General features: G+C 50.1%; 1 protein-coding gene across 2 annotated transcripts; it reads right to left on the bottom strand.

Annotated features, from left to right (window-relative positions):
- Positions 1-21,019: 21,019 nt before the first annotated feature.
- Positions 21,020-55,552, bottom strand: LOC140111496 (immunoglobulin superfamily member 3-like). 2 transcript variants are annotated; one of them, XM_072132391.1, is made up of 10 exons: positions 55,421-55,552; positions 54,097-54,474; positions 51,847-52,254; positions 47,317-47,670; positions 39,523-39,918; positions 34,378-34,764; positions 27,558-27,938; positions 25,310-25,699; positions 23,359-23,745; positions 21,020-21,559 (listed from the first exon to the last, which is right to left on the bottom strand). In XM_072132391.1, exons 2-10 carry the CDS (start codon positions 54,446-54,448, stop codon positions 21,282-21,284), a joined length of 3,333 nt encoding a protein of 1,110 aa, XP_071988492.1. In that variant the 5' UTR covers positions 54,449-54,474; positions 55,421-55,552; the 3' UTR covers positions 21,020-21,281. The 2 variants fall into 2 exon arrangements, with proteins under 2 accessions (XP_071988492.1, XP_071988491.1); XM_072132390.1 differs by lacking the exon at positions 55,421-55,552 and adding an exon at positions 55,252-55,383.
- Positions 55,553-60,707: the final 5,155 nt, after the last annotated feature.

Genomic DNA, 60,707 nt, shown 5'->3' with positions numbered 1-60,707 from the left:
ATCATCATCCCTGCCGAGCATCATCATCATCATCATCCTGATCATCATCATCCGGCATCATCATCATCATCATCATCCCTGCGAGCATCATCATCATCATCATCATCATCATCATCATCATCCCTGCCGAGCATCATCATCATCATCATCATCATCCCTGCCGAGCATCATCATCATCATCATCCCTGCCGAGCATCATCATCATCATCATCATCATCCCTGCCGAGCATCATCATCATCATCATCCCTGCCGAGCATCATCATCATCATCATCATCCCTGCCGCCAGCATCATCATCATCATCATCATCATCCCTGCCGAGCATCATCATCATCATCATCATCTCCCTGCCGAGCATCATCATCATCATCATCATCATCCCTGCCGAGCATCATCATCATCATCATCATCCCTGCCGAGCATCATCATCATCATCATCATTATCTTCCCTGCCGAGCATCATCATCATCATCATCATCATCCCTGCCGAGCATCATCATCATCTCATCATCCCTGCCGAGCATCATCATTCTCAGCATCATCATCATCATCATCCCTGCCGAGCATCATCATCATCATCATCTCCTGCCGAGCATCATCATCATCATCATCATCCCTGCCGAGCATCATCATCATCATCATCCCTGCCGAGCATCATCATCATCATCATCATCATCCCTGCCGAGCCATCATCATCATCATCATCCCTGCCGAGCATCATCATCATCATCATCATCCCTGCCGAGCATCATCATCATCATCATCATCATCCCTGCCGAGCATCATCATCATCATCATCATCCCTGCCGAGCATCATCATCATCATCATCATCCCTGCCGAGCATCATCATCATCATCATCATCCCTGCCGAGCATCATCATCATCATCATCATCATCCCTGCCGAGCATCATCATCATCATCATCATCCCTGCCGAGCATCATCATCATCATCATCATCCCTGCCGAGCATCATCATCATCATCCCTTCATCATCATCATCATCATCCCTGCCGAGCATCATCATCATCATCATCATCATCATCCTGCCGAGCATCATCATCATCATCATCATCACCTGCCGAGCATCATCATCATCATCATCATCCCCTGCCGAGCATCATCATCATCATCATCATCCTGCCGAGCATCATCATCATCATCATCATCCCTGCCGAGCATCATCATCATCATCATCAATCATCCCTGCCGAGCATCATCATCATCATCAATATCCCTGCCGAGCATCATCATCATCATCATCATCCCTGCCGAGCATCATCATCATCATCAACATCCCTGCCGAGCATCATCATCATCATCATCATCAACCCTGCCGAGCATCATCATCATCATCATCCTGCCGAGCATCATCATCATCATCATCATCATCCCTGCCGAGCATCATCATCATCATCATCCCTGCCGAGCATCATCATCATCATCATCATCCCTGCCGAGCATCATCATCATCATCATCATCCCTGCCGAGCATCATCATCATCATCATCCCTGCCGAGCATCATCATCATCATCCCTGCCGAGCATCATCATCATCATCATCATCATCATCATCCCTGCCGAGCATCATCATCATCATCATCATCCCTGCCGAGCATCATCATCATCATCATCATCATCCCTGCCGAGCATCATCATCATCATCATCATCATCATCCCTGCCGAGCATCATCATCATCATCATCATCCCTGCCGAGCATCATCATCATCATCATCATCCTGCCGAGCATCATCATCATCATCATACATCCTGCCGAGCATCATCATCATCATCATCATCCCTGCCGAGCATCATCATCATCATCATCATCCCTGCCGAGCATCATCATCATCATCATCCCTGCCGAGCATCATCATCATCATCATCATATCCCTGCCGAGCATCATCATCATCATCATCATCCCTGCCGAGCATCATCATCATCACATCATCCCTGCCGAGCATCATCATCATCATCATCATCATCCCTGCCGAGCATCATCATCATCATCATCCCTGCCGAGCATCATCATCATCATCATCCCTGCCGAGCATCATCATCATCATCATCATCCCTGCCGAGCATCATCATCATCATCATCCCTGCCGAGCATCATCATCATCATCATCATCATCCCTGCCGAGCATCATCATCATCTATCATCATCATCCTGCCGAGCATCATCATCATCATCATCACCCATCCCTGCCGAGCATCATCATCATCATCTCCTGCCTGACATCATCATCATCACTCCTGCCGAGCATCATCATCATCATCATCATCATCATCCTGCCGAGCATCATCATCATCATCATCCCTGCCGAGCATCATCATCATCATCATCATCCCTGCCGAGCATCATCATCATCATCATCATCATCCCTGCCGAGCATCATCATCATCATCATCCCTGCCGAGCATCATCATCATCATCATCATCATCCCTGCCGAGCATCATCATCATCATCATCATCATCCCTGCCGATATCATCCCTGCCGAGCATCATCATCATCATCATCATCATCCCTGCCGAGCATCATCATCATCATCATCCCTGCCGAGCATCATCATCATCATCTGCGGGCATCATCCCTGCCGAGCATCATCATCATCATCATCATCATCCCTGCCGAGCATCATCATCATCATCATCATCCCTGCCGAGCATCATCATTTCATCATCATCATCCCTGCCGAGCATCATCATCATCATCATCATCACTCCCTGCCGAGCATCATCATCATCATCATCATCCCTGCCGAGCATCATCATCCATCATCATCCCTGCCGAGCATCATCATCATCATCATCACCCTGCCAGCATCATCATCATCATCATCATCCCTGCCGAGCATCATCATCATCATCATCATCATCCCTGCCGAGCATCATCATCATCATCATCATCCTCCCCTGCCGAGCATCATCATCATCATCATCATCATCCCTGCCGAGCATCATCATCATCATCATCCCTGCCGAGATCATCATCATCATCATCATCCCTGCCGAGCATCATCATCATCATCATCATCCCTGCCGATCATCATCATCATCATCATCATCATCATCCCTGCCGATCATCATCATCATCATCATCATCATCATCACCCTGCCGATCATCATCATCATCATCATCATCATCCCTGCCGATCATCATCATCATCATCATCATCCCCATCATCTCTCCGATCATCATCATCATCATCATCCCTGCCGATCATCATCATCATCATCATCCCTGCCGATATCATCATCATCATCATCATCCCTGCCGATATCATCATCATCTCATCATCATCCCTGCCGATCATCATCATCATCATCATCCCTGCCGATCATCATCATCATCATCATCATCATCATCCCTGCCGAGCATCATCATCATCATTATCATCCCTGCCGAGCATCATCATCATCATCATCCCTGCCGAGCATCATCATCATCATCATCCCTGCCGAGCATCATCATCATCATCATCATCATCCCTGCCGAGCATCATCATCATCATCATCATCATCCCTGCCGAGCATCATCATCATCAATCATCATCCCTGCCGAGCATCATCATCATCATCCCTGCCGAGCATCATCATCATCATCATCATCATCCCTGCCGAGCATCATCATCATCATCATCCCTGCCGATCATCATCATCATCATCATCATCCCTGCCGAGCATCATCATCATCATCATCATCATCCCTTCCGATCATCATCATCATCATCATCCCTGCCGAGATCATCATCATCCCTGCCGATCATCATCATCATCATCATCCCTGCCGAGCATCATCATCATCATCATCCCTGCCGAGCATCATCATCATCATCATCCCTGCCGATCATCATCATCATCATCATCATCCCTGCCGAGCATCATCATCATCATCATCATCATCCCTGCCGAGCATCATCATCATCATCATCCCTGCCGAATCATCATCATCATCATCATCATCTCCTGCCGAGCATCATCATCATCATCATCATCATCATTCATCCCTGCCGAGCATCATCATCATCATCATCCCTGCCGATCATCATCATCATCATCATCATCCTGCCGAGCTCATCATCATCATCATCCCTGCCGATCATCATCATCATCATCATCATCCCTGCCGAGCATCATCATCATCATCTATCATCATCATCCCTGCCGAGCATCATCATCATCATCACCCTGCCGAGCATCATCATCATCATCATCATCCCTGCCGAGCATCATCATCATCATCCCTGCCGAGCATCATCATCATCATCATCATCCCTGCCGAGCATCATCATCATCATCATCCCTGCCGAGCATCATCATCATCATCCCTGCCGAGCATCATCATCATCATCATCATCCCTGCCGAGCATCATCACATCATCATCATCATCCCTGCCGAGCATCATCATCATCATCATCCCTGCCGAGCATCATCATCATCATCATCATCATCCCTGCCGAGCATCATCATCATCATCCTGCATCATCATCATCATCATCCCTTCCGATCATCATCATCATCATCATCATCCCTGCCGATCATCATCATCCCTGCCGATCATCATCATCCCTGCCGATCATCATCCCTGCCGATCATACATCATCATCATCATCACTCATCCCTGCCGAGCATCATCATCATCATCATCATCATCATCCCTGCCGAGCATCATCATCATCATCATCATCATCATCATCCCTGCCGAGCATCATCATCATCATCATCATCCCTGCCGATCATCATCATCATCATCATCATCATCCCTGCCGAGCATCATCATCATCATCCCTGCCGAGCATCATCATCATCATCATCATCCCTGCCGAGCATCATCATCATCATCATCATCCCTGCCGAGCATCATCATCATCATCATCATCCCTGCCGATCATCATCATCATCATCATCCCTGCCGAGCATCATCATCATCATCATCATCATCCCTGCCGAGCATCATCATCATCATCATCATCATCATCATCCCTGCCGAGCATCATCATCATCATCGCCATCATCATCCCTGCCGAGCATCATCATCATCATCATCATCATCATCCCTGCCGAGCATCATCATCATCATCATCATCATCCCTGCCGAGCATCATCATCAATCATCATCCCTGCCGAGCATCATCATCATCATCATCATCATCATCATCCCTGCCGAGCCTCATCATCATCATCATCATCATCATCATCCCTGCCGAGCATCATCATCATCATCATCCCTCGCGATCATCATCATCATCATCCCTGCCGAGCATCATCATCATCATCATCATCATCCATCATCATCATCCCTGCCGAGCATCATCATCATCATCATCATCCCTGCCGAGCATCATCATCATCATCATCATCATCCCTGCCGAGCATCATCATCATCATCATCATCCCTGCCGAGCATCATCATCATCATCATCATCCCTGCCGAGCATCATCATCATCATCCTGCCGAGCATCATCATCATCATCCCTGCCGAGCATCATCATCATCATCATCATCCCTGCCGAGCATATCATCATCATCATCATCCCTGCCGAGCATCATCATCATCATCATCATCCCTGCCGAGCATCATCATCATCATCATCATCCCTGCCGAGCATCATCATCATCATCATCATCATCATCATCATCCCTGCCGAGCATCATCATCATCATTCCCTGCCGAGGCCTCATCATCATCATCATCCCTGCCGAGCATCATCATCATCATCATCACCCTGCGAGCACATCATCTTCATCATCATCATCCAGCATCATCATCATCATCATCATCATCCCTGCCGAGCATCATCATCATCATCATCATCCCTGCCGAGCATCATCATCATCATCATCATCATCCCTGCCGAGCATCATCATCATCATCATCACCTGCCGAGCATCATCATCATCATCATCATCATCATCCCTGCCGATCATCATCATCATCATCATCATCATCATCATCCCTGCCGATCATCATCATCATCATCATCATCATCATCCCTGCCGATCATCATCATCATCATCATCATCACTGCCGATCATCATCATCATCATCATCCCTGCCGATCATCATCATCATCATCATCATCCTGCCGATCATCATCATCATCATCATCCCTGCCGATCATCATCATCATTTCCTGCCGATCATCATCATCATCATCATCCCTGCCGATCATCATCATCATCATCATCATCCCTGCCGAGCATCATCATCATCATCATCTCCTGCCGATCATCATCATCATCATCATCACCTGCCGATCAATCATCATCATCATCCCTGCCGATCATCATCATCATCATCATCCCTGCCGATCATCATCATCATCATCATCATCATCATCATCATCATCATCCCTGCCGAGCATCATCATCATCATCATCATGCCTGCCGAGCATCATCATCATCATCATCATCCCTGCCGAGCATCATCATCATCCCTGCCGATCATCATCATCATCATCATCCCTGCCGATCATCATCATCATCATCATCCCTGCCGATCATCATCATCATCATCATCCCTGCCGATCATCATCATCATCATCATCATCCCTGCCGAGCATCATCATCATCATTATCATCCCTGCCGAGCATCATCATCATCATCATCATCCCTGCCGAGCATCATCATCATCATCATCCCTGCCCCCAGATCATCATCATCATCCCTGCCGAGCATCATCATCATCATCATCATCCCTGCCGAGCATCATCATCATCATCCCTGCCGAGCATCATCATCATCATCATCATCCCTGCCGAGCATCATCATCATCATCCTGCCGATCATCATCATCATCATCATCCCTGCCGATCATCAACATCATCATCATCACATCATCCCTTCCGATCATCATCATCATCATCATCATCCCTGCCGAGCATCATCATCCCTGCCGATCATCATCATCATCCCTGCCGAGCATCATCATCATCATCATCCCTGCCGAGCATCATCATCATCATCATCCCTGCCGATCATCATCATCATCATCATCATCCTGCCGAATCATCATCATCATCATCATCCCTGCCGAGCATCATCATCATCATCATCCCTGCCGATCATCATCATCATCATCATCATCCCTGCCGAGCATCATCATCATCATCATCATCCCTGCCGAGCATCATCATCATCATCATCATCATCATCATCCCTGCCGAGCATCATCATCATCATCATCCCTGCCGAGCATCATCATCATCATCATCATCCCTGCCGAGCATCATCATCATCATCATCCCTGCCGATCATCATCATCATCATCATCATCCCTGCCGAGCATCATCATCATCATCATCATCATCATCATCCCTGCCGAGCATCATCATCATCATCCCTGCCGAGCATCATCATCATCATCATCATCCCTGCCGAGCTATCATCATCATCATCCCTGCCGAGCATCATCATCATCATCATCCCTGCCGAGCATCATCATCATCATCATCCCTGCCGAGCATCATCATCATCATCATCATGCATCCTGCCGAGCATCATCATCATCATCATCCCTGCCGAGCATCATCATCATCATCATCATCATCCCTGCCGAGCATCATCATCATCATCATCCCTGCCGAGCATCATCATCATCATCATCATCATCCCTGCCGAGCATATCATCATCATCATCCCTGCCGATCATCATCATCATCATCATCATCCTGCCGATCATCATCATCATCATCACATCCTGCCGAGCATCACATCATCATCATCCCTGCCGATCATCATCATCAATCCTGCCGATCATCATCATCCTGCCGATCATCATCATCATCATCATCATCATCATCCCTGCCGAGCATCATCATCATCATCATCATCATCATCCCTGCCGAGCATCATCATCATCATCATCATCATCATCATCCTGCCGATCATCATCATCATCATCATCATCCCTGCCGAGCATCATCATCATCATCATCATCATCCCTGCCGAGCATCATCATCATCATCATCCCTGCCGAGCATCATCATCATCATCATCATCCCTGCCGAGCATCATCATCATCATCATCATCCCTGCCGAGCATCATCATCATCATCATCATCCCTGCCGAGTCATCATCATCATCATCATCATCCCTGCCGAGCATCATCATCATCATCATCATCATCATCCCTGCCGAGCATCATCATCATCATCATCATCACATCATCATCATCATCCCTGCCGAGCATCATCATCATCATCATCATCCCTGCCGAGCATCATCATCATCATCATCCCTGCCGAGCCTCATCATCATCATCATCATCATCATCATCATCATCATCCCTGCCGAGCCTCATCATCATCATCATCATCATCATCATCCCTGCCGAGCCTCATCATCATCATCATCATCATCATCATCATCATCATCCCTGCCGAGCATCATCATCATCATCATCATCATCATCATCATCATCCCTGCCGAGCATCATCATCATCATCCCTGCCGAGCATCATCATCATCATCATCATCATCATCCCTGCCGAGCATCATCATCATCATCATCATCCCTGCCGAGCATCATCATCATCATCATCATCCCTGCCGAGCATCATCATCATCATCCCTGCCGAGCATCATCATCATCATCATCATCCCTGCCGAGCATCATCATCATCATCATCATCCCTGCCGAGCATCATCATCATCATCATCATCCCTGCCGAGCATCATCATCATCATCATCATCCCTGCCGAGCATCATCATCATCATCATCATCATCATCATCCTGCCGAGCATCATCATCATCATCATCATCATCCCTGCCGAGCATCATCATCATCATCATCCCTGCCGAGCATCATCATCATCATCATCATCATCATCATCATCCCTGCCGAGCATCATCATCATCATCATCATCATCATCCCTGCCGAGCATCATCATCATCATCATCATCCCTGCCGAGCATCATCATCATCATCATCATCATCATCCCTGCCGAGCATCATCATCATCATCATCATCCCTGCCGAGCATCATCATCATCATCATCATCCCTGCCGAGCATCATCATCATCATCCCTGCCGAGCATCATCATCATCATCATCATCCCTGCCGAGCATCATCATCATCATCATCATCCCTGCCGAGCATCATCATCATCATCATCATCCCTGCCGAGCATCATCATCATCATCATCATCATCCCTGCCGAGCATCATCATCATCATCATCATCCCTGCCGAGCATCATCATCATCATCATCCCTGCCGAGCATCATCATCATCATCATCATCATCATCCCTGCCGAGCATCATCATCATCATCATCATCATCATCCCTGCCGAGCATCATCATCATCATCATCATCATCATCCCTGCCGAGCATCATCATCATCATCATCCCTGCCGAGCATCATCATCATCATCATCATCCCTGCCGAGCATCATCATCATCATCATCATCATCCCTGCCGAGCATCATCATCATCATCATCATCATCCCTGCCGAGCATCATCATCATCATCATCATCATCATCCCTGCCGAGCATCATCATCATCATCATCCCTGCCGAGCATCATCATCATCATCATCATCCCTGCCGAGCATCATCATCATCATCATCATCATCCCTGCCGAGCATCATCATCATCATCATCCCTGCCGAGCATCATCATCATCATCATCCCTGCCGAGCATCATCATCATCATCATCATCATCATCATCCCTGCCGAGCATCATCATCATCATCATCCCTGCCGAGCATCATCATCATCATCATCATCATCATCATCCCTGCCGAGCATCATCATCATCATCATCCCTGCCGAGCATCATCATCATCATCATCATCCCTGCCGAGCATCATCATCATCATCATCATCATCCCTGCCGAGCATCATCATCATCATCATCCCTGCCGAGCATCATCATCATCATCATCTCTGCCGATCATCATCATCATCATCATCTCTGCCGATCATCATCATCATCATCATCCCTGCCGATCATCATCATCATCATCATCCCTGCCGATCATCATCATCATCATCATCCCTGCCGATCATCATCATCATCATCATCCCTGCCGATCATCATCATCATCATCATCATCCCTGCCGATCATCATCATCATCATCATCATCCCTGCCGATCATCATCATCATCCCTGCCGATCATCATCATCATCATCATCCCTGCCGATCATCATCATCATCATCATCCCTGCCGATCATCATCATCATCATCATCATCCCTGCCGATCATCATCATCATCATCATCATCATCATCATCATCATCCCTGCCGAGCATCATCATCATCATTATCATCCTTGCCGAGCATCATCATCATCAATCATCATCCCTGCCGAGCATCATCATCATCAATCATCATCATCATCATCAATCATCATCATCATCATCATCCCTGCCGATCATCATCATCATCATCCCTGCCGATCATCATCATCATCATCCCTGCCGATCATCATCATCATCATCCCTGCCGATCATCATCATCATCCCTGCCGATCATCATCATCATCATCCCTGCCGATCATCATCATCATCATCCCTGCCGATCATCATCATCATCATCCCTGCCGATCATCATCATCATCCCAGCCGATCATCATCATCATCCCTGCCGATCATCATCATCCCTGCCGATCATCATCATCCCTGCCGATCATCATCATCATCATCCCTGCCGATCATCATCATCATCATCATCATCATCATCATCCCTGCCGATCATCATCATCATCCCTGCCGATTATCATCATCATCATCCCTGCCGATCATCATCATCATCATCATCATCCCTGCCGATCATCATCATCATCATCATCATCATCCCTGCCGATCATCATCATCATCATCATCCCTGCCGATCATCATCATCATCATCATCCCTGCCGATCATCATCATCATCATCATCATCATCCCTGCCGATCATCATCATCATCATCATCCCTGCCGAGCATCATCATCATCATCATCCCTGCCGAGCATCATCATCATCATCATCATCCCTGCCGAGCATCATCATCATCATCCCTGCCGAGCATCATCATCATCATCATCATCCCTGCCGAGCATCATCATCATCATCATCCCTGCCGATCATCATCATCATCCCTGCCGAGCATCATCATCATCATCATCATCATCCCTGCCGAGCATCATCATCATCATCATCATCATCATCATCCTGCCGAGCATCATCATCATCATCATCCCTGCCGATCATCATCATCATCATCCCTGCCGATCATCATCATCATCATCCCTGCCGAGCATCATCATCATCATCATCATCATCATCCCTGCCGAGCATCATCATCATCCCTGCCGATCATCATCATCATCATCCCTGCCGATCATCATCATCATCCCAGCCGATCATCATCATCATCCCTGCCGATCATCATCATCCCTGCCGATCATCATCATCCCTGCCGATCATCATCATCATCATCCCTGCCGATCATCATCATCATCATCATCATCATCATCATCATCCCTGCCGATCATCATCATCATCCCTGCCGATCATCATCATCATCATCCCTGCCGATCATCATCATCATCATCATCATCCCTGCCGATCATCATCATCATCATCATCATCATCCCTGCCGATCATCATCATCATCATCATCCCTGCCGATCATCATCATCATCATCATCCCTGCCGATCATCATCATCATCATCATCATCCCTGCCGATCATCATCATCATCATCATCATCCCTGCCGAGCATCATCATCATCATCATCCCTGCCGAGCATCATCATCATCATCATCATCCCTGCCGAGCATCATCATCATCATCATCATCCCTGCCGAGCATCATCATCATCATCATCCCTGCCGAGCATCATCATCATCATCATCATCCCTGCCGAGCATCATCATCATCATCATCATCCCTGCCGAGCATCATCATCATCATCATCATCCCTGCCGAGCATCATCATCATCATCATCATCCCAGCCGATCATCATCATCATCCCTGCCGATCATCATCATCCCTGCCGATCATCATCATCCCTGCCGATCATCATCATCATCATCCCTGCCGATCATCATCATCATCATCATCATCATCATCATCATCCCTGCCGATCATCATCATCATCCCTGCCGATCATCATCATCATCATCCCTGCCGATCATCATCATCATCATCATCATCCCTGCCGATCATCATCATCATCATCATCATCATCCCTGCCGATCATCATCATCATCATCATCCCTGCCGATCATCATCATCATCATCATCCCTGCCGATCATCATCATCATCATCATCATCCCTGCCGATCATCATCATCATCATCATCATCCCTGCCGAGCATCATCATCATCATCATCCCTGCCGAGCATCATCATCATCATCATCATCCCTGCCGAGCATCATCATCATCATCATCATCCCTGCCGAGCATCATCATCATCATCATCATCCCTGCCGAGCATCATCATCATCATCATCATCCCTGCCGAGCATCATCATCATCATCATCATCATCATCCCTACCGAGCATCATCATCATCATCATCATCATCCCTACCGAGCATCATCATCATCATCATCATCATCATCCCTGCCGAGCATCATCATCATCATCATCATCATCCCTGCCGAGCATCATCATCATCATCATCATCCCTGCCGAGCATCATCATCATCATCATCATCATCATCCCTGCCGAGCATCATCATCATCATCATCATCATCATCATCCCTGCCGAGCATCATCATCATCATCATCATCATCATCATCCCTGCCGAGCATCATCATCATCATCATCCCTGCCGAGCATCATCATCATCATCATCCCTGCCGAGCATCATCATCATCATCATCATCATCCCTGCCAAGCATCATCATCATCATCATCATCATCCCTGCCGAGCATCATCATCATCATCCCTGCCGAGCATCATCATCATCATCATCATCCCTGCCGAGCATCATCATCATCATCATCATCCCTGTCGAGCATCATCATCATCATCATCATCATCCCTGCCGAGCATCATCATCATCATCATCATCCCTGCCGAGCATCATCATCATCATCATCATCATCATCCCTGCCGAGCATCATCATCATCATCATCATCCCTGCCGAGCATCATCATCATCATCCCTGCCGAGCATCATCATCATCATCATCATCATCCCTGCCGAGCATCATCATCATCATCATCATCCCTGCCGAGCATCATCATCATCATCATCATCATCCCTGCCGAGCATCATCATCATCATCATCATCATCCCTGCCGAGCATCATCATCATCATCATCATCATCCCTGCCGAGCATCATCATCATCATCATCATCATCATCCCTGCCGAGCATCATCATCATCATCATCATCATCCCTGCCGAGCATCATCATCATCATCATCATCCCTGCCGAGCATCATTATCATCATCATCATCCCTGCTGAGCATCATCATCATCATCATCCCTGCCGAGCATCATCATCATCATCATCATCCCTGCCGAGCATCATCATCATCCCTGCCGAGCATCATCATCATCATCATCATCATCCCTGCCGAGCATCATCATCATCCCTGCCGAGCATCATCATCATCATCATCATCATCATCCCTGCCGAGCATCATCATCATCATCATCATCATCCCTGCCGAGCATCATCATTATCATCATCATCCCTGCCGAGCATCATCATCATCATCATCATCATCATCCCTGCCGAGCATCATCATCATCATCATCCCTGCCGAGCATCATCATCATCATCATCATCATCATCCCTGCCGAGCATCATCATCATCATCATCATCATCATCCCTGCCGAGCATCATCATCATCATCATCATCATCATCATCATCCCTGCCGAGCATCATCATCATCATCATCATCATCATCCCTGCCGAGCATCATCATCATCATCATCATCATCATCATCATCATCATCCCTGCCGAGCATCATCATCATCATCATCATCATCATCATCATCATCATCATCCCTGCCGAGCATCATCATCATCATCATCATCATCATCATCATCCCTGCCGAGCATCATCATCATCATCATCCCTGCCAATCATCATCATCCCTGCCGAGCATCATCATCATCATCATCACTGCCGAGCATCATCATCATCATCATCATCCCTGCCGAGCATCATCATCATCATCATCATCATCCCTGCCGAGCATCATCATCATCATCATCATCATCCCTGCCGAGCATCATCATCATCATCATCCCTGCCGAGCATCATCATCATCATCATCATCATCATCATCCCTGCCGAGCATCATCATCATCATCATCATCCCTGCCGAGCATCATCATCATCATCATCATCATCATCATCATCATCATCATCATCCCTGCCGAGCATCATCATCATCATCATCATCCCTGCCGAGCATCATCATCATCCCTGCCGAGCATCATCATCATCATCATCATCATCATCATCCCTGCCGAGCATCATCATCATCATCATCATCATCATCATCATCATCCCTGCCGAGCATCATCATCATCCCTGCCGGGCATCATCATCATCATCATCATCATCATCATCCCTGCCGAGCATCATCATCATCCCTGCCGAGCATCATCATCATCCCTGCCGAGCATCATCATCATCATCATCATCCCTGCCGAGCATCATCATCATCATCATCATCATCATCCCTGCCGATCATCATCATCATCATCATCATCCCTGCCGAGCATCATCATCATCATCCCTGCCGAGCATCATCATCATCATCATCATCCCTGCCGAGCATCATCATCATCCCTGCCGAGCATCATCATCATCATCATCATCATCATCCCTGCCGAGCATCATCATCATCCCTGCCGAGCATCATCATCATCATCATCATCATCCCTGCCGAGCATCATCATCATCATCATCATCCCTGCCGAGCATCATCATCATCATCATCCCTGCCGAGCATCATCATCATCATCATCATCATCCCTGCCGAGCATCATCATCATCATCATCATCATCATCCCTGCCGAGCATCATCATCATCATCATCCCTGCCGGGCATCATCATCATCATCATCATCATCCCTGCCGAGCATCATCATCATCCCTGCCGAGCATCATCATCATCATCATCATCATCCCTGCCGAGCATCATCATCATCATCATCATCATCATCATCATCCCTGCCGAGCATCATCATCATCATCATCCCTGCCGAGCATCATCATCATCCCTGCCGAGCATCATCATCATCATCATCATCATCATCATCCCTGCCGAGCATCATCATCATCCCTGCCGAGCATCATCATCATCATCCCTGCCGAGCATCATCATCATCCCTGCCGAGCATCATCATCATCATCCCTGCCGAGCATCATCATCATCATCCCTGCCGAGCATCATCATCATCATCATCATCCCTGCCGAGCATCATCATCATCATCATCATCATCATCCCTGCCGAGCATCATCATCATCATCATCATCATCATCATCCCTGCCGAGCATCATCATCATCATCATCATCATCATCCCTGCCGAGCATCATCATCATCATCATCATCCCTGCCGAGCATCATCATCATCATCATCCCTGCCGAGCATCATCATCATCATCATCCCTGCCGAGCATCATCATCATCATCATCATCATCCCTGCCGAGCATCATCATCATCATCATCCCTGCCGAGCATCATCATCATCATCATCATCATCCCTGCCGAGCATCATCATCATCATCATCATCATCATCATCCCTGCCGAGCATCATCATCATCATCATCATCATCCCTGCCGAGCATCATCATCATCATCATCATCATCATCATCCCTGCCGAGCATCATCATCATCATCATCCCTGCCGAGCATCATCATCATCATCATCCCTGCCGAGCATCATCATCATCATCATCATCATCATCATCATCCCTGCCGAGCATCATCATCATCCCTGCCGAGCATCATCATCATCATCATCATCATCCCTGCCGAGCATCATCATCATCATCCCTGCCGAGCATCATCATCATCATCCCTGCCGAGCATCATCATCATCATCCCTGCCGAGCATCATCATCATCATCATCATCATCATCATCATCCCTGCCGAGCATCATCATCATCATCATCATCATCCCTGCCGAGCATCATCATCATCATCATCATCATCCCTGCCGAGCATCATCATCATCATCATCATCATCATCCCTGCCGAGCATCATCATCATCCCTGCCGAGCATCATCATCATCATCATCATCCCTGCCGAGCATCATCATCATCATCATCATCATCCCTGCCGAGCATCATCATCATCATCATCCCTGCCGAGCATCATCATCATCATCATCATCATCATCCCTGCCGAGCATCATCATCATCATCATCATCATCCCTGCCGAGCATCATCATCATCATCATCATCATCCCTGCCGAGCATCATCATCATCATCATCATCCCTGCCGAGCATCATCATCATCATCATCATCATCATCATCATCATCCCTGCCGAGCATCATCATCATCCCTGCCGAGCATCATCATCATCATCATCATCCCTGCCGAGCATCATCATCATCATCATCATCCCTGCCGAGCATCATCATCATCATCATCATCATCCCTGCCGAGCATCATCATCATCATCATCATCATCATCATCATCCCTGCCGAGCATCATCATCATCATCATCATCATCATCATCCCTGCCGAGCATCATCATCATCATCATCATCATCATCATCCCTGCCGAGCATCATCATCATCATCATCATCCCTGCCGAGCATCATCATCATCATCATCCCTGCCGAGCATCATCATCATCATCATCCCTGCCGAGCATCATCATCATCATCATCATCATCCCTGCCGAGCATCATCATCATCATCATCATCATCCCTGCCGAGCATCATCATCATCATCATCCCTGCCGAGCATCATCATCATCATCATCATCATCCCTGCCGAGCATCATCATCATCATCATCATCATCCCTGCCGAGCATCATCATCATCATCACCATCATCATCATCATCCCTGCCGAGCATCATCATCATCATCATCATCCCTGCCGAGCATCATCATCATCATCATCATCCCTGCCGAGCTTCATCATCATCATCATCCCTGCCGAGCATCATCATCATCATCATCATCATCATCATCATCATCATCCCTGCCGAGCATCATCATCATCATCATCATCATCCCTGCCGAGCATCATCATCATCATCATCATCATCCCTGCCGAGCATCATCATCATCATCATCATCATCCCTGCCGAGCATCATCATCATCATCATCCCTGCCGAGCATCATCATCATCATCATCATCATCCCTGCCGAGCATCATCATCATCATCATCCCTGCCGAGCATCATCATCATCATCATCCCTGCCGAGCATCATCATCATCCCTGCCGAGCATCATCATCATCATCATCCCTGCCGAGCATCATCATCATCATCATCATCATCATCATCCCTGCCGAGCATCATCATCATCATCATCATCATCATCATCATCCCTGCCGAGCATCATCATCATCATCATCATCATCCCTGCCGAGCATCATCATCATCATCCCTGCCGAGCATCATCATCATCATCATCATCATCATCCCTGCCGAGCATCATCATCATCATCATCATCCCTGCCGAGCATCATCATCATCATCATCATCCCTGCCGAGCATCATCATCATCATCATCATCCCTGCCGAGCATCATCATCATCCCTGCCGAGCATCATCATCATCATCATCATCCCTGCCGAGCATCATCATCATCCCTGCCGAGCAACATCATCATCATCATCATCCCTGCCGAGCATCATCATCATCATCATCCCTGCCGAGCATCATCATCATCATCATCCCTGCCGAGCATCATCATCATCATCATCATCATCCCTGCCGAGCATCATCATCATCATCATCATCCCTGCCGAGCATCATCATCATCATCATCATCCCTGCCGAGCATCATCATCATCATCATCCCTGCCGAGCATCATCATCATCATCATCATCATCATCCCTGCCGAGCATCATCATCATCATCATCATCATCATCCCTGCCGAGCATCATCATCATCCCTGCCGAGCATCATCATCATCATCATCATCCCTGCCGAGCATCATCATCATCATCATCATCCCTGCCGAGCATCATCATCATCATCATCATCCCTGCCGAGCATCATCATCATCATCATCATCATCATCCCTGCCGAGCATCATCATCATCATCATCATCATCCCTGCCGAGCATCATCATCATCATCATCCCTGCCGAGCATCATCATCATCATCATCATCCCTGCCGAGCATCATCATCATCATCATCATCATCCCTGCCGAGCATCATCATCATCATCATCATCATCCCTGCCGAGCATCATCATCATCATCCCTGCCGAGCATCATCATCATCATCATCATCCCTGCCGAGCATCATCATCATCATCATCATCATCATCATCCCTGCCGAGCATCATCATCATCATCATCATCATCATCCCTGCCGAGCATCATCATCATCATCATCATCCCTGCCGAGCATCATCATCATCATCATCATCCCTGCCGAGCATCATCATCATCATCCCTGCCGAGCATCATCATCATCATCATCATCATCCCTGCCGAGCATCATCATCATCATCATCATCATCCCTGCCGAGCCTCATCATCATCATCATCCCTGCCGAGCATCATCATCATCATCATCCCTGCCGAGCCTCATCATCATCATCATCCCTGCCGAGCATCATCATCATCATCATCCCTGCCGAGCATCATCATCATCATCATCCCTGCCGAGCATCATCATCATCATCATCCCTGCCGAGCATCATCATCATCATCATCATCATCATCATCCCTGCCGAGCATCATCATCATCATCATCATCATCATCATCATCATCCCTGCCGAGCATCATCATCATCATCATCATCCCTGCCGAGCATCATCATCATCATCATCATCCCTGCCGAGCATCATCATCATCATCATCATCCCTGCCGAGCATCATCATCATCATCATCATCATCATCCCTGCCGAGCATCATCATCATCATCATCATCCCTGCCGAGCATCATCATCATCATCATCATCCCTGCCGAGCATCATCATCATCCCTGCCGAGCATCATCATCATCATCATCATCCCTGCCGAGCATCATCATCATCCCTGCCGAGCATCATCATCATCATCATCATCCCTGCCGAGCATCATCATCATCATCATCATCCCTGCCGAGCATCATCATCATCATCATCCCTGCCGAGCATCATCATCATCATCATCATCATCCCTGCCGAGCATCATCATCATCATCATCATCATCCCTGCCGAGCATCATCATCATCATCATCATCCCTGCCGAGCATCATCATCATCATCATCATCCCTGCCGAGCATCATCATCATCATCATCATCATCCCTGCCGAGCATCATCATCATCATCATCATCATCCCTGCCGAGCATCATCATCATCATCATCATCATCATCCCTGCCGAGCATCATCATCATCATCATCATCATCCCTGCCGAGCATCATCATCATCATCATCATCCCTGCCGAGCATCATCATCATCATCATCATCCCTGCCGAGCATCATCATCATCATCATCATCATCATCCCTGCCGAGCATCATCATCATCATCATCCCTGCCGAGCATCATCATCATCATCATCATCATCCCTGCCGAGCATCATCATCATCATCATCATCATCATCCCTGCCGAGCATCATCATCATCATCATCATCCCTGCCGAGCATCATCATCATCATCATCATCCCTGCCGAGCATCATCATCATCATCATCCCTGCCGAGCATCATCATCATCATCATCCCTGCCGAGCATCATCATCATCATCATCCCTGCCGAGCGTTCATCATCATCATCATCATCATCATCATCCCTGCCGAGCATCATCATCATCATCATCCCTGCCGAGCATCATCATCATCATCATCCCTGCCGAGCATCATCATCATCATCATCATCATCCCTGCCGAGCATCATCATCATCATCATCCCTGCCGAGCATCGTCATCATCATCATCATCCCTGCCGAGCATCATCATCATCATCATCATCATCCCTGCCGAGCATCATCATCATCATCATCCCTGCCGAGCATCATCATCATCATCATCATCATCATCATCCCTGCCGAGCATCATCATCATCATCCCTGCCGAGCATCATCAATCATCATCATCATCATCATCCCTGCCGAGCATCATCATCATCATCATCATCATCATCCCTGCCGAGCATCATCATCATCATCATCATCATCCCTGCCGAGCATCATCATCATCATCCCTGCCGATCATCATCATCATCATCATCATCCCTGCCGAGCATCATCATCATCATTATCATCCCTGCCGAGCATCATCATCATCATCATCATCCCTGCCGAGCATCATCATCATCATCATCATCCCTGCCGAGCATCATCATCATCATCATCATCCCTGCCGAGCATCATCATCATCATCATCATCCCTGCCGAGCATCATCATCATCATCATCATCCCTGCCGAGCATCATCATCATCATCATCATCCCTGCCGAGCATCATCATCATCATCATCATCCCTGCCGAGCATCATCATCATCATCATCATCATCCCTGCCGAGCATCATCATCATCATCCCTGCCGAGCATCATCATCATCATCATCATCATCTCTGCCGAGCATCATCATCATCATCATCATCATCTCTGCCGAGCATCATCATCATCCCTGCCGAGCATCATCATCATCATCATCATCATCATCCTTCCATACTACCTGACACCGCACCACCACCCATGCACCACGTAACCGACGCATGAGTCCCCCACCACCAGTGCACCCTATGTCCCCCACCAATGCACCCTGTGGCCCTTCCCCCGTGCACCATCTGACCCCACCCATACACTGTGTGACCATGAAATTACTATTACTCTCTGTTATCAGCCAGTGACTGGAGAGATGCGTCTGAGGTTTAGACATTTATTGGCCACTGCAGGTTGTGGATAACTGCGGCGGATTTAAAGAAGAGGGCGGAGCTCAGTGAATCCCTCCCATGCTCAGGTTGTCTGGCCCCGCCCCCGCGGAGCTTGATATTCAGTCTGTTCTATGTAATGGCAGCATCAGGGTCATGACTCCTCTAGGGCGGATCTTGTGGCTGGCTCCTCCTCTTCAGGGACCACCCCCACGGTACATTCAGCAGTTACTCCACGGTCTGCAATGCCGAGAGCTCCATCTACTGGACATGTCCTGCAATAGCCAGTGGAGGCGACAGCTGGATGTGCTCCGCCTCCTCAATCTTAGGCTCCTCCTCCTTCCATGTATCAATCTCCATCTTAGATGTTTTCACTAAAGACCAAAAACCTCTTCCAGTCCCTGAGGAGGAACTTGTCTTATTCCGCCGTCTTGTCAGAAGCTTCCACCCGAGAGCCAGGAGCAGGAGAAGGAAGAGCACCGAGACCACCAGGAGGAAGCAGAAGAGCCCGAGGGGGGAGCAGAAGTGGGGGCTGACACCTGCAGGGAGACCAGAGGAACAGTGACTGCAGCTCTGAATGTGACTGGAGTATAAGATGTAATAATAGACATGTGACTGCAGCTCTGAATGTGACTGGAGTATAAGATGTAATAATAGACATGTGACTGCAGCTCTGAATGTGACTGGAGTATAAGATGTAGTAATAGACATGTGACCGCAGCTCTGGATGTGACTGGAGTATAAGATGTAATAATAGACATGTGACTGCAGCTCTGGATGTGACTGGAGTATACAATGTAATGATAGACATGTGACTGCAGCTCTGGATGTGACTGGAGTATAAGATGTAATAATAGGCATGTGACTGCAGCTCTGAATGTGACTGGAGTATAAGATGTAATAATAGACATGTGACTGCAGCTCTGAATGTGACTGGAGTATAAGATGTAATAATAGACATGTGACTGCAGCTCTGAATGTGACTGGAGTATAAGATGTAATAATAGACATGTGACTGCAGCTCTGAATGTGACTGGAGTATAAGATGTAATAATAGACATGTGACTGCAGCTCTGAATGTGACTGGAGTATAAGATGTAATAATAGACATGTGACTGCAGCTCTGAATGTGACTGGAGTATAAGATGTAGTAATAGACATGTGACCGCAGCTCTGGATGTGACTGGAGTATACAATGTAATAATAGACATGTGACTGCAGCTCTGAATGTGACTGGAGTATAAGATGTAATAATAGACATGTGACTGCAGCTCTGAATGTGACTGGAGTATAAGATGTAGTAATAGACATGTGACCGCAGCTCTGGATGTGACTGGAGTATACAATGTAATAATAGACATGTGACTGCAGCTCTGGATGTGACTGGAGTATACAATGTAATGATAGACATGTGACTGCAGCTCTGGATGTGACTGGAGTATAAGATGTAATAATAGACATGTGACTGCAGCTTGGGATGTGACTGGAGTATAAGATGTAATAACAGACATTTGACCACAGCTCTGGATGTGACTGGAGTACAAGATGTAATAACAGACATGTGACTGGAGTATAAGATGTAATAATAGAAATGTGATCACAGCTCTGGCTGTGACTGGAGTACAAGAAGTAATAATAGACATGTGACTGCAGCTCTGGATGTGACTGGAGTACAAGATGTAATAATAGACATGTGACTGCAGCTCTGAATGTGACTGGAGTACAAGATGTAATAATAGACATGTGACCGCAGCTCTGGATGTGACTGGAGTATAAGATGTAATGATAGACATGTGACTGCAGCTCTGGATGTGACTGGAGTATAAGATGTAATAATAGACATGTGACCGCAGCTCTGGATGTGATTGAAGTATACAATGTAATAATAGACATGTGACCGCAGCTCTGGATGTGACTGGAGTATACAATGTAATGATAGACATGTGACTGCAGCTCTGGTTGTTACTGGAGTATAAGATGTAATGATAGACATGTGACTGCAGCTCTGGTTGTTACTGGAGTACAAGATGTAATAATAGACATGTGACCGCAGCTCTGGATGTGACTGGAGTATAAGATGTAATAATAGATATGTGATCACAGCTCTGGCTGTGACTGGAGTACAAGAAGTAATAATAGACATGTGACTGCAGCTCTGGTTGTGACTGGAGTATAAGATGTAATAATAGACATGTGACCGCAGCTCTGGATGTGACTGGAGTATACAATGTAATGATAGACATGTGACTGCAGCTCTGGATGTGACTGGAGTATACAATGTAATGATAGACATGTGACTGCAGCTCTGGATGTGACTGGAGTAATCCTAGGCTTGTACCTGCTGCCTGGATGGTGACAGACATGTTGCCCCCGCTCTGTTGTCCTATAAGGTACCACCCCCCGCGGGGTGTCCTCACCCACTCCTGGACCCTGCAGTAGTAGATGCCGGAGTCCATGAGCTGTGCGCGGAGGATCTGCAGGTAGAATGTCAGCTCTGAGGTCCAGTTATACTGGAGGCGACCTCCCTCCTCGCTGCAGTAGTCAATCTGCCCCAGGTGACTGGCATTGAGCAGCAGCTGGGGCCCCGGGGCCCGGACCTTCCACCAGGAGATGGAGAAGGTAGAGCTGGAGGTGGAGGAGGTCACCACATGACAGGGCAAGGAAAGGTCCGACGACTCGGGAGACACAAGGGTTAATCCTGTCATGTTCAACCCCAAGCGGTCACCTGGAAAGAAGAACAAAGGGTCCGAATCTAGAATTAGAACCCGAAAGCGTACTCATGTAACTACAATAATCTAGAACCCTGGGAATGTAACTGCACTGATCTAGAACCTCATGAATGTAACTGCGCTGATCTAGAACCTCATGAATGTAACTGCGCTGATCTAGAACCTCGGGAATGTAACTGCGCTGATCTAGCACCTCGGGAATGTAACTGCGCTGATCTAGAACCTCATGAATGTAACTGCGCTGATCTAGAACCTCGGGAATGTAACTGCGCTGATCTAGAACCTCGGGAATGTAACTGCACTGATCTAGCACCTCGGGAATGTAACTGCGCTGATCTAGAACCTCGGGAATGTAACTGCGCTGATCTAGAACCTCGGGAATGAAACTGCACTGATCTAGAACCTCATGAATGTAACTGCGCTGATCTAGAACCTCATGAATGTAACTGCGCTGATCTAGAACCTCATGATGAAACTGCGCTGATCTAGAACCTCGGGAATGTAACTGCGCTGATCTAGAACCTCGGGAATGTAACTGCACTGATCTAGCACCTCGGGAATGTAACTGCGCTGATCTAGAACCTCGGGAATGTAACTGCACTGATCTAGAACCTCGGGAATGTAACTGCACTGATCTAGAACCTCGGGAATGTAACTGCGCTGATCTAGAACCTCGGGAATGTAACTGCACTGATCTAGCACCTCGGGAATGTAACTGCGCTGATCTAGAACCTCATGAATGTAACTGCGCTGATCTAGAACCTCGGGAATGTAACTGCGCTGATCTAGAACCTCATGAATGTAACTGCGCTGATCTAGCACCTCGGGAATGTAACTGCGCTGATCTAGAACCTCATGAATGTAACTGCGCTGATCTAGAACCTCGGGAATGTAACTGCGCTGATCTAGCACCTCGGGAATGTAACTGCGCTGATCTAGAACCTCGGGAATGTAACTGCGCTGATCTAGCACCTCGGGAATGTAACTGCGCTGATCTAGAACCTCATGAATGTAACTGCGCTGATCTAGAACCTCGGGAATGTAACTGCGCTGATCTAGCACCTCGGGAATGTAACTGCGCTGATCTAGAACCTCGGGAATGTAACTGCGCTGATCTAGAACCTCGGGAATGTAACTGCACTGATCTAGCACCTCGGGAATGTAACTGCGCTGATCTAGAACCTCGGGAATGTAACTGCACTGATCTAGAACCTCGGGAATGTAACTTTTCAAAAATTCCCCAATCTACAAGGAACTGATCTGGAAACCCAAATTATACAGATAGTGATCTAGAACATGATCTGATCTGAAACCCCTCAGTGCATGGGATGATGATCCAGAACAGCAGGAATGTTTTCTATATGGATCTAGAACTCCCCAGATAAGAATCTGGAACCTTAGTCTATATGGATGTGTTAGGATGAGCCTCAGACACGTAACCTTGTACTCACTGAGAACCCCACAATCTCGGGTGCATGGAGCCCCCCACATCATGGAGAGAAGATTTAAGGTTCTAGATGCTCCTAGTTGTCATAGGGTCCATAGCAGGTCCTCTCTTACCTGGTGCGGTGACCTGGAGCTTCAGGTATCCGGAGGTATCCGAAGCCTCCAGCCTCCACCTGTCTTCCTGCAGCCTCCACTCCTCCACCTGGCAGTGATATATCCCAGAATCCTCTGTTCCCACACTGCGCAGGATTAGGCTGGAGTTCCCCTGCGCTGAGACTCCCCCCTGCAGGCGCCCCGCTAGCGCCTCCTTATATTCTGTGACCCCCTGCCATCCGGCCCTGTACACGAGGCTAGGGGGGGAGGACGCTGCAGCCTGGTAATACCAGGACATGGAGTAGAGGGCTGCAGAGCTCCTGCCCTCCACCAGGGGGCAGCCCAGCGCCACGTCACCTCCCACAGGCTCCACCAGGCTCACGTTCTGCTTAGAAACTTTCAGTGTTTGACCTACAACAAAAAAATAATGTTAGAAAAGAAAATCAGACGAGGGACGAAGAGAGGAGACCGGGGCGAAGCGAGGGACGGAGAGAGAGAGGAGACCGGGGCGAAGCGAGGGACGGAGAGAGAGAGGAGACCGGGGCGAAGCGAGGGACGGAGAGAGAGAGGAGACCGGGGCGAAGCGAGGGACGGAGAGAGAGAGGAGACCGGGGCGAAGCGAGGGACGGAGAGAGAGAGGAGACCGGGGCGAAGCGAGGGACGGAGAGAGAGAGGAGACCGGGGCGAAGCGAGGGACGGAGGGAGAGGAGACCGGGGCGAAGCGAGGGACGGAGAGAGAGAGGAGACCGGGGCGAAGCGAGGGACGGAGGGAGAGGAGACCGGGGCGAAGCGAGGGACGGAGAGAGAGAGGAGACCGGGGCGAAGCGAGGGACGGAGAGAGAGAGGAGACCGGGGCGAAGCGAGGGACGGAGAGAGAGAGGAGACCGGGGCGAAGCGAGGGACGGAGAGAGAGAGGAGACCGGGGCGAAGCGAGGGACGGAGAGAGAGAGGAGACCGGGGCGAAGCGAGGGACGGAGAGAGAGAGGAGACCGGGGCGAAGCGAGGGACGGAGAGAGAGAGGAGACCGGGGCGAAGCGAGGGACGGAGAGAGAGAGGAGACCGGGGCGAAGCGAGGGACGGAGAGAGAGAGAGGAGACCGGGGCGAAGCGAGGGACGGAGAGAGAGAGAGGAGACCGGGGCGAAGCGAGGGACGGAGAGAGAGAGGAGACCGGGGCGAAGCGAGGGACGGAGAGAGAGAGGAGACCGGGGCGAAGCGAGGGACGGAGAGAGAGAGGAGACCGGGGCGAAGCGAGGGACGGAGAGAGAGAGGAGACCGGGGCGAAGCGAGGGACGGAGAGAGAGAGGAGACCGGGGCGAAGCGAGGGACGGAGAGAGAGAGGAGACCGGGGCGAAGCGAGGGACGGAGAGAGAGGAGACCGGGGCGAAGCGAGGGACGGAGAGAGAGGAGACCGGGGCGAAGCGAGGGACGGAGAGAGAGGAGACCGGGGCGAAGCGAGGGACGGAGAGAGAGGAGACCGGGCGAAGCGAGGGACGGAGAGAGAGAGAGGAGACCGGGGCGAAGCGAGGGACGGAGAGAGAGAGGAGACCGGGGCGAAGCGAGGGACGGAGAGAGAGAGAGGAGACCGGGGCGAAGCGAGGGACGGAGAGAGAGAGAGGAGACCGGGGCGAAGCGAGGGACGGAGAGAGAGAGGAGACCGGGGCGAAGCGAGGGACGGAGAGAGAGAGGAGACCGGGGCGAAGCGAGGGACGGAGAGAGAGAGGAGACCGGGGCGAAGCGAGGGACGGAGAGAGAGGAGACCGGGGCGAAGCGAGGGACGGAGAGAGAGGAGACCGGGGCGAAGCGAGGGACGGAGAGAGAGGAGACCGGGGCGAAGCGAGGGACGGAGAGAGAGGAGACCGGGCGAAGCGAGGGACGGAGAGAGAGAGAGGAGACCGGGGCGAAGCGAGGGACGGAGAGAGAGAGGAGACCGGGGCGAAGTGATGGATGGAGAGGAGGAGGTGCGGACAAGAGGATGGCAGAGTAAGAGGAAGAGGGATGGAGAAGATGATTGTGGGGGACACAAGTGATGAGGTGGACAAGACAATAGCGGGGTGAGAGGACCCCAGGACCCCCCCCCCCCTCCCAGGACCCCTTGCTCCTAGGACCCCAGATCCCCCCCCCTCCCAGGACCCCTTGCTCCTAGGACCCCAGGACCCCCCGCTCCCAGGACCCCAGGTTAGACTAGAGGTGGACGGGATGATGCAACAGATTAGATCAGGAGCAGAAGAGACGAGCGATGGGGGAGACCCGGAGTGGGTGAGATAATACCTGGGTCCCTGAGTGTCACCCGTGTGACCCCGGAGGTCCTCTCTGCCAGGGTCACCCATTCTCCGCTCTCCAGCAGCAGCTCTCGCACGGCGCAGTAGAAGGCGCCCAGGAGTTGTGGGCGCAGGAGGCGCAGGACCGCGGTGCTGAAGGAAAGACGTTCTCCGGAGAACCAGGAGAAGGAGGGATGGTGGGAGGTCAGTCCCTGGTGCGTCATATTCAGGATGTTCACTGCAGAAGATGAGCCGAGGGGCAACATGAACCACCCCACATGGTGCGCAGTGCCCGGGGTAACAGCACTGAGGGTACAGTCCAGCACAGCCTCCTCCTGCCCGCTGCTCACCAACACCACCCGATCCCTGGTGTCCACCAGAAGACGAGACTCTGCCGAGGAGAGAGCACTGCATGATGTATCTAATCCCATCATGTGTGGTACAGTCTGCTGAGCTGTGTATCTAATCCCATCATGTGTGCTACAGTCTGCTGAGCTGTGTATCTAATCCTATCCTGTGTGATACTGACTGCCGAGCTGTGTATCTAATCCTATCCTGTGTGATACTGACTGCCGAGCTGTGTATCTAATCCTCTCCTGTGTGATACTGTCTGCTGAGCTGTGTATCTAATCCCATCATGTGTGGTACTGCCTGCTGAGCTGTGTATCTAATCCTATCCTGTGTGATACTGTCTGCTGAGCCCCGTATCTAATCCTCTCCTGTGTGATATTGTCTGCTGAGCTGTGTATCTAATCCCATCATGTGTGCTACAGTCTGCTGAGCTGTGTATCTAATCCCATCATGTGTGCTACAGTCTGCTGAGCTGTGTATCTAATCCTATCCTGTGTGATACTGACTGCTGAGCTGTGTATCTAATCCTATCCTGTGTGATACTGTCTGCTGAGCCCCGTATCTAATCCTCTCCTGTGTGATATTGTCTGCTGAGCTGTGTATCTAATCCCATCATGTGTGCTACAGTCTGCTGAGCTGTGTATCTAATCCCATCATGTGTGCTACAGTCTGCTGAGCTGTGTATCTAATCCTATCCTGTGTGATACTGACTGCCGAGCTGTGTATCTAATCCTATCCTGTGTGATACTGACTGCCGAGCTGTGTATCTAATCCTCTCCTGTGTGATACTGTCTGCTGAGCTGTGTATCTAATCCCATCATGTGTGGTACTGCCTGCTGAGCTGTGTATCTAATCCTATCCTGTGTGATACTGTCTGCTGAGCCCCGTATCTAATCCTCTCCTGTGTGATATTGTCTGCTGAGCTGTGTATCTAATCCCATCATGTGTGCTACAGTCTGCTGAGCTGTGTATCTAATCCCATCATGTGTGCTACAGTCTGCTGAGCTGTGTATCTAATCCTATCCTGTGTGATACTGACTGCTGAGCTGTGTATCTAATCCTCTCCTGTGTGATACTGACTGCTGAGCTGTGTATCTAATCCTATCCTGTGTGATACTGTCTGCTGAGCCCCGTATCTAATCCTCTCCTGTGTGATACTGTCTGCTGAGCTGTGTATCTAATCCTCTCCTGTGTGATACAGTCTGCTGAGCTGTGTATCTAATCCTCTCCTGTGTGATACTGCTGAGCTGTGTATCTAATCCTATCCTGTGTGATACTGTCTGCTGAGCTGTGTATCTAATCCTCTCCTGTGTGATACTGCTGAGCTGTGTATCTAATCCTCTCCTGTGTGATACTGTCTGCTGAGCTGTGTATCTAATCCTATCCTGTGTGATACTGACTGCTGAGCTGTGTATCTAATCCTCTCCTGTGTGATACTGACTGCTGAGCTGTGTATCTAATCCTATCCTGTGTGATACTGTCTGCTGAGCCCCGTATCTAATCCTATCCTGTGTGATACTGTCTGCTGAGCTGTGTATCTAATCCTCTCCTGTGTGATACTGTCTGCTGAGCTGTGTATCTAATCCTATCCTGTGTGCTACAGTCTGCTGAGCCACGTATCTAATCCTATCCTGTGTGATACTGTCTGCTGAGCCCCGTATCTAATCCTCTCCTGTGTGATACTGTCTGCTGAGCTGTGTATCTAATCCTATCCTGTGTGATACTGACTGCTGAGCTGTGTATCTAATCCTCTCCTGTGTGATACTGACTGCTGAGCTGTGTATCCAATCCTATCCTGTGTGATACTGTCTGCTGAGCCCCGTATCTAATCCTCTCCTGTGTGATACTGTCTGCTGAGCTGTGTATCTAATCCTCTCCTGTGTGATACAGTCTGCTGAGCTGTGTATCTAATCCTCTCCTGTGTGATACTGCTGAGCTGTGTATCTAATCCTATCCTGTGTGATACTGTCTGCTGAGCTGTGTATCTAATCCTCTCCTGTGTGATACTGCTGAGCTGTGTATCTAATCCTATCCTATGTGATACTGACTGCCGAGCTGTGTATCTAATCCTATCCTGTGTGATACTGACTGCCGAGCTGTGTATCTAATCCTATCCTGTGTGATACTGTCTGCTGAGCTGTATATCTAATCCTCTCCTGTGTGATACAGTCTGCTGAGCTGTGTATCTAATCCTCTCCTGTGTGATACTGCTGAGCTGTGTATCTAATCCTATCCTGTGTGATACTGTCTGCTGAGCTGTGTATCTAATCCTCTCCTGTGTGATACTGCTGAGCTGTGTATCTAATCCTATCCTATGTGATACTGACTGCCGAGCTGTGTATCTAATCCTATCCTGTGTGATACTGACTGCTGAGCTGTGTATCTAATCCTCTCCTGTGTGATACTGACTGCTGAGCTGTGTATCTAATCCTCTCCTGTGTGATACTGCCTGCTGAGCGGTGTATCTAATCCTCTCCTGTGTGATACTGTCTGCTGAGCTGTGTATCTAATCCTCTCCTGTGTGATACAGTCTGCTGAGCTGTGTATCTAATCCTCTCCTGTGTGATACTGCTGAGCTGTGTATCTAATCCTATCCTGTGTGATACTGTCTGCTGAGCTGTGTATCTAATCCTCTCCTGTGTGATACTGCTGAGCTGTGTATCTAATCCTATCCTATGTGATACTGACTGCCGAGCTGTGTATCTAATCCTATCCTGTGTGATACTGACTGCCGAGCTGTGTATCTAATCCTATCCTGTGTGATACTGTCTGCTGAGCTGTGTATCTAATCCTCTCCTGTGTGATACAGTCTGCTGAGCTGTGTATCTAATCCTCTCCTGTGTGATACTGCTGAGCTGTGTATCTAATCCTATCCTGTGTGATACTGTCTGCTGAGCTGTGTATCTAATCCTCTCCTGTGTGATACTGCTGAGCTGTGTATCTAATCCTATCCTATGTGATACTGACTGCCGAGCTGTGTATCTAATCCTATCCTGTGTGATACTGACTGCTGAGCTGTGTATCTAATCCTCTCCTGTGTGATACTGTCTGCTGAGCTGTGTATCTAATCCCATCATGTGTGGTACTGCCTGCTGAGCTGTGTATCTAATCCTATCCTGTGTGATACTGTCTGCTGAGCCCCGTATCTAATCCTCTCCTGTATGATATTGTCTGCTGAGCTGTGTATCTAATCCCATCATGTGTGCTACAGTCTGCTGAGCTGTGTATCTAATCCCATCATGTGTGCTACAGTCTGCTGAGCTGTGTATCTAATCCTATCCTGTGTGATACTGACTGCTGAGCTGTGTATCTAATCCTCTCCTGTGTGATACTGACTGCTGAGCTGTGTATCTAATCCTATCCTGTGTGATACTGTCTGCTGAGCCCCGTATCTAATCCTCTCCTGTGTGATACTGTCTGCTGAGCTGTGTATCTAATCCTCTCCTGTGTGATACAGTCTGCTGAGCTGTGTATCTAATCCTCTCCTGTGTGATACTGCTGAGCTGTGTATCTAATTCTATCCTGTGTGATACTGTCTGCTGAGCTGTGTATCTAATCCTCTCCTGTGTGATACTGCTGAGCTGTGTATCTAATCCTCTCCTGTGTGATACTGTCTGCTGAGCTGTGTATCTAATCCTATCCTGTGTGATACTGACTGCTGAGCTGTGTATCTAATCCTCTCCTGTGTGATACTGACTGCTGAGCTGTGTATCTAATCCTATCCTGTGTGATACTGTCTGCTGAGCCCCGTATCTAATCCTCTCCTGTGTGATACTGTCTGCTGAGCTGTGTATCTAATCCTCTCCTGTGTGATACTGTCTGCTGAGCCACGTATCTAATCCTATCCTGTGTGATACTGTCTGCTGAGCCCCGTATCTAATCCTCTCCTGTGTGATACTGTCTGCTGAGCTGTGTATCTAATCCTATCCTGTGTGATACTGACTGCTGAGCTGTGTATCTAATCCTCTCCTGTGTGATACTGACTGCTGAGCTGTGTATCCAATCCTATCCTGTGTGATACTGTCTGCTGAGCCCCGTATCTAATCCTCTCCTGTGTGATACTGTCTGCTGAGCTGTGTATCTAATCCTCTCCTGTGTGATACAGTCTGCTGAGCTGTGTATCTAATCCTCTCCTGTGTGATACTGTCTGCTGAGCCGTGTATCTAATCCTCTCCTGTGTGATACTGTCTGCTGAGCTGTGTATCTAATCCTCTCCTGTGTGATACTGTCTGCTGAGCTGTGTATCTAATCCTCTCCTGTGTGATACTGTCTGCTGAGCCGTGTATCTAATCCTCTCCTGTGTGATACTGTCTGCTGAGCTGTGTATCTAATCCTCTCCTGTGTGATACTGTCTGCTGAGCCGTGTATCTAATCCTCTCCTGTGTGATACTGACTGCTGAGCTGTGTATCTAATCCTATCCTGTGTGATACTGTCTGCTGAGCTGTGTATCTAATCCTCTCCTGTGTGATACTGCTGAGCTGTGTATCTAATCCTCTCCTGTGTGATACTGTCTGCTGAGCTGTGTATCTAATCCTATCCTGTGTGATACTGACTGCTGAGCTGTGTATCTAATCCTCTCCTGTGTGATACTGACTGCTGAGCTGTGTATCTAATCCTATCCTGTGTGATACTGTCTGCTGAGCCCCGTATCTAATCCTCTCCTGTGTGATACTGTCTGCTGAGCTGTGTATCTAATCCTATCCTGTGTGCTACAGTCTGCTGAGCTGTGTATCTAATCCTCTCCTGTGTGATACTGTCTGCTGAGCTGTGTATCTAATCCTCTCCTGTGTGATACTGTCTGCTGAGCTGTGTATCTAATCCTCTCCTGTGTGATACTGTCTGCTGAGCTGTGTATCTAATCCTATCCTGTGTGATACTGACTGCTGAGCCACGTATCTAATCCTATCCTGTGTGATACTGTCTGCTGAGCCCCGTATCTAATCCTCTCCTGTGTGATACTGTCTGCTGAGCTGTGTATCTAATCCTATCCTGTGTGATACTGACTGCTGAGCTGTGTATCTAATCCTATCCTGTGTGATACTGACTGCTGAGCTGTGTATCTAATCCTCTCCTATGTGATACTGTCTGCTGAGCTGTGTATCTAATCCTCTCCTGTGTGATACTGCCTGCTGAGCCGTGTATCTAATCCTATCCTATGTGATACTGTCTGCTGAGCCGTGTATCTAATCCTCTCCTGTGTGATACTGTCTGCTGAGCTGTGTATCTAATCCTCTCCTGTGTGATACTGACTGCTGAGCTGTGTATCTAATCCTCTCCTGTGTGATACAGTCTGCTGAGCTGTGTATCTAATCCTCTCCTGTGTGATACTGTCTGCTGAGCTGTGTATCTAATCCTCTCCTGTGTGATACTGTCTGCAGAGCCGTGTATCTAATCCTCTCCTGTGTGATATTGCCTGCTGAGCTGTGTATCTAATCCTCTCCTGTGTGATACTGTCTGCTGAGCTGTGTATCTAATCCTCTCCTGTGTGATACTGTCTGCTGAGCTGTGTATCTAATCCTCTCCTGTGTGATACTGTCTGCAGAGCCGTGTATCTAATCCTCTCCTGTGTGATATTGCCTGCTGAGCTGTGTATCTAATCCTCTCCTGTGTGATACTGTCTGCTGAGCTGTGTATCTAATCCTATCCAGTGTGATACTGACTGCTGAGCTGTGTATCTAATCCTCTCCTGTGTGATACTGTCTGCTGAGCTGTGTATCTAATCCTCTCCTGTGTGATACTGTCTGCTGAGCTGTGTATCTAATCCTCTCCTGTGTGATACTGTCTGCAGAGCCGTGTATCTAATCATATCCTGTGTGATACTGTCTTTGTATCTCATCCTATCCTGTGTGATACTGCCTGCTGAGCTGTGTATCTAATCCTATCCTGTGTGATACTGACTTCTGAGCTGTGTATCTAATCCTATCCTGTGTGATACTGACTGCTGAGCTGTGTATCTAATCCTATCCGGTGTGATACAGTCTGCTGAGCCATGTATCTAATCCTATCCGGTGTGATACTGCTGAGCTGTGTATCTAATCCTATCCGGTGTGATACAGTCTGCTGAGCCGTGTATCTAATCCTCTCCTGTGTGATACTGACTGCTGAGCTGTGTATCTAATCCTATCCTGTGTGATACTGTCTGCTGAGCTGTGTATCTAATCCTCTCCTGTGTGATACCGACTTCTGAGCTGTTTATCTAATCCTCTCCTGTGTGATACTGTCTGCTGAGCCGTGTATCTAATCCTCTCCTGTGTGATACTGACTGCTGAGCTGTGTATCTAATCCTCTCCTGTGTGATACTGTCTGCTGAGCCATGTATCTAATCCTATCCGGTGTGATACAGTCTGCTGAGCTGTGTATCTAATCCTATCCTGTGTGATACAGTCTCCTGAGCCATGTATCTAATCCTCTCCTGTGTGATACTGTCTGCTGAGCCGTGTATCTAATCCTCTCCTGTGTGGTACAGCCTTGTACTTACCTGGTAACTGGACATTTAGTGTCATGGCGATAGAGGAGAGCGAGGCTTGCAGGGCGCTGGTGTCTCTGGTCAGGACCTGGAGCCGGCAGCGGTAGGCCCCCTGGTGGTACTGGCGCTGGACCCGGTGGAGGACCAGGACACTGCTTTCTCCGGAGATAAGTATTTGGGCCTCTCCTTGGAATCCGGACCTTCCCCAGGACCTGGCGCCATCCGCAGACACATTCACCAGGGTGAGGAAAGCTCCGGGACCCGGCTGAAAGTCCCAGGACCAGGAGAGACGCTTATCCCGGAGAACGTGGCCCGGCCCAACCCGGCAGAAGAGACGAGCAGCCGCGCCCGATGTCACCCGATGGTCCCTGGAAATGAGAGCGACCTCCAGGGCTGCACCTGTAGAAAGAGAGAGAATGTGAAAATAGAGAGCGGCAAACCCAAGGGGGGGAATATAGAGAGCGGGAAACCCGAGGGCGGGAATATAGAGAGCGGGAAACCCGAGGGCAGGAATATAGAGAGCGGGAAACCCGAGGGCAGGAATATAGAGAGCGGGAAACCCGAGGGGGGGAGTATAGAGAGCGGGAAACCCGAGGGCGGGAATATAGAGAGCGGGAAACCCGAGGGCAGGAATATAGAGAGCGGGAAACCCGAGGGCAGGAATATAGAGAGCGGGAAACCCGAGGGCGGGAATATAGAGAGCGGGAAACCCGAGTGCAGGAATATAGAGAGCGGGAAACCCGAGGGCGGGAATATAGAGAGCGGGAACCCCGAGGGCAGGAATATAGAGAGCGGGAAACCCAAGGGGGGGAATATAGAGAGCGGGAAACCCGAGGGCAGGAATATAGAGGGCGGGAAACCCAAGGGGGGGAATATAGAGAGCGGGAACCCCGAGGGCGGGAATATAGAGAGCGACAAACCCAAGGGGGGGAATATAGAGAGCGGGAAACCCGAGGGCGGGAATATAGAGAGCGGGAAACCCGAGGGCAGGAATATAGAGAGCGGGAAACCCGAGGGCAGGAATATAGAGAGCGGGAACCCCGAGGGCAGGAATATAGAGAGCGGGAAACCCGAGGGCAGGAATATAGAGAGCGGGAACCCCGAGGGCAGGAATATAGAGAGCGGGAACCCCGAGGGCAGGAATATAGAGAGCGGGAACCCCGAGGGCAGGAATATAGAGAGCGGGAACCCCGAGGGCAGGAATATAGAGAGCGGGAACCCCGAGGGCAGGAATATAGAGAGCGGGAAACCCGAGGGCAGGAATATAGAGAGCGGGAAACCCCAGGGCAGGAATATAGAGAGCGGGAAACCCGAGGGCAGGAATATAGAGAGCGGGAAACCCCAGGGCGGGAATATAGAGAGCGGGAAACCCCAGGGCGGGAATATAGAGAGCGGGAACCCCGAGGGCAGGAATATAGAGAGCGGGAAACCCGAGGGCGGGAATATAGAGAGCGGGAAACCCGAGGGCAGGAATATAGAGAGCGGGAAACCCGAGGGGGGGAATATAGAGAGCGGGAAACCCGAGGGGGGGGATATAGAGAGCGGGAAACCCGAGGGGGGGAATATAGAGAGCGGGAAACCCGAGGGCGGGAATATAGAGAGCGGGAAACCAGAGGGGGGGAATATAGAGAGCGGGAAACCCGAGGGCAGGAATATAGAGAGCGGGAACCCCGAGGGCAGGAATATAGAGAGCGGGAACCCCGAGGGCAGGAATATAGAGAGCGGCAAACCCGAGGGCAGGAATATAGAGAGCGGGAAACCCGAGGGCAGGAATATAGAGAGCGGGAAACCCGAGGGCAGGAATATAGAGAGCGGGAACCCCGAGGGCAGGAATATAGAGAGCGGGAAACCCGAGGGCAGGAATATAGAGAGCAGGAAACCCCAGGGCAGGAATATAGAGAGCGGGAAACCCGAGGGGGGAAATATAGAGAGCGGCAAACCCGAGGGCAGGAAGATAGAGAGCGGGAACCCCTAGGGCAGGAATATAGAGAGCGGGAAACCCCAGGGCAGGAATATAGAGAGCGGGAAACCCCGAGGGCAGGAATATAGAGAGCGGGAAACCCGAGGGCAGGAATATAGAGAGCGGGAACCCCCAGGGCAGGAAGATAGAGAGCGGGAAACCCGAGGGCGGGAATATAGAGAGCGGGAAACCAGAGGGCAGGAATATAGAGAGCGGGAACCCCGAGGGCAGGAATATAGAGAGCGGGAACCCCGAGGGCAGGAATATAGAGAGCGGGAAACCCCGAGGGCAGGAATATAGAGAGCGGGAAACCCCGAGGGCAGGAATATAGAGAGCGGGAAACCCCGAGGGCGGGAATATAGAGAGCGGGAAACCCCGAGGGCGGGAATATAGAGAGCGGGAAACCCGATGGCGGGAATATAGAGAGCAGGAAACCCCAGGGCAGGAATATAGAGAGCGGGAAACCCCGAGGGCAGGAATATAGAGAGCGGGAAACCCCGAGGGCAGGAATATAGAGAGCGGGAACCCCGAGGGCAGGAATATAGAGAGCGGGAAACCCCGAGGGCAGGAATATAGAGAGCGGGAAACCCCGAGGGCAGGAATATAGAGAGCGGGAAACCCCGAGGGCGGGAATATAGAGAGCGGGAAACCCCGAGGGCGGGAATATAGAGAGCGGGAAACCCGATGGCGGGAATATAGAGAGCAGGAAACCCCAGGGCAGGAATATAGAGAGCGGGAAACCCCGAGGGCAGGAATATAGAGAGCGGGAACCCCCAGGGCAGGAAGATAGAGAGCGGGAAACCCGAGGACGGGAATATAGAGAGCGGGAAACCAGAGGGCAGGAATATAGAGAGCGGGAACCCCGAGGGCAGGAATATAGAGAGCGGGAAACCCCAGGGCAGGAATATAGAGAGCGGGAAACCCCGAGGGCAGGAATATAGAGAGCGGGAAACCAGAGGGCGGGAATATAGAGAGCGGGAAACCCCGAGGGCAGGAATATAGAGAGCGGGAAACCCCAGGGCAGGAATATAGAGAGCGGGAAACCCCAGGGCGGGAATATAGAGAGCGGGAAACCCCAGGGCGGGAATATAGAGAGCGGGAAACCCCAGGGCAGGAATATAGAGAGCGGGAAACCCGAGGGGGGGAATATAGAGAGCGGGAAACCCCGAGGGCAGGAATATAGAGAGCGGGAAACCCGAGGGCTGGAATATAGAGAGCGGGAAACCCCAGGGCAGGAATATAGAGAGCGGGAAACCCGAGGGCAGGAATATAGAGAGCGGCAAACCCGAGGGCAGGAATATAGAGAGCGGGAAACCCCGAGGGCAGGAATATAGAGAGCGGGAAACCCCGAGGGCAGGAATATAGAGAGCGGGAAACCCCGAGGGCAGGAATATAGAGAGCGGGAAACCCCGAGGGCAGGAATATAGAGAGCGGGAAACCCGAGGGCTGGAATATAGAGAGCGGGAAACCCGAGGGCAGGAATATAGAGAGCGGGAAACCCGAGGGGGGAAATATAGAGAGCGGGAAACCCGAGGGGGGAAATATAGAGAGCGGCAAACCCCAGGGCAGGAATATAGAGAGCGGGAAACCAGAGGGCAGGAATATAGAGAGCGGGAAACCCCGAGGGCAGGAATATAGAGAGCGGGAAACCCGAGGGCAGGAATATAGAGAGCGGGAAACCCGAGGGGGGAAATATAGAGAGCGGCAAACCCCAGGGCAGGAATATAGAGAGCGGGGAAACCCCAGGGCGGGAATATAGAGAGCGGGAAACCCCAGGGCGGGAATATAGAGAGCGGGAAACCCCGAGGGCAGGAATATAGAGAGCGGGAAACCAGAGGGCAGGAATATAGAGAGCGGGAAACCCCGAGGGCAGGAATATAGAGAGCGGGAAACCCCAGGGCAGGAATATAGAGAGCGGGAAACCCCAGGGCGGGAATATAGAGAGCGGGAAACCCCAGGGCGGGAATATAGAGAGCGGGAAACCCCGAGGGCAGGAATATAGAGAGCGGGAAACCCGAGGGCTGGAATATAGAGAGCGGGAAACCCCGAGGGCTGGAATATAGAGAGCGGGAAACCCCGAGGGCAGGAATATAGAGAGCGGGAAACCCGAGGGCAGGAATATAGAGAGCGGGAACCCCGAGGGCAGGAATATAGAGAGCGGGAACCCCGAGGGCAGGAATATAGAGAGCGGGAAACCCGAGGGCGGGAATATAGAGAGCGGGAAACCCGAGGGCAGGAATATAGAGAGCGGGAAACCCGAGGGCAGGAATATAGAGAGCGGGAAACCCCGAGGGCAGGAATATAGAGAGCGGGAAACCCGAGGGGGGAAATATAGAGAGCGGCAAACCCGAGGGCGAGAATATAGAGAGCGGGAACCCCGAGGGCGGGAATATAGAGAGCGGGAAACCCCAGGGCAGGAATATAGAGAGAGCGGGAAACCCCAGGGCAGGAATATAGAGAGCGGGAAACCCCAGGGCAGGAATATAGAGAGCGGGAAACCAGAGGGCGGGAATATAGAGAGCGGGAAACCCGAGGGCGGGAATATAGAGAGCGGGAAACCCGATGGCGGGAATATAGAGAGCGGGAAACCCAAGGGGGGGAATATAGAGAGCGGGAAACCCGAGGGGGGGAATATAGAGAGCGGGAAACCCGAGGGCTGGAATATAGAGAGCGGCAAACCCCGAGGGCAGGAATATAGAGAGCGGGAACCCCGAGGGCGGGAATATAGAGAGCGGGAAACCCGAGGGCGGGAATATAGAGAGCGGGGAAACCCCAGGGCGGGAATATAGAGAGCGGGGAAACCCAGAGGGCGGGAATATAGAGAGCGGCAAACCCGAGGGCAGGAATATAGAGAGCGGGAAACCCGAGGGCAGGAATATAGAGAGCGGGAAACCCGAGGGCAGGAATATAGAGAGCGGCAGTAGCAGGGGATTATTGCACGTGGGGGGGGATCTTGGTTCCTGTTCAGACGTCTGTGACACATTTCTTGGTTTCGTTACTTCCTTCCCGTCTCCTCTTACAGAACCTCCATCACCCTCTGGTTCCTGGCGCTGGGCCCGGCAGTTACCGTCATCATCCTCCGATTACCACACAGAAACCTCATGTACTGAAACCATTGTGCACAACCCATTGCTCCTTCAACAATGTCTGATAACAGAGAGCAGTAGATCATATCTGTGGGAGCCGTGGCCACTTACCCAGTGGCTGGACGCTGATCCCGATACTGTTACTGTCGTGCGTCTCCTTTCTCCACGTCTCGTCCGGTTGCTGGATCCGTTCTGTAAGGCGACATTTATACCGCCCACCGTCCGCCTCCGCCATGTTCTTAAATGTCAGAGAGAAGATTCTCCTACTCAATCTCTGGGCCGTCAGGAGACCAGACTCATGTCTCAGCGAATAATCCCGAGCCACCTCCACCTCACCATCGCCCGTCACCGAGAGGACCGTCACCCAGTGGCCTGCTGCCCCCAGGGTGATCCACAACACGTCCATGGACGAAGAAGATCCAGAAACCTCACAATAAAGCGTCAGCGAATCCCCTTCATAGAGCGATGACACCTCACTGCGGAGCGAAACATTGCGGAGAGGGGGTCCTACCGAGAAAATACAACTACTATAATACTGCCCCCTATGTACAGGAATATAACTACTATAATACTGCCCCCTATGTACAAGAATATAACTACTATAATACTGCCCCCTATGTACAGGAATATAACTACTATAATACTGCCCCCTATGTACAAGAATATAACTACTATAATACTGCCCCCTATGTACAGGGATATAACTACTATAACACTGCCCCCTATGTACAAGAATATAACTACTATAATACTGCCCCCTATGTACAAGAATATAACTACTATAATACTGCTCCCTATGTACAAGAATATAACTACTATAATACTGCCCCCTATGTACAGGACTATAACTACTATAATACTGCCCCCTATGTACAGGAATATAACTACTATAATACTACCCCCTATGTACAGGAATATAACTACTATAATACTGCCTCCTATGTACAGGAATATAACTACTATAATACTGCCTCCTATGTACAGGAATATAACTACTATAATACTGCCCCCTATGTACAGGAATATAACTACTATAATACTGCCTCCTATGTACAGGAATATAACTACTATAATACTGCCTCCTAAGTACAGGAATATAACTACTATAATACTGCCTCCTATGTACAGGAATATAACTACTATAATACTGCCCCTATGTACAGGAATATAACTACTATAATACTGCCCCCTATGTACAGGAATATAACTACTATAATACTGCCTCCTATGTACAGGAATATAACTACTATAATACTGCCCCCTATGTACAGGAATATAACTACTATAATACTGCCCCCTATGTACAGGAATATAACTACTATAATACTGCCCCCTATGTACAAGAATATAACTACTATAATACTGCCCCCTATGTACAGGAATATAACTACTATAATACTGCCCCTATGTACAGGAATATAACTACTATAATACTGCCCCCTATGTACAGGAATATAACTACTATAATACTGCCTCCTATGTACAGGAATATAACTACTATAATACTGCCCCCTATGTACAGGAATATAACTACTATAATACTGCATCCTATGTACAGGAATATAACTACTATAATACTGCCCCTATGTACAAGAATATAACTGCTATAATACTGCCTCCTATGTACAGGAATATAACTACTATAATACTGCCTCCTATGTACAGGAATATAACTACTATAATACTGCCCCCTATGTACAGGAATATAACTACTATAATACTGCCTCCTATGTACAGGAATATAACTACTATAATACTGCCTCCTAAGTACAGGAATATAACTACTATAATACTGCCTCCTATGTACAGGAATATAACTACTATAATACTGCCCCTATGTACAGGAATATAACTACTATAATACTGCCCCCTATGTACAGGAATATAACTACTATAATACTGCCTCCTATGTACAGGAATATAACTACTATAATACTGCCCCTATGTACAGGAATATAACTACTATAATACTGCCCCCTATGTACAAGAATATAACTACTATAATACTGCCCCCTATGTACAGGAATATAACTACTATAATACTGTCCCCTATGTACAAGAATAAAACTACTATAATACAGCCCCCTATGTACAAGAATATAACTACTATAATACTGTCCCCTATGTACAGGAATATAACTACTATAATACTGCCCCCTATGTACAGGAATATAACTACTATAATACTGCCCCCTATGTACAGGAATATAACTACTATAATACTGCCCCCTATGTACAAGAATATAACTACTATAATACTGCCCCCTATGTACAGTAATATAACTACTATAATACTGCCCCCTATGTACAGGAATATAACTACTATAATACTGCCCCCTATGTACAAGAATATAACTACTATAATACTGCCCCCTATGTACAGGAATATAACTACTATAATACTGCCCCTATGTACAGGAATATAACTACTATAACACTGCCCCCTATGTACAGGAATATAACTACTATAACACTGCCCCCTATGTACAGGAATATAACTACTATAATACTGCCCCCTATGTACAGGAATATAACTACTATAATACTGCCCCCTGTGTACAGTAATATAACTACTATAATACTGCCCCCCATGTACAAGAGTAAAACTACTATAATACTGCCCCCTATGTACAGGAATATAACTACTATAATACTGCCCCCTATGTACAAGAATATAACTACTATAATACTGCCCCCTATGTACAGGAATATAACTACTATAATACTGCACCCTATGTACAAGAGTATAACTACTATAATACTGCCCCCTATGTACAGGAATATAACTACTATAATACTGCCTCCTATGTACAGGAATATAACTACTATAATACTGCCCCCTATGTACAGGGATATAACTACTATAATACTGCCTCCTATGTACAGGAATATAACTACTATAATACTGCCCCCTATGTACAAGAATATAACTACTATAATACTGTCCCCTATGTACAGGAATATAAAAACTATAATACTGCCTCCTATGAACAGGAATATAACTACTATAATACTGCCTCCTATGTACAGGAATATAACTACTATAATACTGCCCCCTATGTACAAGAATATAACTACTATAATACTGCCCCCTATGTACAAGAATATAACTACTATAATACTGCCCCCTATGTACAAGAATATAACTACTATAATACTGCCTCCTATGTACAGGAATATAACTACTATAATACTGCCCCCTATGTACAGGAATATAACTACTATAATACTGCCCCCTATGTACAGGAATATAACTACTATAATCCTGCCTCCTATGTACAAGAATATAACTACTATAATACTGCCCCCTATGTACAGGAATATAACTACTATAATACTGTCCCCTATGTACAGGAATATAACTACTATAATACTGCCCCTATGTACAGGAATATAACTACTATAATACTGCCCCCTATGTACAAGAATATAACTACTATAATACTGCCTCCTATGTACAAGAATATAACTACTATAATACTGTCCCCTATGTATAAGAATATAACTACTATAATACTGCCCCCTATGTACAGGAATATAACTACTATAATACTGCCCCCTATATAAAGGAATATAACTACTATAATATTGCCCCCTATGTACAGGAATATAACTACTATAATCCTGCCCCCTATGTACAGGAATATAACTACTATAATACTGCCCCCTATGTACAGGAATATAACTACTATAATACTGCCCCCTATGTACAAGAATATAACTACTATAATACTGCCCCTATGTACAAGAATATAACTACTATAATACTGCCTCCTATGTACAAGAATATAACTACTATAATACTGCCCCCTATGTACAGGAATATAACTACTATAATACTGCCCCCTATGTACAAGAATATAACTACTATAATACTGCCCCTATGTACAAGAATATAACTACTATAATACTGCCCCCTATGTACAGGGATATAACTACTATAATACTGCCCCCTATGTACAAGAATATAACTACTATAATACTGCCCCCTATGTACAGGAATATAACTACTATAATACTGCCCCCTATGTACAAGAATATAACTACTATAATACTGCCCCCTATGTACAGTAATATAACTACTATAATACTGCCCCCTATGTACAGTAATATAACTACTATAATACTGCCCCCTATGTACAAGAATATAACTACTATAATACTGCCCCCTATGTACAGGAATATAACTACTATAATACTGCCCCCTATGTACAGGAATATAACTACTATAATACTGCCCCTATGTACAGGAATATAACTAATATAATACTGCCCCCTATGTACAGGAATATAACTACTATAACACTGCCCCCTATGTACAGGAATATAAGTACTATAATACTGCCCCCTATGTACAGGAATATAACTACTATAATACTGCCCCCTATGTACAGGAATATAACTACTATAATACTGCCCCCTATGTACAGGAATATAACTACTATAATACTGCCCCCTATGTACAGGAATATAACTACTATAATACTGCCCCCTATGTACAGTAATATAACTACTATAATACTGCCCCCCATGTACAAGAATATAACTACTATAATACTGCCCCCTATGTACAAGAATATAACTACTATAATACTGCCTCCTATGTACAGGAATATAAATACTATAATACTGCCTCCTATGTACAGGAATATAACTACTATAATACTGCCCCCTATGTACAGGAATATAACTACTGTAATACTGCCCCCTATGTACAAGAATATAACTACTATAATACTGCCCCTATGTACAGGAATATAACTACTATAATACTGCCCCCTATGTACAGGAATATAACTACTATAATACTGCCCCTATGTACAGGGATATAACTACTATAATACTGCCCCTATGTACAGGAATATAACTAATATAATACTGCCCCTATGTACAAGAATATAACTGCTATAATACTGTCCCCTATGTACAGGAATATAACTACTATAATACTGCCCCCTATGTACAGGAATATAACTACTATAATACTGCCCCCTATGTACAGAAATATAACTACTATAATACTGCCCCCTATGTACAGGAATATAACTACTATAATACTGCCTCCTATGTACAGGAATATAACTACTATAATACTGCCCCCTATGTACAGGAATATAACTACTATAATACTGCCCTCTATGTACAGGAATATAACTACTATAATACTGCCCCCTATGTACAAGAATATAACTACTATAATACTGCACCCTATGTACAGGAATATAACTACTATAATACTGCCCCCTATGTACAGGAATATAACTGCTATAATACTGCCCCCTATGTACAAGAATATAACTGCTATAATACTGCCCCCTATGTACAAGAATATAACTACTATAATACTGCTCCCTATGTACAGGAATATAACTACTATAATACTGCCCCCTATGTACAGGAATATAACTCCTATAATACTGCCCCCTATGTACAAGAATATAACTACTATAATACTGCCCCCTATGTACAAGAATATAACTACTATAATACTGCCCCCTATGTACAAGAATATAACTACTATAATACTGCCCCCTATGTACAGGAATATATCTACTATAATACTGCCCCCTATGTACAGGAATATAACTACTATAATACTGCCCCCTATGTACAGGAATATAACTACTATAATACTGCCCCCCATGTACAAGAATATAACTACTATAATACTGCCCCCTATGTACAGGAATATAACTACTATAATACTGCCCCCTATGTACAGGGATATAACTACTATAATACTGCCCCCTATGTACAGGAATATAATTACTATAATACTGCCCCCTATGTACAGGAATATAACTACTATAATACTGCCCCCTATGTACAGGAGTATAACTACTATAATACTGCCCCCTATGTACAGGAATATAACTACTATAATACTGCCCCCTATGTGCAGGAATATAACTACTATAATACTGCCCCCTATGTACAGGAATATAACTACTATAATACTGCACCCAATGTACAGGAATATAACTACTATAATACTGCCCCCTATGTACAGGAATATAACTGCTATAATACTGCCCCCTATGTACAGGAATATAACTACTATAATACTGCCCCCTATGTACAGGAATATAACTACTATAATACTGCCCCTATGTACAGGAATATAACTGCTATAATACTGCCCCCTATGTACAAGAATATAACTACTATAATACTGCCCCCTATGTACAAGAATATAACTACTATAATACTGCCCCCTATGTACAGGAATATAACTACTATAATACTGCCTCCTATGTACAGGGATATAACTACTATAATACTGCCCCCCTATGTACAGGGATATAACTACTATAATACTGCCCCCTATGTACAGGAATATAACTACTATAATACTGCCCCCTATGTACAGGGATATAACTACTATAATACTGCCCCCTATGTACAGGAATATAACTAATATAATACTGCCCTCTATGTACAGGAATATAACTACTATATGCTGCCCCCTATGTACAAGAATATAACTACTATAAAACTGCCCCCTATGTACAGGAATATAACTACTATAATACTGCCTCCTATGTACAGGAATATAACTACTATAATACTGCCCCCCTATGTACAGGGATATAACTACTATAATACTGCCCCCTATGTACAGGAATATAACTACTATAATACTGCCCCCTATGTACAGGGATATAACTACTATAATACTGCCCCCTATGTACAAGAATATAACTACTATAATACTGCCCTCTATGTACAGGAATATAACTACTATAATACTGCCCCCTATGTACAGGAATATAACTACTATAATACTGCCCCCTATGTACAGGAATATAACTACTATAATACTGCCCCCTATGTACAGGAATATAACTACTATAATACTGCCCCCTATGTACAGGAATATAACTACTATAATACTGCCCCCTATGTACAAGAATATAACTACTATAATACTGTCCCCTATGTACAGGAATATAACTACTATAATACTGCCCCCTATGTACAAGAATATAACTACTATAATACTGCTCCCTATGTACAGGAATATAACTACTATAATACTGCCTCCTATGTACAAGAATATAACTACTATAATACTGCCCCCTATGTACAGGAATATAACTACTATAATACTGCCCCCTATGTACAGGAATATAACTACTATAATACTGCTCCCTATGTACAAGAATATAACTACTATAATACTGCCTCCTATGTACAAGAATATAACTACTATAATACTGCCCCCTATGTACAGGAATATAACTACTATAATACTGCCCCCTATGTACAGGAATATAACTACTATAATACTGCTCCCTATGTACAAGAATATAACTACTATAATACTGCCTCCTATGTACAAGAATATAACTACTATAATACTGCCCCCTATGTACAGGAATATAACTACTATAATACTGCCCCCTATGTACAGGAATATAACTACTATAATACTGCTCCTATGTACAGGAATATAACTACTATAATACTGCCCCCTATGTACAGGAATATAACTACTATAATACTGCCCCCTATGTACAGGAATATAACTACTATAATACTGCCCTCTGTGTACAGGAATATAACTACTATAATACTGCCCCCTATGTACAGGAATATAACTACTATAATACTGCCCCCTATGTACAGGAATATAACTACTATAATACTGCCCCGTATGTACAGGAATATAACTACTATAATACTGCCCCTATGTACAGGAATATAACTACTATAATACTGCCCCCTATGTACAAGAATATAACTACTATAATACTGCCCCCTATGTACAGGAATATAACTACTATAATACTGCCCCCTATGTACAAGAATATAACTACTATAATACTGCCCCCTATGTACAGGAATATAACTACTATAATACTGCCCCCTATGTACAGGAATATAACTACTATAGTCACTTACCTGGTGTTTCTGGGGCCACAGTCACCGCTGTGGATTGTCTTCTCCTCTTGGACGCCTCCTCGGTGACATCACACAGGTAGGAGCCTCCATCTTGCTCGGTGACTGGGATGACTCTTAGTGTCCAGGTTCCTTGGTCTTGCCTCCTGATAGATATTTGCCCCTTTGCCTCTCGGGTTCTGTACTCGGTTCTGAAGCTGCTCACACCAGACGGGTCCCAGGTCACGGCTTGGGCCCCATCGTGCAGCCAGGTGATGGTGAAGCGGCCAGCGTGGAGGACGTCTCCAGAGATGGAGCAGGTGATCTCCAAGAGGCTTCTCACGATTTTGCTTTGGACGTTGACCTTGAAGTCTCCACCTGGAATAAGAGATTCTATGTAACGGATCAGACTGGACCGACCCGATTGTTCTAGGCCAGGAGTCAGACACCACAGTAAGTGCAGATTATTCATTATTCTGGTGAAATTATTGTGGAATAAAGTTATCAAGAACTTTGCTTCAGAGCAGGGGACCTCAGGTGGACCTCCACACTTACCCTGCAGAGCGGGGGACCTCAGGTGGACCTCCACACTTACCTTGCAGAGCAGTGGACCTCAGGTGGACCTCCACACTTACCCTGCAGAGCGGGGGACCTCAGGCGGACCTCCACACTTACCCTGCAGAGCGGGGGACCTCAGGCGGACCTCCACACTTACCCTGCAGAGCGGGGGACCTCAGGCGGACCTCCACACTTACCCTGCAGAGCGGGGGACCTCAGGCGGACCTCCACACTTACCCTGCGGAGCGGGGGACCTCAGGCGGACCTCCACACTTACCCTGCAGAGCGGGGGACCTCAGGTGGACCTCCACACTTACCCTGCAGAGCAGGGGACCTCAGGTGGACCTCCACACTTACCCTGCAGAGCAGGGGACCTCAGGTGGACCTCCACACTTACCCTGCAGAGCGGGGGACCTCAGGCGGACCTCCACACTTACCCTGCAGAGCGGGGGACCTCAGGCGGACCTCCACACTTACCCTGCAGAGCGGGGGACCTCAGGCGGACCTCCACACTTACCCTGCGGAGCGGGGGACCTCAGGCGGACCTCCACACTTACCCTGCAGAGCGGGGGACCTCAGGTGGACCTCCACACTTACCCTGCAGAGCGGGGGACCTCAGGTGGACCTGCAGAGCAGGGGACCTCAGGTGGACCTCCACACTTACCCTGCAGAGCGGGGGACCTCAGGTGGACCTCCACACTTACCCTGCAGAGCGGGGGACCTCAGGTGGACCTCCACACTTACCCTGCAGAGCGGGGGACCTCAGGTGGACCTCCACACTTACCCTGCAGAGCGGGGGACCTCAGGTGGACCTGCAGAGCAGGGGACCTCAGGTGGACCTCCACACTTACCCTGCAGAGCGGGGGACCTCAGGTGGACCTCCACACTTACCCTGCAGAGCAGGGGACCTCAGGTGGACCTCCACACTTACCCTGCAGAGCGGGGGACCTCAGGTGGACCTCCACACTTACCCTGCAGAGCGGGGGACCTCAGGTGGACCTGCAGAGCAGGGGACCTCAGGTGGACCTCCACACTTACCCTGCAGAGCGGGGGACCTCAGGTGGACCTCCACACTTACCCTGCAGAGCGGGGGACCTCAGGTGGACCTCCACACTTACCCTGCAGAGCGGGGGACCTCAGGCGGACCTCCACACTTACCCTGCAGAGCGGGGGACCTCAGGCGGACCTCCACACTTACCCTGCAGAGCGGGGGACCTCAGGTGGACCTCCACACTTACCCTGCAGAGCAGGGGACCTCAGGTGGACCTCCACACTTACCCTGCAGAGCAGGGGACCTCAGGTGGACCTCCACACTTACCCTGCAGAGCAGGGGACCTCAGGTGGACCTCCACACTTACCCTGCAGAGCAGGGGACCTCAGGTGGACCTCCACACTTACCCTGCAGAGCAGGGGACCTCAGGTGGACCTCCACACTTACCCTGCAGAGCAGGGGACCTCAGGTGGACCTCCACACTTACCCTGCAGAGCAGGGGACCTCAGGTGGACCTCCACACTTACCCTGCAGAGCAGGGGACCTCAGGTGGACCTCCACACTTACCCTGCAGAGCAGGGGACCTCAGGTGGACCTCCACACTTACCCTGCAGAGCAGGGGACCTCAGGTGGACCTCCACACTTACCCTGCAGAGCAGGGGACCTCAGGTGGACCTCCACACTTAACCTGCAGAGCAGGGGACCTCAGGTGGACCTCCACACTTACCCTGCAGAGCAGGGGACCTCAGGTGGACCTCCACACTTACCCTGCAGAGCAGGGGACCTCAGGTGGACCTCCACACTTACCCTGCAGAGCAGGGGACCTCAGGTGGACCTCCACACTTACCCTGCAGAGCAGAGGACCTCAGGTGGACCTCCACACTTACCCTGCAGAGCGGGGGACCTCAGGTGGACCTCCACACTTACCCTGCAGAGCAGGGGACCTCAGGTGGACCTCCACTTTTACCCTGCAGAGCAGGGGACCTCAGGTGGACCTCCACACTTACCCTGCAGAGCAGGGGACCTCAGGTGGACCTCCACACTTACCCTGCAGAGCAGGGGACCTCAGGTGGACCTCCACACTTACCCTGCAGAGCAGGGGACCTCAGGTGGACCTCCACACTTACCCTGCAGAGCAGGGGACCTCAGGTGGACCTCCACACTTACCCTGCAGAGCAGAGGACCTCAGGTGGACCTCCACACTTACCCTGCAGAGCAGAGGACCTCAGGTGGACCTCCACACTTACCCTGCAGAGCAGGGGACCTCAGGTGGACCTCCACACTTACCCTGCAGAGCAGGGGACCTCAGGTGGACCTCCACACTTACCCTGCAGAGCAGGGGACCTCAGGTGGACCTCCACACTTACCCTGCAGAGCAGGGGACCTCAGGTGGACCTCCACACTTACCCTGCAGAGCAGGGGACCTCAGGTGGACCTCCACACTTACCCTGCAGAGCAGGGGACCTCAGGTGGACCTCCACACTTACCCTGCAGAGCAGGGGACCTCAGGTGGACCTCCACACTTACCCTGCAGAGCAGGGGACCTCAGGTGGACCTCCACACTTACCCTGCAGAGCAGGGGACCTCAGGTGGACCTCCACACTTACCCTGCAGAGCAGGGGACCTCAGGTGGACCTCCACACTTACCCTGCAGAGCAGGGGACCTCAGGTGGACCTCCACACTTACCCTGCAGAGCAGGGGACCTCAGGTGGACCTCCACACTTACCCTGCAGAGCAGGGGACCTCAGGTGGACCTCCACACTTACCCTGCAGAGCAGGGGACCTCAGGTGGACCTCCACACTTACCCTGCAGAGCAGGGGACCTCAGGTGGACCTCCACACTTACCCTGCAGAGCAGGGGACCTCAGGTGGACCTCCACACTTACCCTGCAGAGCAGGGGACCTCAGGTGGACCTCCACACTTACCCTGCAGAGCAGGGGACCTCAGGTGGACCTCCACACTTACCCTGCAGAGCAGGGGACCTCAGGTGGACCTCCACACTTACCCTGCAGAGCAGGGGACCTCAGGTGGACCTCCACACTTACCCTGCAGAGCAGGGGACCTCAGGTGGACCTCCACACTTACCCTGCAGAGCAGGGGACCTCAGGTGGACCTCCACACTTACCCTGCAGAGCAGGGGACCTCAGGTGGACCTCCACACTTAACCTGCAGAGCAGGGGACCTCAGGTGGACCTCCACACTTACCCTGCAGAGCAGGGGACCTCAGGTGGACCTCCACACTTACCCTGCAGAGCGGGGGACCTCAGGTGGACTTCCACACTTACCCTGCAGAGCGGGGGACCTCAGGTGGACCTCCACACTTACCCTGCAGAGCGGGGGACCTCAGGTGGACCTCCACACTTACCCTGCAGAGCGGGGAACCTCAGGTGGACCTCCACACTTACCCTGCAGAGCGGGGGACCTCAGGTGGACCTCCACTTTTACCCTGCAGAGCGGGGACCTCAGGTGGACCTCCACACTTACCCTGCAGAGCAGGGGACCTCAGGTGGACCTCCACACTTACCCTGCAGAGCAGGGGACCTCAGGTGGACCTCCACACTTACCCTGCAGAGCGGGGACCTCAGGTGGACCTCCACACTTACCCTGCAGAGCGGGGGACCTCAGGTGGACCTCCACACTTACCCTGCAGAGCGGGGGACCTCAGGTGGACCTCCACACTTACCCTGCAGAGCGGGGGACCTCAGGTGGACCTCCACACTTACCCTGCAGAGCAGAGGACCTCAGGTGGACCTCCACACTTACCCTGCAGAGCAGAGGACCTCAGGTGGACCTCCACACTTACCCTGCAGAGCATTGGACCTCAGGTGGACCTCCACACTTACCCTGCAGAGCAGGGGACCTCAGGTGGACCTCCACACTTACCCTGCAGAGCAGGGGACCTCAGGTGGACCTCCACACTTACCCTGCAGAGCAGGGGACCTCAGGTGGACCTCCACACTTACCCTGCAGAGCAGGGGACCTCAGGTGGACTTCCACACTTACCCTGCAGAGCAGAAACCGTGAGCTTCGCCTTTCCTGACTTCTTCTCTGTGATCTTTGTCCATGTTCCATCCGGATCTTGGATCCATTCCGATCCTTGGCAGAAGAGATCTCCCTGGTCAGATACCTGCAGCTCCTTGATGGACAATCTATAGGAGGAGTCGCTCAGCTTGTCCATCCGGACATCTCCAGTCCAGAACCTCCCGGAAAAAGAGTCTCCAGGAATAAGAACAAAGTCCCGAGACAGGGCCAAGATTTCGGTTTCTTTATCCCTTGTCAGAAGCCACGAGACGGAGAGATGGGTGTGCCGAGAGGAGTTCCTGGACACGTCACAGGTCACCTCCAGAGAGGAGCCCGCCGTCTTCTCCAGATGCTGGGACGGCAGTGTGACTCGGAGAGTATCTGGAAGGACTAGGGAGAAAGAAAATAGTCTGTAGGCCTCATGTTTCACCAAGAACACGATCTGGATTACCAAATGATAGGATATCCATGCGCCATCTAGACCAGTCCTGACCACCCTTAAGAACACGGTGGACCTTCTAAACATCACCTGCTCTAGAATACATGCAATGTACAACTCACTCTGGATGATGCAATCTAGAACACCCCCCCTCCCTGTGACCCTGCTATAACACTGCCTGTAATCTAGAACCCCCCCCCCCATCCCTGTGGCCCTGCTATAACACTGCCTGTAATCTAGAACACCCCCATCCCTGTGGCCCTGCTATAACACTGCCTGTAATCTAGAACACCCCCATCCCTGTGGCCCTGCTATAACACTGCCTGTAATCTAGAACACCCCCATCCCTGTGGCCCTGCTATAACACTGCCTGTAATCTAGAACCCCCCCATCCCTGTGGCCCTGCTATAACACTGCCTGTAATCTAGAACCCCCCATCCCTGTGACCCTGCTATAACACTGCTGTAATCTAGAACCCCCCCATCCCTGTGGCCCTGCTATAACACTGCCTGTAATCTAGAACCCCCCCATCCCTGTGGCCCTGCTATAACACTGCCTGTAATCTAGAACCCCCCCATCCCTGTGACCCTGCTATAACACTGCCTGTAATCTAGAACACCCCCATCCCTGTGGCCCTGCTATAACACTGCCTGTAATCTAGAACCCCCCCCCATCCCTGTGGCCCTGCTATAACACTGCCTGTAATCTAGAACCCCCCCCCATCCCTGTGGCCCTGCTATAACACTGCCTGTAATCTAGAACCCCCCCATCCCTGTGGCCCTGCTATAACACTGCCTGTAATCTAGAACCCCCCCATCCCTGTGGCCCTGCTATAACACTGCCTGTAATCTAGAACCCCCCCATCCCTGTGGCCCTGCTATAACACTGCCTGTAATCTAGAACCCCCCATCCCTGTGGCCCTGCTATAACACTGCCTGTAATCTAGAACACCCCCATCCCTGTGGCCCTGCTATAACACTGCCTGTAATCTAGAACACCCCCATCCCTGTGGCCCTGCTATAACACTGCCTGTAATCTAGAACACCCCCATCCCTGTGGCCCTGCTATAACACTGCCTGTAATCTAGAACCCCCCCATCCCTGTGGCCCTGCTATAACACTGCCTGTAATCTAGAACACCCCCATCCCTGTGGCCCTGCTATAACACTGCCTGTAATCTAGAACACCCCCATCCCTGTGACCCTGCTATAACACTGCCTGTAATCTAGAACACCCCCATCCCTGTGACCCTGCTATAACACTGCCTATAATCTAGAACCCCCCCATCCCTGTGACCCTGCTATAACACTGCCTGTAATCTAGAACCCCCCCATCCCTGTGACCCTGCTATAACACTGCCTGTAATCTAGAACACCCCCATCCCTGTGACCCTGCTATAACACTGCCTGTAATCTAGAACACCCCCATCCCTGTGACCCTGCTATAACACTGCCTGTAATCTAGAACACCCCCATCCCTGTGACCCTGCTATAACACTGCCTGTAATCTAGAACACCCCCATCCCTGTGGCCCTGCTATAACACTGCCTGTAATCTAGAACACCCCCATCCCTGTGGCCCTGCTATAACACTGCCTGTAATCTAGAACACCCCCATCCCTGTGACCCTGCTATAACACTGCCTGTAATCTAGAACACCCCCATCCCTGTGGCCATGCTATAACATTGCCTGTAATCTAGAACAAGGCAGTAGAGAGCCCGGAGTCCACCACATCTGGAGGCGCTCGTCTCATCAGTTTGGGTTCATGACTCCCTAGGGACTCGCTGCTACTTACCTCTCAGGTTGACTTTGGCGCTGTAGCTGCCGTAGAAGGTGGGGTCGGTGTTGGGGGTGTGACATTCGTATTCTCCGCTGTCCCGATCCTGCAGCTGGCGGATGTGTAGGAGGGTGTAGTCACCCGTCACTCGCTCCACGTAGATGTCTCCGCTGTGCACCCGCTGGCTGTATATGGCGTAGGAGAAGCCGGGGTCCTGGGTGCTCACCACCTGCACCTCTCTGTCCGGGGCCGACGGCAGGTAGATGGAGTACTGGAAGTTCTGCTCGGAGGGGCCCTGGTAACCCCTCACCTTGCACCAGATGGTTATGTGGGAGCCCACGGTGCGGTACAGGGGCCCCTGCTGGACCATCACCTCTCGCTGAGCCCAGGAGACACCTGTGAGAAGAGACATCACCTACCTCTATGAGACATCCACATACAGAAAGATTCCTGAGGCCACAAGAGAGGGGCCCGACCTGTAGGCCCCCCCCCCCTACATCTACCCCCCTGACTGCCCGACCTGTAAGGCCCCCCCCCCTACATCTACCCCCTGACTGCCCGACCTGTAAGGCCCCCCCCCTACATCTACCCCCCTGACTGCTCCCTCTGTACCCCCCTACATCTACCCCCCTGACTGCTCCCTCTGTACCCCCCTACATCTACCCCCTGACTGCTCCCTCTGTACCCCCCTACATCTACCCCCCTGACTGCTCCCTCTGTACCCCCCTACATCTACCCCCCCGACTGCTCCCTCTGTACCCCCCTACATCTACCCCCCCGACTGCTCCCTCTGTACCCCCCTACATCTACCCCCCCGACTGCTCCCTCTGTACCCCCTACATCTACCCCCCCGACTGCTCCCTCTGTACCCCCCTACATCTACCCCCCCGACTGCTCCCTCTGTACCCCCCTACATCTACCCCCCGACTGCTCCCCCTGTACCCCCCTACATCTACCCCCCCGACTGCTCCCCCTGTACCCCCTACATCTACCCCCCTGACTGCTCCCCCTGTACCCCCTATATCTACCCCCCTGACTGCTCCCCCTGTACCCCCTATATCTACCCCCCTGACTGCTCCCCCTGTACCCCCTATATCTACACCCCTGACGGCTCCCCCTGTACCCCCTATATCTACACCCCTGACTGCTCCCCCTGTACCCCGAGGTGCTCACCCAGGAGGCAGAGGAGTCCTATGGAGACGCTCTGCAGGGGGTGATGCTCTGCGCTCCTCTCCATTGCTGCTGCTTGTACTGAGGTCGTTGCAGAATTTCGTGCACAGGAAACCACAGTCTGACAGCGAGACGTCAGATCATACAAGGAACCTACCTATACACGACTTACCACTGGAAACTGACAGCAAGATTACTGTGCAGACACTGAACAAGCAGGGGTGCTGGGAGATGTCAGCTCGGAAGCTGCAGACTGTCTCCTGTTTGTTACAATGTGTCAGGCTCTTCTCTGAAGCTTCTGGCTGTTACCTCCATGACACACAAGCGCTGAGCTCAGCAACAGCCCAAAACCTCGTCACTTCCCTGTCTGTGGAAACCACAGACAGAACCACAACTTCTCCCATCACCTCATATCTGAGCCCCATCACCAACCGGCTACACCCTCGTATCCACTACCCCCTCATTCCCATTCCGCAGGATGGACCTCCACATAACCAGATGGACCCCCTAATACTGCAGGACCCCCCCCCACACAGGAAGTACCTCCACCCTCTACATAACCAGATGGACCCCCTAATACTGCAGGACCCCCATACAGGATGTACCTCCACCCTCTACATAACCAGATGGACCCCCTAATACTGCAGGACCCCCCATACAGGAAGTACCTCCACCCTCTACATAACCAGATGGACCCCCTAATACTGCAGGACCCCCCCCATACAGGAAGTACCTCCACCCTCTACATAACCAGATGGACCCCCTAATACTGCAGGACCCCCCCATACAGGAAGTACCTCCACCCTCTACATAACCAGATGGACCCCCTAATACTGCAGGACCCCCCCCCCCCAATACAGGATGTACCTCCACCCTCCACATAACCAGATGGACCCCCTAATACTGCAGGACCCCCCCCCCCACACAGGAAGTACCTCCACCCTCTACATAACCAGATGGACCCCCTAATACTGCAGGACCCCCCCCCCACACAGGAAGTACCTCCACCCTCCACATAACCAGATGGACCCCCTAATACTGCAGGACCCCCCCCCCCACACAGGAAGTACCTCCACCCTCTACATAACCAGATGGACCCCCTAATACTGCAGGACCCCCCCATACAGGAAGTACCTCCACCCTCTACATAACCAGATGGACCCCCTAATACTGCAGGACCCCCCCACCCCCTAATACTGCAGGACCCCCCCACCCCCTAATACTGCAGGACCCCCCCGCCCCATACAGGAAGTACCTCCACCCTCTACATAACCAGATGGACCCCCTAATACTGCAGGACCCCCCCATACAGGAAGTACCTCCACCCTCTACATAACCAGATGGACCCCCTAATACTGCAGGACCCCCCCCATACAGGATGTACCTCCACCCTCTACATAACCAGATGGACCCCCTAATACTGCAGGACCCCCCCATACAGGAAGTACCTCCACCCTCTACATAACCAGATGGACCCCCTAATACTGCAGGACCCCCCCATACAGGAAGTACCTCCACCCTCTACATAACCAGATGGACCCCCTAATACTGCAGGACCCCCCCATACAGGAAGTACCTCCACCCTCTACATAACCAGATGGACCCCCTAATACTGCAGGACCCCCCCCACCCCCTAATACTGCAGGACCCCCCCATACAGGAAGTACCTCCACCCTCTACATAACCAGATGGACCCCTAATACTGCAGGACCCCCCATACAGGAAGTACCTCCACCCTCTACATAACCAGATGACCCCCTAATACTGCAGGACCCCCCCCCCCCACCCCTAATACTGCAGGACCCCCCCCCATACAGGAAGTACCTCCACCCTCTACATAACCAGATGGACCCCCTAATACTGCAGGACCCCCCCATACAGGAAGTACCTCCACCCTCTACATAACCAGATGGACCCCCTAATACTGCAGGACCCCCCCATACAGGAAGTACCTCCACCCTCTACATAACCAGATGGACCCCCTAATACTGCAGGACCCCCCCATACAGGAAGTACCTCCACCCTCTACATAACCAGATGGACCCCCTAATACTGCAGGACCTCCCATACAGGAAGTACCTCCACCCTCTACATAACCAGATGGACCCCCTAATACTGCAGGACCCCCCATACAGGAAGTACCTCCACCCTCTACATAACCAGATGGACCCCCTAATACTGCAGGACCCCACCCCCTAATACTGCAGGACCCCCCCATACAGGAAGTACCTCCACCCTCTACATAACCAGATGGACCCCCTAATACTGCAGGACCCCCCCCCCCCCACCCCCTAATACTGCAGGACCCCCCCATACAGGAAGTACCTCCACCCTCTACATAACCAGATGGACCCCCTAATACTGCAGGACCCCCCCCCACCCCCTAATACTGCAGGACCCCCCCATACAGGAAGTACCTCCACCCTCTACATAACCAGATGGACCCCCTAATACTGCAGGACCCCCCCACCCCCTAATACTGCAGGACCCTCCCCCCATACAGGAAGTACCTCCACCCTCTACATAACCAGATGGACCCCCTAATACTGCAGGACCCCCCCCACCCCCTAATACTGCAGGACCCTCCCCCCATACAGGAAGTACCTCCACCCTCTACATAACCAGATGGACCCCCTAATACTGCAGGACCCCCCCATACAGGAAGTACCTCCACCCTCTACATAACCAGATGGACCCCCTAATACTGCAGGACCCCCCCACCCCCTAATACTGCAGGACCCTCCCCCCATACAGGAAGTACCTCCACCCTCTACATAACCAGATGGATCCCCTAATACTGCAGGACCCCCCCACCCCCTAATACTGCAGGACCCCCCCCGCCCCATACAGGAAGTACCTCCACCCTCTACATAACCAGATGGACCCCCTAATACTGCAGGACCCCCCCATACAGGAAGTACCTCCACCCTCTACATAACCAGATGGACCCCCTAATACTGCAGGACCCCCCCCACCCCCTAATACTGCAGGACCCCCCCCCCCCATACAGGATGTACCTCTACATGACCAGATTTCCCCCCCCCCTAATACTGCAGGACCCTCCCCCCTAATACTGCAGGACCCCCCCCCCCCCCAATACTGCAGGAGCCCCCCATACAGGAAGTACCTTCACCCTCTACATATCCAGATGGACCCCCTAATACTGCAGGACCCCCCCCCCCCGCAATACAGCAGGACCCCCCCCCCCCTAATACAGCAGGACACCCCCCCCCATACAGGATGTACCTCTACCCTCTACATGACCAGATTTCCCCCCCCCCCCAATACTGCAGGACCCCCCCCCTAATACTGCAGGACCCCCCCCCCCTAATACTGCAGGACCCCCCCCCCTAATACTGCAGGACCCCCCCCCCCTAATACTGCAGGACCCCCCCCCCTAATACTGCAGGACCCCCCCCAATACTGCAGGACCCCCCCCCCCCCTAATACTGCAGGACCCCCCCCCCCCAATACTGCAGGACCCCCCCCACACTGCAGGACCCCCCCCCCCCCAATACAGCAGGACCCCCCCCCCCCCCTAATACTGCAGGACCCCCCCCCCTAATACTGCAGGACCCCCCCCCCTAATACTGCAGGACCCCTCAGACAATGTGACATCCACAGATAAAAAATAGAAGAGAATTTATTGCTTGTTGAGACACACGATGGCGATTTCCTTCTCCGTTCCGAGTGCAAATAAATCATCTGCTTTGGAAGACAAAGGGTTACCCCCGGGGCCCGGGATTATGGCAGGGGCCCCAGGGCATAGTCTGTGGGAGAACAAGGACCGGATCCTTATAAAACAAACTGCATTTCTAATAAAAACCATTGAGGAGCTCTGCAGAGGCGTGTGCTTATTGAGGCGAGCTCCTCAGGGGCGGGGTCACATTGTGCATGTTATGGGTGTGGTTATGGCACTGGAGGGCTGCACTGCCAGGGATGGCACCTACATTAGCAGCTGTGTCCTCCCGTAGCTGCAGAGCCCTCCTATTATTGCATTGGTTTGGCCCACGGTGCCCATTGTTCACATGGGGCGAGTCCATCCAGCAGCGCAGGGGAGGGGTCATCACATGGGGCGAGTCCATCCAGCAGCGCAGGGGAGGGGTCATCACATGGGGCGAGTCCATCCAGCAGCGCAGGGGAGGGGTCATCACATGGGGCAGGTACTTATTGCTGGTGCAGAGGAGAGACCTCCCAGAGGCCGTCAGTCCCACCATCCCCTCAGCTTACGGCTCAGCACATGGTCAGTCCCAGGTCAGTCCATCTCCATGGACATCAGGCGGTGCCGCTCCCTGCGCTTCTCCTGGACCGGCGGCGCCTTACAGCAAAACCGAGAGCTGCAATATCCGATGAGACAGGACACGAGGCCGGCGAGGAGCGAGAGCCCGGCCCCGATCAGTAGTGGATACTGGAAGGCGCTGAGCACTGCAGGGGAAGGAACACAGAGAATTACCCAACAAGCAACAACACAGCGCCACCCGCAGGCCAGGGGAAGAACTGCACGTCTGCTGATGTGGCTGCAGGGTACAGGGGGGCAGCGCTGGGAGGTCACATGACTGTGTGCAGGGTACAGGGGGGGGCAGCGCTGTGCGGTCACATGACTGTGTGCAGGGTACAGGGGGAGGGGGCAGCGCTGGGAGGTCACATGACTGTGTGCAGGGTACAGGGGGGGCGGTCACATGACTGTGTGCAGGGTACAGGGGGAGGGGGGCAGCGCTGTGCGGTCACATGACTGTGTGCAGGGTACAGGGGGGGGCAGCGCTGTGCGGTCACATGACTGTGTGCAGGGTACAGGGGGGGCAGCGCTGTGCGGTCACATGACTGTGTGCAGGGTACAGGGGGGGGGCAGCGCTGTGCGGTCACATGACTGTGTGCAGGGTACAGGGAGGGGGGGGGCAGCGCTGGGAGGTCACATGACTGTGTGCAGGGTACAGGGGGAGGGGGCAGCGCTGGGAGGTCACATGACTGTGTGCAGGGTACAGCGCTGTGCGGTCACATGACTGTGTGCAGGGTACAGGGGGGGGGGTGCAGCGCTGTGCGGTCACATGACTGTGTGCAGGGTACAGGGGAGGGGAGCAGCGCTGTGCGGTCACATGACTGTGTGCAGGGTACAGGGGGAGGGTGCAGCGCTGTGCGGTCACATGACTGTGTGCAGGGTACAGGGGGGGGCAGCGCTGGGAGGTCACATGACTGTGTGCAGGGTACAGGGAGGGGGGGGCAGCGCTGGGAGGTCACATGACTGTGTGCAGGGTACAGGGGGGGGCAGCGCTGGGAGGTCACATGACTGTGTGCAGGGTACAGGGGGGCGGTCACATGACTGTGTGCAGGGTACAGGGGGGGCAGCGCTGGGAGGTCACATGACTGTGTGCAGGGTACAGGGAGGGGAGGGGCAGCGTTGGGAGGTCACATGACTGTGTGCAGGGTACGGGGGGGGGGCAGCGCTGGGAGGTCACATGACT

Source organism: Engystomops pustulosus, unplaced genomic scaffold (assembly GCF_040894005.1).
Source record: "Engystomops pustulosus unplaced genomic scaffold, aEngPut4.maternal MAT_SCAFFOLD_477, whole genome shotgun sequence".
NCBI classification, from domain to species: Eukaryota; Metazoa; Chordata; class Amphibia; order Anura; family Leptodactylidae; genus Engystomops; species Engystomops pustulosus.
The sequence above is the reverse complement of the archived record's forward strand: the minus strand, read 5'-3'. Positions and strand labels throughout refer to the sequence as shown.

Bases quoted from the DNA above. Each gene is read 5' to 3' on its own strand.
- LOC140111496 (XM_072132390.1), bottom strand. From the start codon at position 55,315: ATGGAGAGGAGCGCAGAGCATCACCCCCTGCAGAGCGTCTCCATAGGA. The intron at 52,255-54,096 runs GTAAGTAGCAGC...CTTTCTCCCTAG, and splicing joins CGCCAAAGTCAACCTGAGAG to TCCTTCCAGATACTCTCCGA. The intron at 34,765-39,522 runs GTAAGTGGCCAC...CTCTTTCTACAG, and splicing joins GATCAGCGTCCAGCCACTGG to GTGCAGCCCTGGAGGTCGCT.